The following is a 71,536-nucleotide window of genomic DNA, read 5'->3' as shown; positions in this document are numbered from 1 at the left end:
AGGTCACTTCAAGTGACCTGGTGACCTGACCTTGAATGACCTTGGTCTGAAATTTTCACATGTGTAGAATTGATGTATGATAAGGTGTACCAAACACGGCGGCGCTCCGCGCCGCCGTTTTTGAGATATTCGCGAAAAACCACAAGGGGGTGTTCAAACACCCCCCCCCCCAGCAGGGCGCGGGTTAAGGTGGTATAGGACGCAAAAACTAAGCGTCAAATGGGCTGGTAGTGAATCCGACACCATCAACGTTCAGAATGGTGTAAGGCAGGGTGGATCGTTATCCCCGATGTTATTTAATGTTTACATTGACTCCCTTCTTACTGTATTGAGGAAGCTGAAGATCGGCTGTTCCATGGGTCCAAGTGCCGTGAATGTGATTGCGTACGCTGATGATTTAGTGCTTTTGGCTCCAACCAGGTCAGCCCTTCAAACGATGGTACAAAAATGTGAGCACTCTGCATTAGCGCTTGATGTCGTGTTTAATACAAAGAAGACAGTGTGATGTTTCCGCCACAAAAGCCATATAGAAAACTACACCTGTCCAACAGCCAGACTGCAGATATTTATTTAAATGGACAAAAACTTGGATGGGTGCAGGAGCTTAAATATTTGGGTCACACAGTGTCATGTGATTTGGATGATAGTTCTGACATGCGCAATGTTAAACGATTTATGCATTATAGTACAAATTTTGTGCTCAATTAGGCTTTGCAGATAGGGACACTCTAGTTAGGCTCTTCAGGACATTTTGTACAAGCATGTATGGCTGTGAGTTGTGGAGTATGCTGAGTGGGAAAAAGGCGATGCGTGAATTGTGTGTGGCCTATCACTCCTGTTTGAAGAAACTTGTTAAAGTTCCAAGATGGACGAGAAACCACAACCTGTGCATGGAGCTAAAGATGCTTACATGTCCAATGCTGATAGCGAGTAGGGAGCTTCTTTTCTGGAAGAGAGCTACATCTAGTCAAAATAGCATAATAAATGATCTGAATAGGGCCATAGGCGAGAAAGGGTTGGTTGCACGCTACCATAGGAAAATCCGAATTGACTATGAGCTGCTGGAACTAAATATAAATGATATCAGTCGAAAAGATGTTAGCAATACGTTCAGTGCCCATCTAGAAAGAGTGGTACAAGCCCGTCTCATGCAGGTCTGAATTCGCTGATGTCAAACTGCCAAGATTGTCTAATAACTTGTGCATGGGTGTGATGTGTGCAGAGTGTATATTGATGTGTATGTTGGTGATATTATTATGTTGACTGAATTTGTCATGTAAATTGTATTTTCCGCATCCCCTTCGAGCTGCCAGCAAACATAGAGACAATTAGCTATGCTATGCGTAACCAATCTCAGCGCAAACCTCACAACCAAGTCCCTCCAGTAAAACACTGTAGCTGTACAAAAAGGGGCTATTGGTATATTCAGCCCAAATGAACACGACACAAACATACTATGTTGTTTTAAAGTCATTTTTCCCAGGAAATTAGTTATGTATGCTCACTTTTCGGATTATTCTCTGGGATAATAATATCTAACTCACAAGTCCATATATTTCGGATGATATTGCTCACCCTTGGTCACTGGACAAAATAAAAACAATTACATGTATGAAAAACCACACACCAAAATTATTCCCTAGACGGGTTACATTTTTCAAAAATATATCACTTGCCAAAAAACTGACACGGTCTTTTAGCTTGCATGTTCCTCTACATAACAAGTAGTGCAACCAATCTTCTAAGTTCTACATATACCTATGGATACCTACTACCTATACTTGTGTCTACAGAGATACATCGGACACAATAGATCAATTTGCACAACCGGGTGTATGTTTAGTTCCTATGGATGACATCTTCTGCTCATGTCGACCTATTCCTAAGGGTGAAATCCCATATTGGACTAAGGCCAAATTTTCCTACATCTCGGTTCATGTATGGATCTTTTTCTTTTATTTCTATTGCTTCGCGCACGATTCTCTTTTTCCAGTTACTCTCACATGCCAAAGTTTTGCCTTCCATGGGGTGCATGTTTCTATCGCACTGCCTAGTGTGCCGAGCGGGTGCCGACTTTTGTACCCGCCCGTGCTCGATGTCTTTAGCATGCTCGTTGAGCCTGACATCTTTTGGGCGCCCTGTTTCTCCAATGTAAATTTCGCCACATTCACATTGCATTTCATATATCGTACCCTTTTGCTTGGCCTTGGGAATCCTATCTTTCACGTTAACTAGTGACTTTTTTAGAGTTTTTGACGAATGCCCTACAATTACGTTGTGAGCGCGTAGAAAGCGGGAGATGGGCTCGCTTACTCCTTTCACATAAGGCATGGAGACATAACGAGGGCGGTTCGCTGGTCGCGGACGGCTAGCGCGAAGCAATAGAAATAAAAGAAAAAGATCCATACATGAACCGAGATGTAGGAAAATTTGGCCTTAGTCCAATATGGGATTTCACCCTTAGGAATAGGTCGACATGAGCAGAAGATGTCATCCATAGGAACTAAACATACACCCGGTTGTGCAAATTGATCTATTGTGTCCGATGTATCTCTGTAGACACAAGTATAGGTAGTAGGTATCCATAGGTATATGTAGAACTTAGAAGATTGGTTGCACTACTTGTTATGTAGAGGAACATGCAAGCTAAAAGACCGCGTCAGTTTTTTGGCAAGTGATATATTTTTGAAAAATGTAACCCGTCTAGGGAATAATTTTGGTGTGTGGTTTTTCATACATGTAATTGTTTTTATTTTGTCCAGTGACCAAGGGTGAGCAATATCATCCGAAATATATGGACTTGTGAGTTAGATATTATTATCCCAGAGAATAATCCGAAAAGTGAGCATACATAACAAACATACTAGCAAGTATACATGTCTCAACCGAGACTGCCCTGCCAACGGGCCGCCACCCCTCCCCCCGCGCGGCGCAATGGTGTCCCCACCCAAACTAGAAACCCTGTCGTGTGTGTCCTCCCCCGGAAAAAAGTCCTAACTAGAAAAAAAACCGGGGGACCTAGTTGGGGAAAAAACACATTTTGTGGAAAAACCCATCTTTATTTAAGAGTGTGGTGCGTGTAAAAAAAGCCCCAAAAATGGTGGTGGGTGGGTGGGAAACGCAAAAACATTTCAGAGCGAGAACACTGCTGACTTGCGTCAGACCGGGCGGCTTAGAACAGAGTGACCGCGCAAATGCACTCAAACCCCGCGCCGTCACCGTCACGTGACACGAGTCGCTCCACCAATCAGAGGAGGCCGTCGCCTTAGCGGCCTTGCCGCCCGGGGGCGCAGGCGGCCGCCCGCCTGCCGCCGAACGCTGCTCGCAGAGGCCGGCCCGGCTCCGGGGCCGCCCCAGAGAAGACGCTCGTAGTGTCGCGGAAAAACCGGTTATATCTTGTCATATATAACCGGGCGTATTTTCCGCATCCCCTTCGAGCTGCCAGCAAACATAGAGACAATTAGCTATGCTATGCGTAACCAATCTCAGCGCAAACCTCACAACCAAGTCCCTCCAGTAAAACACTGTAGCTGTACAAAAAGGGGCTATTGGTATATTCAGCCCAAATGAACACGACACAAACATACTAGCAAGTATACATGTCTCAACCGAGACTGCCCTGCCAACGGGCCGCCACCCCTCCCCCCGCGCGGCGCAATGGTGTCCCCACCCATTCAATACATCCACCCAGACACCAATGCGCCAAAATAAAACACCCCTTCCCGAGACCAGCAGACCGAATGGGGGATACAAATTAACACAAAAGACCTATAGTCGCCGCCAGTGTCGAGACCAGTGGCGGAACCCACCCAAATACGTGCTTGGTTGAAGGAAGGTAATTATTTCCTCAACCTGGCCCGAAGCTTACCAGAAACGCCACGATCCCTAAAACCTGCCAACATGAATGTGAGCGATACAGTGGTCACCAATGAAGAACAATATTACGGCATTTATACCGAAGCCCTTACAGCAGGACTAATAACCAGTAGCATTAGCCACTACTGCGATGATAGCCTCCACCAACTAAAGGCCTGCGATGTACCCGCCGAAAAAAAACAACCATCCATGAGTTCTGAGGCATCTGACGACAGAAGCTGTATTTTCCTTTACCTTGAACCCTACGCACATGCCTCTCAGCGCGACCATTAATTTTCCCAGAACTTTGGAAGGGGTTAGAACAGTATCAACGAAGGTCGTTGACAGCCGCCCAGCAAAAAAGGGGAGGGCTCTCAGCCCGCTCCAGGAATCAGCGCTCTAAGCCGCCGTAAGGACACCCGCACTACCGGGCGTCCTAGCGGCAGCCACCTACGGGTAGACTAGCGAGCCGCCCCGTGTCCGTTGTAGAAGGTGGAAGAATGGAGCATCCCGGGCAGCACCCGAGGCCATGAGAAACGGCTTCCCCGGGCAGACTAGCGAGCTGCTTTTTTCTTTTATTATTGTTATTGTTATTATTGTTATTATTATTATTATTATTATTATTATTATTGTTGTTATTATTTTAGCGCCGCACCTTAAAAAAAAAAACATGGAAACCCATTGGTTGTTAGGCAACTGAAAACAGAGGCCGCAGCTACTGTTACGTGTACCTTAGCCCCTGTGCTATACGTGGCAATGATAACGACCATGAATGTTACCTAAAACTTTGCAAGGGCTTAAAACAGTGACCACGAAACTATAGGTAATCAGGTCATAGATAGCCGACCAGCAAAAAGGGGAGAGCTCTCAGCGCGCGCCGGCATCAGCATTCTAACCCTCCGGAATGACGCCTGCGCTAGACCGGCGTCCTGGCGGCAGCCACCTCCAAGCAGACAAGCAAGCCGCCCCGAGGCCGTTGTAGAAAAGTACAACCTCGGCAGACTAGACAGCTGCCCCGAGGCCGTTGTAGAAGGGGACATCCCCGGGTATACTAGCGGGCTGTCCCGAGGCCGTTGCAGGAGAGGACACCCCCGGGCAGACTAGCGAGCTGCCCCGGGGTCGTTGTAGAAGGGGCCACCCCCCGGGCAGACTAGCGAGCTGCCCCGGGGTCGTTGTAGAAGGGGATACCCCCGGGCAGACTAGCGAGCTGCCCCGGGGTCGTTGTAGAAGGGGACACCCCCCGGGCAGACTAGCGAGCTTCACCCGGGACTTGCAGAATTGGGCATCCCAAGATTCTCCGATTGTTCAGGGCAATTACCCGACCTGAATACCAAAAATAACCGTTTTTGAAATATGATAGTATCCGCATCACCCGCCACGGGCAACAAGCTTGCCTTTCCGCAAAGCTCCGGATTGATCAGGGACCAAATGACCGGCATACAGACAGCCCCTACGCTGTAAACGGGCCAATATGGGTATAAAGGTTGCCGTTGCTTCCTAGCTCGACACGTTTTGGAGGTGTTTACTGCCTCCAAACGCCGAGCTGGCTCAATGTCACCCATAGAAGGTACAGTAACTCACCCACCAACCAACCATAGGCAGGTCCTGGGTGACAGCAACCCTGATGCTGGCGAGGGGTACCCCGTACCAGTGCCCCAAAATTTGTTGATTTAGGTGGGGAACGACTTTTGAAAATCACTCTATTTTCACTTGATTTGAAAAACCAAATGAAAATCACTTTTCACTCGCCTCCATTTTTTAAGCCCATTTTCCACTCCCAATTTTACCAAGAAAAGCATTTGCATGGATCGATAGCCATTTTACTTCCCACATACCAGCCTTGTATTAAATTTTGCTGTACATTCTTTTTCCACTCTTTTTAGGCCTTATCTGACCATCAATTTTCCACCCTTTCCCTTATTTGGTGAGTAATTTTCATAGACCCGGAAAACAAGGGCAGCGGGGGCGCTTGCTCCCCCCAACCTGAGAGCCGAGGGGGGGGGGCGCCCCCTCAACATTGAGGCAGCGAGAAAGGATCTTTCCTCCCTTTTCCGGACTTCTTGTTTCCTTTATACATCTAAACGTAAGCACACGGCATTTTCCTTGCCATCTGAATGATTTCTGCTGTTACAGTATCGATTTGACATCTGCTGTTGTCATCCCGCTTTTGTTTGGGCCTGGCCTTGGCCATAAGTTTGGCAGGCCAGCTTTTACACTGGACCATTTTGAGTCAACCTTGAGAAATACCTAACGTACAACTGTGGTAAAATCGTTGCTATAGGTATCATAGTCTACCCGCTCCGGGTGTAAGGGAGGGGTGTGGGGCAATGAGCGCACTGACGTGGCGCCCTTGGAAGGCCGGTATGGGATTAACCCGCGCACCGACGGGGGTCTGCGCCAACTTAGTACCGACGGGGGGGGGGCGGATGACCGCCCCCCCTGAGATCTCGAGAACGAAGCAAGATAGCGACAAGCGGTAAACGGCATCGGATACGCACGGTCAAGATCTACAATTTTTACTAAGGTCATTTTCAGGTCAGGTCAAAGATGACGTCACAGGGGTCGAAAAAGTCAAAATGGCGGCGCTAAATATGGAGAGAGTTTTTCTCGAATAACTTTCGAATTATTCAAGATAGGAACAAACTAAGGGCATCATCGTGATCCTCTCGTCAATCCGCATCGAATGATATATATGTTGACCTCGAAAGGTCAAGGTCAAAGGTTGACCTCAGGTCACGTGACCTCGAGGTCATCATGTATATCATTCGATGCGTCTTGACGAGCTGAACACAATGAGACCATCCACGCGTCTGTATCTTGTTCCTGTACGGAGTTATTGGCCAAAACCCTTTGGTGACCTTTGATGACGTCACATGACCTCACAGCTGCCCAACAGCAAAACAGACCTCAAGGTAGTGAAGGTTGATCGTATATGAAGTCATGTATGGTATATGGGGCCATTCCGACCCGTTTTAGTGGTAAAAACAGGGAGTTGATTTTTCCCCCATTGACTTATAATGGGGAGGTCGCGAAATTGACCTGACCTTAGGTCACCGATATCAAAATTCCGAGATATACAAATTGTAGCTACTAATGACCTAATAACATCCTGCGACTTTCAAAGGCCTCCGACATCTACTGTAGCTCTGGCACGGTGACAAAGTTGCAAAAAAGTGATTTGAGGTTGGGTCATTCAAAGTGACCTGGTGACCTGACCTTGAAAGGTAGGAGGTTCAAACTTGCACACCATGTGTAAAATTGATAAGGGAATAGTCATACCAAATTTCGCGGCGCTACGCGCCGCGGTTTTCCCGCTATTCGCGAAAAACCTCAGGGGGGGCGGATATCCGCCCCCCCCGTCGGTGCGCGGGTTAAAAGCTCAGCGACACTAAGCGCTTGTATGGTGCCTTCGGTTATCGTTAGCATCCTCAATCACCGGTGTAGGGCCCTCAGAGCCGCCGGTAAAGGGCCTTTAGAGGCACTGGTGTGGGAATGTCATGCAGGTGCCGTTGTGGGCGCTCAGATGTGCTAGTGTGATTCTCTGAGGCGCCGGTGAGGGTCCTTACAGGCGTTGCTGTGGGCCCTCATAGACGCTGGTGTGGAGCCGTTACAGACGGGTGTGGGGCCTGAGCTGCGGACGCGAACTCTCTACAAGCCGGCAGGGGGTTCTCAGTGACCGGCAAGAGGCCCTCAGGCCAGCAGAAGAAGTTCTGTGGGGTCCTTAGAGACCGGCATGGCACTATCAGACGCCGGTGGGGCCCTGAGAGTCACCGGACCGGTGTGGGGCCCTCAGAAGTCACCAGTGGGTGGCCTTTAGATGCGCCGGTGTTGGGTAGGAATTCGGGTCCTCACTCAGAGTCACCGATACGTTAGGCGGCACGGGCGGACATCGATAGCAGCGCCTCTATCGGTCACTAGGGAAAGCTGGGCTGTAGGCGACGAAATACCGGCTGACTTGTCACAAGTTAAATAGGTTTATAGACATCCGTCTTGTGAAAATGTTGAACTTTTGCCTTCAATATTTCTACAGGCAATTTTAGAAGTGCTCTCACATAGATTACAAAACCGTTTAAATTATTTTATTCACTTCAAGTCTTCCCTATTGTTCTCGATGATGCGGGAACTATTTCTAATTAGTGTTTCTAGCTTAGTAAAAGAACATATTGTGCAAACGATGAAAAAAGCATAAATGGAAGATTTTAAATGCAATTTTCTGTAACAAATAATGGTAAATTCTCTACACATCAAGGAAAAGGTGCATGCTAACTGATAATTTAAAGTTCTTGGGGCCAGTTGGTTTCTTCTTTTCTTACGTCGCCGCAATGGCCGCGAATACACTTGTGATAACGCCTATCGAAAGGGCATTAATAGGCACTAGTGTAGGCACTCAGAGTTGGGGATGTGAAACCCTCAGTCAGAGACACCGGTGTGGGCCCTCATAGGCGCCGACGAGGGCCCCCACAGTTGCCGTTATAGGGCTCTCAGAAAAATAATTGTGGGACCATCACAGGCGGGAAATGCCCCTAGAACTGAGCCGTCATAGGCCGGTAAGAACTTTCAGAGGCCAGTAAGGGGCCTTTGGAGACCACTGAAGGGCCCTTAAAAGGCACAAGAGGCCCTCAGAATCCGGCGTGGGGCCCTTAAAGAGATCTTAGTGTGGCAATTTAGGGTCCATGAGGTGCTCTAATGAGCCCCATGGGGTCCTTCTATATGGCCATTGTTAACCCCCAGTGGTCAAATGGCGCCGCAGGGCCCCTCGGACCCGAGGCAGGCTCCCTTTGAACCCGATGGGGAGGTGGGGTACGTGTCCCCTTAGACCCCTAGCTACGCCACCGTTTCATACGCATCATGTCAGGCATTTTATATGCTCGCCCCCCCCTTGAAAATCGTTCCTGTTGTGAAATGTGGACCATATTTAGTGCCGGCCGCCCCCCAGCGCCACCTGGTGCTTGTTTGGTCACCTCCCCAGCGCCACCTATTGGCTCTGTTTTAGGATGGAGCAGATTGCGGGTCAGAATCCGTGGACGGTGGCGCGCCTCTGGTGAGGAAGGTGTGAACCACAGGGCACACGTGGCACACTGACCCAGTTTTGCATCAGCTGATCGCCGCAATAAACTAGTTGACGGTCATCGTGTTTGAGCCGTGGAGGTGCGCCGATTTAGCCGCATGATTTTGAAACTCGCAGATATAGCTCAATTTATTGTAACCAGAGCAGCATTCAGAGTGACTTAACCAATCAGGCGAATTAGTTTCGTAACATTGGTGCCGAAACCGCCGGGAAAAGTGCTTTGAGTGATCGGTATGTCTCTGGAAGAGCTAAAGCGGGCGAGGACAGCGGCGCGTGGCTGGCTAAAAAGGGCCACAGTAAAGCTTGAATCTGTCATTGCTGATGAAGGCAGTGATGGGGTAGCTATTCAGAGCTACCTGGATGATTTTGATCAGCGTCTGGCTAACTTGGACTCTGCTCAAGAAAAGCTAGAGCTAGTGCTTCATGATGACGAGCTTGCCAGTGACTTTGAGAAAGCAGCTGAGATCCGTGATGCTGCGCTTGGCATTAGGGTCCAAGCTGTGAGGCTTAAAGTAGCTCGTGAGAGAGACTCAGCTCAAAGTGACAATGGCAGTAGCTGTACTTCTCAAGTAAAGCTGCCTAAGATCGAGTTGCCAAAGTTTGGTGGCGATGTGGTAGGTTGGTCGACATTCTGGGACCAGTTCAGCGACACTGTTGACCAGTCTGACTTGGCAACAGTCTCGAAGCTTGTGTATTTGAGATCTTTGCTCTATGGTGAAGCTAAGCAGGCGATAGATGGTCTTGCGGTGACTGCCACCAACTATGCGGTGGCCTGTGACATTCTCAAAGCAAGATTTGCCAGACCTGCTAAGGTTATTTTTGCTCATATCGAGAAGCTTCTCAATCTGGGCAGTGGTTCTGATCTTAAGCCCATTCAAGATGAACTCTTGGTGCATATTCGAAGCCTTGAGAGGCTTGGTGTCGGTGGTGAAAGGTACGGTGTAATACTTACCCCACTGGTACTGAGCCGTCTGCCCGAGGACTTCAGGATGGAATGGGCACGGGACTGTGAAGGAAGAGAGAGTGACTTGGACTACCTTCTGCAGTGTCTGAAAAATGAAATAAGCCGCAAGGAGAGATCTCAAGTGCTGGAGGGCAACAGTGTTCCTGTGCAGTCTGGGGCACAGACTCGGATCACCCCAGGGAGGAGAGGCAACAGGTCAGCAGCAGGTGCTGTGCCATCGGCAGCAGCCCTGCAGGCGACGACAGCTGCAGCAGGTGCTGTGCCATCGGCAGCAGCCCTGCAGGCGACGACAGCTGCAGTGGACAGATGTGGATTCTGCCAGAAACCCCACCATGTCTCAGCTAAGTGCAGGGGATTTCTGAAGCTAGGAGTGGGGAAAAGGCTCATGAGAGTAAAACAGTCAGGGCTGTGCTTTCAGTGCTTCAGTGCTGGTCATAGAGCCAGAGATTGCTCAGTCAGATGTGAGTGTTTGGTGGCCGCCATCATGTTTTGTGCTGCTACAAGCAGCAAGGCCAGACTCAGGGTGATCAGGGTTCTACTGAATCCCACCGTCAGATGAGCAACAGTGCTGATGTGGGAGCTGTGAGTAGAGGAGTGTCTGATGTGTCACTCTCATGCAACACTGTGCAAAAGAAAGACTGTATTGTGCTGCCTACTGCTAGGGTCACCGTCATTGGGTCTCGGGGGCCAGTAGAGGCCACAGTTCTGTTTGATAGCGGATCTGATAGGACTTATGTGTCAGAGTCACTTGTACAGCGTGCCTCACCGAAGTGGACTGGGTCTGAGGACACATCGTATGTGGCTTTTGGTGGTAAGAAGTCATGTGTCTCACAGCAGAACACTTATGATGTGACAATGCAGAGTGCCTGTGGTGAAAAGGTGTCTGTCAAAGCTGTGTCAGTTCCTGTGATCTGTCAGCCCCTACAGAGACCTCGTGTGACTCAGGACGTATTGCAGCAGCTGGGCTTAGCTGGAATTGAGATGGCTGATGTGTACCAGAGTGACCGTGAAGTGTCTATTGATATCCTGATAGGATTGGATGTGTACTGGAGCCTAGTGAAACCTGGCATTGTTCGTGCTGTAGATGGCCTGGTAGCTCAGATGACTGTGTTTGGCTGGGTCATTTCTGGAGCTGTGGCTGGCAGTGGCGGCTCACTGTCTGGTGTGGGCTGCCAGCTTCTGACGTTAGGTGATGTGCACAGCACTTCACTCAGGAACCTCTGGTCTCTGGAAGGGGTAGGCATTGCTAAAGATGATGATGCCATGCCTGATGTTCTCGCCGAGTTCGAATCGTCTGTTCACATGAGGGAGGGACGCTATGAGGTAAAGTTACCCTGGAAACCTGGTGCAGTGGGTAAGCTTCAGGACAACCTCACGTCTGCCAAGGCTCGGTTAGCGAGTCTCACACGTAAACTGTCAAAGGACCCTGGACTGTGTGACCGGTATAACAGCGCTCTGCGAGATATGGAGGAGGCTGGTGTGATCGCGGAGGTGCCTGCTGAGGAGACGTGTACCTCAAAGCCGACTTTCTACCTGCCACACAGACCGGTGGTCAAGGAGAGTAGTAGCTCCACGAAAGTCCGACCTGTTTTTGATGCATCGTCGTGCGGACCGAATGGCGTGTCCTTGAATGATTGTTTAGAGATAGGGCCATGCTTGCTCCCTGACCTGGTAGAAGTGCTTCTAAGGTTTAGGAGGTGGCCTGTGGCTGTGACAGGTGACATCACAAAGGCCTTTCTGCAGATATCCCTCTGCAAAGAGGATCAGGACACACACAGGTTTCTGTGGGAGCGTGACGGGGTTGTGCGCATGATGAGGGCACAGAGAGTGATTTTTGGTGTGTGCAGCTCTCCATTTCTATTGAACGCTACCATACGCCACCACCTGTCTCACTACCCAGACTCTGCAGTGATCACAGAAATGCGTGAAAACTTCTATGTAGACGACCTGCTGTCAGGAGCAGACACAGAGCAGGAGACCGCTGAGCTTCTGTCAAAGGCTCAGGAGGTGATGTCAGACGCCGGTATGACGCTCACTAAGTGTAAGACGAATAGCCCAGTGCTGTTCGAAAAGGCTCAGACCGTGATGGGGACAGGTCTGAACGAGAGCTGCAAAGTACTTGGTGTGATGTGGCAGCACACAGATGATGTGTTTACGTTTCAGGGCGTAACACTGCCTGATGATATCGTGCCCACGAAGCGAGTGGTACTCAGTTTTGTAGCTCGTATGTTTGACCCTCTCGGCTTCGTCGGCCCGTTTGTGATGACCTTGAAATGTTTGTTTCAAGAGCTCTGGCATTTGGGTCTACACTGGGACGAGCCGCTTCCTGAGATCTTCTCTGAGACCTTCAGCCGGTGGCTGAGGGAGCTGGAGCTGTTGAAAGAGTTCCAAGTGCCGCGCCGCTACTTCGAGAGGGCGTGGAAGGGCACCCAGCGGCGAGTGGAGCTGCTGGCTTTGTGCGATGCCTCGCCAAAAGGGTATGGTGCAGCCGTCTATATCCGTGTGCCCCTGGATGACGGCTCGTTTGATGTGACCCTGGTGATGGCGAAAAGTCGCGTGTCGCCTCTCAAGAAGCTCACGCTTCCTAGACTTGAGCTTTTGGGGTGTCTGGTGGGTGCCCGTCTGGTTGTGTTTGTCAGACGAGCTCTCCGCCTCCCGGAGGACACGCGCATTTCATGTTGGACAGACTCTATGATAGCGCTAGGGTGGATTCGAGCAAATCCACTAAAGTGGAAGCAGTTTATAGCGAACAGGGTCACTGAAATCCAGAGCCTGACCAGCCCAGCGTGTTGGTATCACTGTGCAGGTGTGGATAACCCGGCTGATTTGACCACCAGAGGGGTGTCGGCCGAAGAGCTGGTCGGTTCTGATCTGTGGTTGTCTGGTCCGCACTCCGCAGTGGCTCTCCAGCCCAACAGGTCAACCTGTCGCAGCCGCGGAGCCAGAGCCAGAGGCGCCACGGCTACTGGGTGAGGAGGCTGTTCTGACAGCGACTACTCCGGCCCCGTGTTCGCTCGACTTCCAGCGCTGTGGATCCTTCTCCAAGGCGGTGCGCGTCACAGCCTGGGTGAGGAGGTTCATTCGGAACGCCAGGACGCCTGGTGCAGGCGCTCGAGGTAAGGGGCCCAGAACGCGGCAGAGTGCCGCTAAACGGCTTCAGCTGGAGTTAGACCCTGACGAGATTGTGCAAGCGAGACGTCAGCTGCTAGTCCTGGTACAGGGTGAGGCCTACCCGGACGAGCTGAGAGCGCTGCGATCGGGCAGAGACGTCGCGAAAGGGTCGTGCCTGTACCGTCTCGTGCCATTTGTTGATGATGACGGACTGATCAGGGTGAACAGCAGACTGCAGATGTCTGATCTGTCCTACGACGAGGTTCATCCTGTCGTTCTGCCGACCTGTCACGTGTCGGAGCTACTAGTCCGTGAGCAGCACTTGCTGATGCGACACGCTGGCGTGTCTGCCCTGATCAGCTCACTCAGAGGGTCGTATTGGATTTTCGGACTGCGACGCCTCGCAAAGAGAGTGAAAAGGGGATGTGTTCCATGTCAAAGGCAGGATACTCGAGCATGCAACGCGCCAGTGGCGCCGCTTCCGAAGTCGAGGGTGACTGAGGCACCCCCGTTTGCTGTCACCGGCATAGACTTCGCAGGGCCGGTGTTCTGTGTAGATGAGCCGCGCAAAAAGTTGTACGTGTGCCTTAGGGTTGTTAAAAAAAAACGATTTTTGGAAAAGTATATGGGCTCATGGCTCATGTGGTGCGGTATTCTTTTCTGAGTCCAATGATACCCTTTTTTCCGAAAAGTATTACTGCTAGGCGCAGCTCAAACGGCTTAAAGAGGACCATGTTACGCCCGCCGACCGGCCGGTGTCAATAAGGGCGAGAACTCGACGCCGCGCGCCGGCGGCAGCGCCTTATCGGCACCGCGCGCCACGGCATCTGCCGGGCGGCCGGCTGGGCGGTGGGAAGTTATAAGTGCGTGGTCTTATTGCACACGATCGGGGTGCGCTATCCCATGTTTTCGGGGCGGAAAGTTTCAGTGCAGCATCGGTGCGTCTGCCATGGTGGTCTGTGTCGATGGTACAGAAAATAACTCAAACAGAGCTCAGAAAAGACTGAATGAGTCTGGGTAGTTGCCTCGAAACAATCCGTTTCAAGAATACAGCTGCCTTCTTAACGTACTGTATCACTTTTTAATTCTTCAAAAAGCAAGCTCTGAGCAATAACAGACTTCTTTGCATTGCTGTTGACAATTTAAGTTGCTTTTGGACGGTGGCTCGCAGCCCCAATATGCTGCCGCGTAACTCTATTCCAACGACGAAACGGCAACTTAGCGAGAATCGAAAATTTAACGAAGTAGGTACAACAGGAGCTGGCAAGGCTCCTGCATTGGTCTTTCCGTCATGAGTGACACACCTGGATAATGCGTCACGTCAGGGCAGAGCTGTGTTCTATGCCGGGTCTGGATTCGGGTCTTGATCGGCATCGGTGGGCACGGCCGCCCTGGCCGGACTGCCGGCGTCGCTTATGCTCGAAGGATTGGATAAACGGCGCTTTATAAGTACTCCAGCTAATGTCTCTACTCATGTCTCACTTCGTCACACTGTCAGGGTGGCCACCCTGTCATTCCCGGACATGTTTTATTTCGGCCTGCTAATCTAAGTTAAACCTGGCGTCGATTCTGTTGCTTCAGCATTTGACATCAACGTATCTGCATAATGACATTGGTGACGCCCATGCTCGTCAAACCCACCCCCAAACTTGGACCGATGACTTCCGGGTCTCCATATTCTGTTCTTGTGCATTGCCAGCTCTTGCTGTACGTAAATCGTGAATTTTCGATCCTCGCAAAGTTGCGCGTTTCGCCGTTAGATTTAAGATGCGTGGCAGCATATTGGGGGTGCGAGCCACCGTCCAAAAGTAACTTGAATTGTCAACAGCAATGCAAAGAAGTCTGTTATTGCTCAGAGTTTGCTTTTTAAAGAATTAACAAGTGATACGGTACGTTAAGAAGGCAAATGTATTCTTGAAATGGATTGTTTAAGCTCATAGTGACATATATGGCAAAAGTCAATTATTCAAAATAATTTATATTAGGACCAAAACGCGTTTCGGTAATATCGTCATCAGTTGGTCCTAAATAAATGACACAAAATACCATGTTCAATCCAAAACACTTGAAAACCTACGGTAACATTTCACGTGGACATCTCAATGCATTACATTCACTGGGGAGAAGTTCAACACTCAGTCGTGACCTATCTCGTCAATAACATGTACAATGTATATACCTACACATAGAATTTTACAGTTGATGAACAGATAGAATCAATTTTGCGGCTGTCTCGGCTAATGTTATCCTACCACTTTTGGGGTTCATGCACTCATTTATTTCAAGAATGGCCGCCTCGAGCGCTATCTAGCATTGATAGGCGCTCCTTTCCGTCCATCTTGAAGAAGAACTATTTCATCTTTGAGATTCTTGCATGCTTCTTCCAAGTACATGCGGGCTGAGCTAGTAAACGGCTTGTTTCCATCTCGTAAATATCCGGGAGCTGACTTGGGTAAAACTTGTTCTGCGATACACTGCTTTAAGAAAACGATACGGTTGCAAATACTAGCTAGCTTTTTCCTTACGTTAAACTCACGAATTTCATCAGATAGATTACTTGAATAATTGACAGACAAATTGTTTAAGCTCATAGTGACATATATGGCAAAAGTCAGAAAAATTGATTCTATCTGTTCATCAACTGTAAAATTCTATGTGTAGGTATATACATTGTACATGTTATTGACGAGATAGGTCACGACTGAGTGTTGAACTTCTCCCCAGTGAATGTAATGCATTGAGATGTCCACGTGAAATGTTACCGTAGGTTTTCAAGTGTTTTGGATTGAACATGGTATTTTGTGTCATTTATTTAGGACCAACTGATGACGATATTATCGAAACGCGTTTTGGTCCTAATATAAATTATTTTGAATAATTGACTTTTGCCATATTGAAATGGATTGTTTCGAGGCAACTACCCGGAATCATTCAGTCTTTTCTCAGCTCTGTTTGACTTATTTTCTGTACCATCGACACAGACCACCGCGGCAGCCGCACCGATGCGGCACTGAAACTGTCCGCCCCGAAAATATGGGATAGCGTACCCCGATCGCGTGATAAAGACCACGCACTTATAACTTCCCACCGCCCGGCCGGCCGCCCGGCAAGTGTCGTGGCGCGCGGTGCCGATAAGGCGCTGCCGCCCGTGCGCGGCGTCGAATTCTCGCCCTTATTGACACCGGCCGGTCGGCAGGCCTAACATGGTCCTCTTTAAGCCGTTTGAGGAGCCCCTAACACTTAATACTTTTCAGAAAAATGTGCATCATTGGACTCAGAAAAGAATACCGCACCACATGAGCTATGAGCCCGTATACTTTTCCAAAATTCGGTTTTTTTGAACAACCCTAGTGTGCCTGTTCACATGTGCGGTAACCAGGGCAGTGCATGTAGAGCTGGTAGACTCCCTGTCTTAAGAGGACTTCATGCTGGCGCTCAGGCGTTTTGCAGCCAGGAGGGGAATGCCCACTGAGATTTACTCCGATAATGCTGCGACGCTGAAGGGCGCTGATTCTCTCTTGCAGAGACAGTTCGGACATTTAGCACCGGCTTGGAAGTTTATCGTCCCACTGTCCCCCTGGTGGGGAGGATGGTGGGAAAGACTGATTAGGTCGGTTAAGTCGGGACTGAGAAAGGCGCTAGGTAAGCGCTGCCTGACGAGGATTGAGTTGGAGACGCTTCTCAGCGAGGTCGAGTCCTGCATAAACTCGCGTCCATTGGTCTATGCTGGTGATGATGCGGATGCGACCGAACCCTTGACTCCCAGTCACTTTCTGATAGGCAGGGGGTCCGGCTTTCAGCCGGGAGAGCAGTTAGATCCAGCCGCCGCAGCAGCGCAACAGTCGCTGCCGGCTCGCGCCAGACTTCGTAAGGAGCGCATGGATCGGTTTTGGGAAGTTTGGTCGTCCGCCTACTTGCGCCAGTTACCCACTTCCGTTCGCCAATTCCGCCATCACGGTAGCTTGAGGGTAGGCTCAGTCGTTTTGATTCATGAGAAGAACATTCCGCGCTTGACGTGGCCGGTTGGTGTGGTTGTGCGGCTGTATAAAGGGTCTGATGGTGTCGTACGCTCCGCTGACCTACGTACAGCGAAGGGTGTCCGTACTCGCGCGATTCAGTGTCTCCACGATCTAGAGTGCGATTAGAGAGTGGAGCGTCTGGTTAGGCTTTCAGACAGAGTCGTCTCTCTTTCGTTGTAGTTAAGTGTATCCTTGTGTGTGTATACTGACCGGGAATGTGTTGATCAGTTGTTTGCTAATGCACTCGTCATTTCTGGCCAAGCTGATGTGTTTCGCTATTTGATCTCTGTGCCATGATTGTTGCTAGGCCTAAAGTGTGTTGGAGTATCATCTCTATACTCCAACGGGGCGGAGAATGTTGTGAAATGTGGACCATATTTAGTGCCGGCCGCCCCCCCCCCCCCCCCAGCGCCACCTGGTGCTTGTTTGGTCACCTCCCCAGCGCCACCTATTGGCTCTGTTTTAGGATGGAGCAGATTGCGGGTCAGAATCCGTGGACGGTGGCGCGCCTCTGGTGAGGAAGGTGTGAACCACAGGGCACACGTGGCACACTGACCCAGTTTTGCATCAGCTGATCGCCGCAATAAACTAGTTGACGGTCATCGTGTTTGGGCCGTGGAGGTGCGCCGATTTAGCCGCATGATTTTGAAACTCGCAGATATAGCTCAATTTATTGTAACCAGAGCAGCATTCAGAGTGACTAAACCAATCAGGCGAATTAGTTTCGTAACAGTTCCCGGGCCCCTAGGAATTTACCTTTGACACCCAAGCCAAAATACAATTTTGGGACACTGAGGGGAACTCCCAGTCCGAACAACGCATACTGACTCACTTCATTTTAGCTATTAATGATAGTACCTGACCAGGGGCGCGGGAACTACTTTCCGACTGGGGGGCACACCATAATAGAGATCAACCTAGGGTACCCCCAAATCTAGTTTTCTCACCGGTTTTAGGCCACTTATTTTTCACCCCTCGGCTTTTCAACAAAAAAGAAAACATTTGCAAAAAAAGTGTGGTATTCCGTCTCAAAGCTGTGGGGGCACCGCCCCCACGGCCCCAGAGTTGGGGGGGGGGGGGGGCAAGCTGCCCCCACTGCCCCCCGGCTCCCGCGCCTATGTACCTGACCTGTATTGTTCAATGTTCATTCGCTGTTTTGCAGGATAAAGGTCATATCATGTTTTATAGCGACAAGGAGAAATAATTTGCTAAGAAATAGACCGCTTTGAAGATAGTTACAGACGATTTAAAAACCCTCAGCAGCAGCAGCAAACCAAGGTTGAAAATACGTCTAACGTTAGAGTTGACTAGATTTTATTTTTTATCTTCGGGCTTCGCCTAACGATTTTATCACAATTTTATTACTATCTTAGTATCTTACTTTCCACCAGCATTGCCCTCATGTCCAGGCGCGGATACAAGGGGGGGGCCATGGGGGCCATGGCCCCCCCCTTGGCCGATTTTTTTCAAAAATAAAATAAAAAGTTAAAAAGTTAAAAAGCTGAAAAGGGGGCCTCCTGAAAATAAAGTGGCCGAAATCCGATGAGTTTTTTTTAACCTACCCACTTAGTTATTTCTTAGAAGACTAGCTGAGAAGACTTCTTTGTTAGAAGATTGGTAAAGCTTTTCATAACTTGGAGGTCTCTTATACTCACAGAGATGACCACTTTTACAGGGCCTCCTAACCTGCACAGAGGGCCTCCAAGCCTGCACAGATGTTGAGATGTTGCCTGAACAGCTAGATAAGCTCAATAGACGCAGTTTTTTGGGGGGGGCCCAACAAGTGGGAAGATGGGGCCTCCAACAGGTGGGATTATGGGGGGGGGCCTCCTGGTTTCTAATGGCCCCTCCCTTGGAGATTTTCTGGATCCGCCCCTGCTCATGTCCCTATTGGTGGAGCCAAATATCCCCTCAAAAATGACGATATCGCCCATGCCCAAGCGTTCACTATCCACCCTATCGGGTCCCCCAGAACCTCCATTAACAGATATGTACCGGCCCCGTACATGGAATAACGTACCTTTCAAAACCCCGGCCACCTTGGCCTATACCTGACGATGTCCCGTAAGACCTGCTAGGCAGCACCACTGGAGCAAGATGAGCTGGGAGGGGTCGGAACTCCCTCAGCTGACGTGGGAGCTGTGAAGGAATCCTCCAGCGGCCAAAGAAGACTCTGGCAAAGCGGACCGGCCCCGCCGAGTGTGCCGATCCGTCGCCGTTCAGAGTCGGATGCCAACCACCAAGCCATGGAAGAAAAAAAAAACAGATTGTGTCACATAACCATTTCTAGCCGAAATCTCGTATCAAAAGGGGCTATATACGAGTATACTGGAACCATTTACCTGACAATGCGTGTGATGACATATCGGCAGGATATGCATATTGCAGATTGTTGCTTATGCATGCCTTGGCAATGCTCTATTGACCAACGACAAGAAAGGCACCTCACTCTGGCAAAAAAAAAAACGATTTACAAACGCCACTACAATAAAAAAAAACGAAATACAGATAACTCGTACCCCAATGCAGAGTGAGAGCCACACAATCACGGGCTACCCTAAAACTGCAGCCTAGAAAATGGCATACCTACTGCAGCCTTTAAACATGGGTGTGAAAACTTCCTCTGGGTAATAGCCTGTAACTTACTAGGCTATCGCTAATGCATCCCAAAACCACCTTACATAATTCCCCATCTAATCCATAATATCCTAGTCCGCCGAGACTTATCACACCCAAACTGGGTTCCACTGTATCACCTCTGTACCTCTGTATCACCCACTAAACCTTTCATTCCAACCTATCAACACCAGATAACAATACCACCTTAGACCAATACCATTGCATTGGTTATCCTTACAATGAACTCCATTTACCCTCTCAAGTCTCACCCGGTAGTTGGTACCCTTGTTATCAACAATCCCTAACCCACTATTGAAAACCCCGCTCGGACACGCTCGGACAGAGCCAACATCACAATCACCAGCAGCTCATTCTCCACGGGGTACGCCCACCTGGCACACCTTACGCCAGTAACCGTTCACCTGTATGGGAACCACAGTTCAACCAACACCAGGCACCACAAAACGGTAATTCTACCAACTCTCTGCACAACCACCGGCCAACACCACGTGGCCACCAAACCCTACGCCGGCCAGGCCGTGCACTCTGAGCTGCTACACCGAGAAAGCATGAGCTGATTTCACTCACACGGAGTGTAGAATGGCAAAGTCCGGCGCTCCGTTCCAGGGAAGAAACAAAAAGCAGTTACAGCTATGTTACACCCAGCAAATACCTACACTCAATCTCCCAAAATCTGAAGAAAAAAAAACACACCAAGCCTATTTCTACCAGCAGTCCAAGTTTCGTTGTTTCATCTAACCTTCAAAGAACCTATAATACCGGGCATTTGCCGACCCATTGCTCATCGACCCTCTTCTTACCGTGATAACATAACATAAGCACAAAAATAACCAAACCTCATGCCGAAAATGAAAAAAAATCAGACAGAAACAACAAACCAGTAAAAAAAAAATAAACATAAAAACACCGAAAGGAAAAAACATCCTCGTCAATCAATATAACATTGATATAAAACCGAACTTATACTCCCCTTGATGTCTTCCAGTTTCCACTGAACACGACCGCAGTAAACGCAAAAACATTTCAGAGCGAGAACACTGCTGACTTGCGTCAGACCGGGCGGCTTAGAACAGAGTGACCGCGCAAATGCACTCAAACCCCGCGCCGTCACCGTCACGTGACACGAGTCGCTCCACCAATCAGAGGAGGCCGTCGCCTTAGCGGCCTTGCCACCCGGGGGCGCAGGCGGCCGCCCGCCTGCCGCCGAACGCTGCTCGCAGAGGCCGGCCCGGCTCCGGGGCCGCCCCAGAGAAGACGCTCGTAGTGTCGCGGAAAAACCGGTTATATCTTGTCATATATAACCGGGCGTATATGTACCGACTTGGTGCGAAATAAATAAATAAATGTTATCATTATAAAACAGCTTGTATAGCAGGAAGAAAAGTAAGCGGCATTCATTCCCGTCATAATGAAGAAGCGTCCAAACGTTCTGTCATGGGTGCAGCATTGGCGTGCTTAGAATTGTGACCATAATGTGAGTATATCAACTGCCTCAGCACGCTGTAACGCATTTAAAATATGTATTACTTCTGATTTTGTTCAGCTTGTAAATGTAATTGATATTTATAACATCAGTTAACCCGCGCCCGGCTGGGGGTCCTGGATTTCCACGCCCTGCTGGGGGGGGGGGGTGTTTGAACACCCCCCTTGTAACTCGGCTCCTGGGCCACGTAGCGATACGCGGAAGGCGGCGTTCGAAAGAGCGTCAAAAATAATGACGAAATCACTTCGGTCAATTTTTTGGTCAGGTCAAAGGTCAGGTCACCAGAGGTCATTGAAGGCAAAATTTCGCCGATTTCCAGGTTGAATGTCGAAAATTTCCAAGAAGCCGACGCATAACTCGAGAACCAATAGAGCTACAGCGCCGCAGAAAAGCGCATTCGATAGCCCTATTAAAGCCCTTTCTGAGTAATTCTCTCAGATTTGACCTAACGTCAACGGTTTTGCCTGCAGGGGGCAAAAACTGCAAAAATAGCCGATTTTTTCGGAAACAGTTTTTCTGCAATAACTTTTGACCCAAGCATTTTACGAGCTTACTTTTACCGGCATTGTGTTCCTCTCGTCAAGACGCATCGAATGAACTACAAGTTGACCTTGAAAGGTCAACTTGAAAATTTGACCTCAGGTCAAGGTCATGACCTGACCGGAAAGGGTCATGTTGCATATCAGTCGATCCGTATCGTCGGGCTGAACACATCTAAGGCGTTTTCATCGCTCTAGCATGCCTCTATCAAAAGTTATTTGCGAAAAACTGTTAGATACCATTCGTGACCTAAGATGACCTCAGGGCATAAACAAGGGTCACGGACACCATTTTCATGTTCAGTGTGTCTAAACCACTTGTAATTTGGTGTTTGGGAGTGTTTATAATGTCTTTTGTCCAAAAGAGGCGCATTTCAATTTTCTCCCATTGACTTATAATGGGAAGGTCGCAAAATTGACCTGACCTTAGGTCATCGATATCAAAATTCTGAGATATACATTTCGTACATGCTATTGCTCTTAGCAATCGCTGAAAGTTTCAAAGCGATCGGTCACTCGGTGTAGCTATGACAGACATTGAAACTTTTTATGAGGTGAGGTCACTTCAAGTGACCTGGTGACCTGACCTTGAATGACCTTGGTCTGAAATTTTCACAACATGTGTAGAATTGATGTATGATAAGGTGTACCAAAAACGGCGGCGCTCCGCGCCGCCGTTTTTGAGATATTCGCGAAAAACCACAAGGGGGGTGTTCAAACACCCCCCCCCCAGCAGGGCGCGGGTTAACATGGTCTAAAGAACGAACCAGGAAGAAAGGGATTGGTTTTCTTTGGCGAATGTACAGGAGGGTTTCCCTTATTTTCACGATTCTCGTGAAATGTGACTTGGTAAATAAAGCTCCATTTATTTATTTATTTATTTATTTATTTATTTATTTATTTATTTATTTATTTATTTATTCATTTATTTATTTACTCATTTGAAATGATACGTACCCCTTATAAACTATAAAGTCAATAATGAGCAATACTACTAGAACATAGAAAATGGAATATAAGAGTTAAGACTGTTTTCGACCCGCACCTAACTAGGCCACTTTCTATAAAGCGACCCAATAGGAATACTGTAAGGTAAACCCTACAAAGGTACTGTAAAGGTATATACCCAGGTACAGTAAAGTTTTCCAGCAGGTTAAGCGTATAGTGAAGGTCGGGTCAGGGTGATGTCAAAATGACCAAATTAAGATGCGATGAATGTAAAAAAGCTGTGTTTCAGATGCCGTTCGAGCTGAGGAATTCCATGCAATTAGCGGAACGTTTAGAACTTGCAAAAAATAGTAGGCAAGTCTTCGAAGGTGCTGAAGTTTCAGAAGGCGGTGCCTGTCGAATTCTGGCGGACTCCGAGGACTAATAGAGGACAATGCAGACTCAGAGCTTCCAAGATATCACACCCTAGATTATATCTGAGAGAAATTTAAGTCGGAAAAGTAAAGTGTCATTAAGTCAAAAACGCGGCCAGAAAAGGTGATGATGACGACGCGGTGCGCTGCCCGCCGGTTGCGGCCGGCAACATCTCGCGCCGCTTGGTAAACACAGCGCCAGGCATCTCTGCGTCAGACCTGTAGAAATGGAAATTCAACGCATGAACTAGTGTCAAAAAGCGCGATTATGTGCCCAGCTGGTCACTGGCAAACGCCGGCATGACCACATATCCAGCTCATTTAGAACAGTTATGGTGGTGCGACGCGCAACATTTATTCACTTTTCACATGGTGTGGAATGTGAATGTTGGAACGTGTCCTTGTTAATTACCAGTCCGATTTATAACTCAGCATTTAGCAGCTAAAGCCAGGCAGCAACATGACCATTGGGCCCGTTAGGGTCGCTAGTATACCCGCGAAGCAGGGGTATTATCAAATACCCCTCAGAGAAGAGGATCGCAAGAAGACAGCGTTTCAGTTTAATGGGCAACTGCTGCAGTTTACCGTTCTACCGTTCGGTTTGTGCAATGGACCCAGCACGTACAACCGGCTCATGCACCGTATCACGAAGGATTTACCCTGCGTCGCGGCGTACTTTGACGACTGGTGTGTGTTCAGCGGTGATGAGACGGAGCACCTCGGCCACTTGCGTCTTGTTCCTCGAGCGGCTGCGGTCCGCCGGTCTGACTCTGAACCGAGACAAGTGCCGATTCATGACGTCATCGCTTGAGTCATTCCTAGGCTTCAGCGTATCTCAGGGATGCATACGACCCACAGAGGAACACAGGCGGACGATCGAAGCAGTCAAGCGGCCAACGAACCAGAAGGAACTGAGGCGGTTCCTTGGACTGTGCGGATTCTACAGAGCTCATGTGCCGTTCTTCAGTCTGATCGCCCGACCACTGCATGACCTGCTGAAGAAGAGCAGCCCGTTTCACTGGGACGGAGCGCATGAGTCGGCGTTCCTTCGTCTTCGGCAGACGCTGATGACGCGCCCCGTGCTGACCATCCCAACAGAGAAGTCAGACTTCACCGTCCGCACAGACGCCAGTCAGGACGGCATCGGCTGCGTTCTCGAGGCGGATGGACGGCCAGTGGAGTTTTCCAGCAAGGCGTTCTCCAAGCAGCAGCGGGCGTACTCCGTCATAGAGCAGGAAGCCTTCGGCATCGTGCATGCGCTGAAGAAGTGGCGTCACCTGCTCCTCGGTCGTCACTTTCGGCTGTGCACCGATCATCGACCTCTGCCGTGGCTCCAGTCAAAGAGGGATCTGTCTGGTCGGCTGGGACGCTGGGCGCTTCTGCTTCAGGAATTCGACTTCACTGTCGACCACATCTCCGGCCAGCAGCATGTAGTGCCTGATGCTCTGAGCCGGTCGGTTCCAGACTCGACTCAGGAAACTCAGAGCCGCAGTCAGGCGGCGAACCAGTCAGCCGCTGGACCCTCAGAAGCGTCACCTGTAGCCCCGATCGGAGTGCCATCTGTGGCCAGTTTAGATGAATGGAAGGTGGAGCTGAGAACTGACAGCAAACTTCAGCAGCTTCAACGACAGCAGCCGTCAGCGTTTAAGGTGAATCAACGCGGCATGCTTTGCCATGTTCATCCAAAGTGGGGAGAGCAACTGGTAGTACCTGCATCACAGAGAAGGGGAATAATCACATCTCTACACGATGAGCCCCTGGCAGGCCACCCTGGCTCAAGACGGACGCTGCATCGCATCCAGAAGCGCTACTTCTGGCCTGGAATGGTGATGGACGTAAAGAAGTACGTGAAGGCGTGTCTGACGTGTTGCCGAGTCAAGGACACGCCGGTGGCGACTGCGCCTCTGTGTCCGGTGGACACAGCATCGCTGGAGCCGTGGCAGAAGGTGGCGCTGGACGTCATCGGTCCTATATCTCCTACGGCTGAGAACGGAGCACGGTTCATTGTGGTCTGTCAGGATTACTTCACGAAATGGCCGGAACTGGTGGCAGTTCCAACCACGGATGCAGCAACGGTAGAACGCTGGCTGCTGGATGAAGTATTCTGCAGATACGGAATTCCAGCTGAGCTCGTCACAGATCAAGGCACGCAATGGATGAGCGCGTCCTTCAAGTCATTTTGTGGGAGACTGGGCATCACACATCGGACCACATCACCGTATCACCCTCAAGCGGATATGGTGGAACGGTTCAACAGGACGCTGCTGAATATGATACGTGCATATCTGGACGACAACAAACAACAGTGGGATCGGAACCTCCAATCACTGGCCTTCGCCTACCGCACGACAATCTGCGAGACGACTCAGGCCACGCCGTTTGAGCTGGTCCAGTGCCGCCGAGCGAGGCTTCCCATGGATGTACTGCACGCGCCGTTGCGCTCACCGGCTGGCTCACAGTTGATGAGTCGGCTCACCGAAGTGCGTGAGGCGGCCCGGCAGGCCTCCAGTCGAGCGGCGGTGGCGCGAGCTGCGACGTATGACAGAGCGAAAAGTGTGAAAGTGCGAACATTCAGAGTTGGAGATCGAGTGTTTTGGAAGCGTCCAATTAATCAGGCGGGTGTGTCGCCGAAACTGCAGCCTATCTGGAGCGGGCCATTTGACGTTGTGGGTCGTGTGTCTGACGTTAACTATCGTATTCGTGATGGACAGGGAAAAACGCTAACCATACATGTAAACAATCTGAAGTTGAGCAATGTCGATAGATCTGTTCAGTCACCGATGATCCGAGGTCGGGGTAGACCTCGGAGCTAGAAGGTGACTTGAGGGGGAAGGTGTAGTGAATAGTTGTCGGCACCCACCACTTGGCGGCGCTAGCCTCGTGTCATCTGTGTGACCTTCAATACAGCAGTCGACCGCTACACTTCCTATTAGACAAACCGAGTCCGGCAGAATCAGACTGCGCTACCACCGTGTCACGATGTTCAGTGCAAAGTCGATGTCCGATGCCTGGTGTCCCTGGATTTCGCTTGGCCGTCAACGATAAAACGGTAAAGCACAATGGAACATGGATTGGGTGTGCAAATGTCAACAGGAAGGGCATTTGGGACAAATTTCCGGCATTTGGGGCAAATGCCCGTATACAGCGCCTGAAATCGACGATTTTTCTAGAATAGAAAGAAAACGAAAAAAAACTTCTATAAAAAAATGCTTTAGCTACACAGCTGTGCGTAAGGAATCCAAATCCCATTAGTTGGGCGTATGCCCTCCGCCGCGTCCGATACTTTCTGGATCCGCCTGTGGTTACCGTCTGTATTTATTGGTTTTCGCTCAATACTAGACATGAATTTGGTCGAAAACCCGACATGTTATGCGGATCTCTTTCAAATACACAAAATGTCAACGATTGTAATGCATGTTGCTGAAAGATTTCTCGTGTTACTACTTTTTGTTCAAAATATATATCCCAATGAAATCCGGTTGTCCTTTTGCTTAATCCCAGAAACTGATGGTTGAAATGCAATTTTCCTAACCGAAGCATGTCTTCTTTTAGAACTAAAGCTTTGCTATTTTTTAATAAATTGAGCCATAGATAACATGAATCATGTTATCTATGATTGAGCGATTAACTTGTTCGCACGATTCATTCATAAATACATCTCTGAATTACTCAATCCCAAGCATGAACAATGCTCAACGTTTTGAACCAGGCATAACACAGTTGCTGTGATAACCCAAGAACTTTTGTCATCAATTCACCTTTAAATGTGACATGAGTTTTCTTACAAAGGACACGGAAAACGTCTTCAAATATGTTTTATCAAAAACATGAAGCATAAATGTATACAAAAGATTTAAAAAATCGGAATTATAATGCACATAATCACATAATATGGAATATATAAAGCACTTGAAGTATGACATCATGCATTATTGGCTCATTTTTTGCAGCCAAATAATGAGCCGGAAGATGCGTAAAAATGAAGCACGCGTGAGTTTTATAACAATAACTAGAGGGACAGCATTACGCGCAGCGTAATAAATCAATTTTCATTAAAATCGGCCCAGTAGCGGCCGAGTTATTGCAAGAATAAATTTGGCGTCTCCTCCTGGCCGGCGGTGCCCTGTTCCGGTGTTCATTGCCAAAGGTCAGTGACCTGCCGGCTCTAATTTCGCTCAGTTTTGCAAGCGAAGAAACTAAGCCTAGGGCCCGTGCTCTCTGCTCGAAGCCGGCCGCGGCCCAAAATCACGCAAAGATGCGCCCGCCACGTGCAAACCGCCGAACCCAACCCCTCGAAAAGTTGATACGACAAACAGATGCACGCGTCCGACTTACGTCGAAAATGTCACCCCCGTAGCCCGCACCGTTCCGGAGCAATAGCCCGCCAAGCGTAACTGACGCGTCACATACATACATACATACATACATACATACATACATACATACATACATACATACATACATACATACATACATACATACATACATACATACATACATACATAAATACATACATACATACATACATACATAAATACATACATACGGACGTTTTGATTTTTATAAGAGGAACTAGAGGGACAGCATTACGCGCAGCGTAATAAATCAATTTTTATTAAAATCGGCCCAGTAGCGGCCGAGTTATGGCCATAATACATTTGGCGTCTCCTCCTGGCCGGCGGTGCTCTGTTCCGGTATTCATTGTCAAAGGTCAGTGACCTCCCGGCTCTGATTTTGCTCAGTTTTGAAAGCGAAGAAACTGAGCCTAAGGCGCGTGCCGTCTGCTCGGCGCCGGCCGCGGCCAAAATTCCGCAAAGATGCGCCCGCCACGTGCAAACCCGTGAGCGCACCCCCACCAAAATTTAATACGACAAATGGTTGCACGCGCCCGACCCGGCGCCAAAATTTCACCCCCGCAACCCCCACCGTTCCGGAGCAATAGCCCGCCAAGCGTGACTGACGCGTTACATACGATTACGGACATTTTGATTTTTATATATGTAAACTAGGTGTCCAGCATTACGCGCAGCGTAATAAATCAATTTTCATTAAAAGCGGCCCAGTAGCGGCCGAGTTATGGCCAGAATAAATTTGGCGACTCCTCCTGGCCGGCGCGGCGGTGCTCTGTTCCGGTATTCATTGCGAAAGGTCAGTGACCTCCCGGCTCTGATTTCGCTCAGATTTGCAAGCGAAGAAACTGAGCCTAAGGCGCGTGCCGTCTGATCGAAGCCGGCCGCGGCCAAAATTTCGCAAAGATGCGCCCGCCACGTGCAAACCGCCGAGCGCACCCCCACCAAAGTTAAATACGACAAACAGATGCACGCGTCCGACTTGTGTCGAAAATTTCACCCCCGTAGCTCGCACCGTTCCGGAGCAATAGCCCGCCAAGCGTGACTGACGCGTTACATACGGACGTTTTGATTTTTATATATGTAACTAGAGGGACAGCATTACGCGCAGCGTAATGAATCAAATTTCATTAAAATCGGCCCAGTAGCGGCCGAGATATTGCCAGAATAAATGTTGCGTCTCCTCTCGGCCGGTGGTGCTCTGTTCCGGTATTCATTGCCAAAGGTCAGTGACCTTCCGGCTCTGATTTTCCTCAGTTTTGCAAGCGAAGAAACTGAGCCTAAGGCGCGTGCTCTCTGCTCGAAGCCGGCCGCGGCCCAAAATGCTGCAAAGATGCGCCCGCCACGTGCACACCGCTGCACGCACCCCCTCGAAAAGTTGATACGACAAACAGATGCACGCGTCCGACTTGTGTCGAAAATTTCACCCCCGTAGCTCGCACCGTTCCGGAGCAATAGCCCGCCAAGCGTGACGGACGCGTCACATACATACATACATACATACATACATACATACGGACATTTAGATTTTATATATGTAACTAGAGGGACAGCATTACGCGCAGCGTAAATAAATCAATTTTGATTAAAGGTAGTGTGCCACCTTTGAATGATTTCCCATTTTATTTTTCCTAGGATAAGAAGCTTCTGGTTTCACCTAATATCGCAAAAAAATAAAAAATGGGCCTAAAATAGTGCTTTTTTCGCCTAAAAGTTTATCGGTTTTTCGATATGTATAACAACTGTAGTGGGCTGACCTGCAAACAGGCGTCGGCAGCAATCGCGAATGCGGCGCACATGTGACAATAAGCAAAGGTCATTATAGAGTTACGACGTACGGGAATGATTTATCAGCTGTCTAATCGTAGACAACACAATGTCGAATTTAAACTGTAAGCCTGTATTGGTACTGTTTCTTTAATTTGGCTGTCGAACATTAATTTATGGTTGGAAATATTATTTTATGTAAAATAATTGATATGAAACAGCCGTCTCTAAAGTTTGACCCCATCTCACCACATGAAAGTGGCAGAAATGACAATGATCAGCTGACGCATTTTTCTTGGCCGAAGTCAGAGCGCGCGGCCCGACGCACCACCACCGCGCCCAAAGCCAGGGCCCCGGTAACGTGAGGTAGCCGAGTCGGGGCAGCGTGCGCTGACCCAAGCCGGGGCCGCGGCTTTGGGCGCGGTCTACCGCATCCCCGCGGGCAGCCCCGGGCTATCACATGACACCGGGAGGACGCGCGGCCCCGGCTTGGGTCAGCGCACGCTGCCCCGACTCGGCTACCTCACGTTACCGGGGCCCTGGCTTTGGGCGCGGTCTACCGCACCACCTAACAGGCGTGTTCGAAACCGCAGGAGATGATGATGAACGGGTTTATCGAAACTTGATTGGATGAGCATATCGGTAATAGCGATTTCAGTGTGTGCATTTATTGTTCATAGTGGTGTGAAATGTGGTTGGGGTACGACCGACAACCCGTCGGGGCGAATTTCGCACTGGGGTACTCAAAATTTGAAGAATTTAAGACGTTTCCATGAGCTTTGAAGGTATGGATAAGTTCTAAAAATCCGGTTCTCCTTATCTGGGCCATTAACTCCATACGGTCCAGGAAAGCTGGCACACTACCTCTAAAATCGGCCCAGTAGCGGCCGAGTTATGGCCAGAATAAATTTGGCGTCTCCTCCTGGCCGGCGGTGCTCTGTTCCTGTATTCATTGCCAAAGGTCAACGACCTGCCGGCGCTGATTTCGGTCAGTTTTGCAAGCGAAGAAACTGAGCCTAAGGTGCGTGCTCTCTGCTCGAAGCCGGCCGCGGCCCAAAATCCCGCAAAGATGCGCCCGCCACGTGCACACCACTGCACGCACCCCCTCCAAAATTTAATACAACAAACAGATGCACGCGTCCGACTTTAGTCAAAAATTTCACCCCCGTAGCCCGCACCGTTCCGGAGCAATAGCCCGCCAAGCGTGACGGACGCGTCACATACATACATACGGACATTTTGATTTTTATATATGTAAACAAGCGGCAAGCCGCTTGCTTCGCGTCGCGAGGATATGGCTTGCGCATAATTGGCCAGTTCGAGTAGTAATGGTTTTGTGTAATAGTGACTTGTAGAAGCTTTGATGTACGCGAAAAGGTGAATGATGCGGTCCAAATGGATAAAATTCAAATAAATGGGTCATTGACCAAACCAATTCAGACTGATAAGCTACCTACTTGGATATGTGGTTCAAATAATTTACTACATATAGGTTATGTTTATAATAACGTTTCAGGCATAATCACGTTTCAGGCACAGGTACTAAGTTGTGAGTGAATCGCAATTAGCAAATCCAGCTGGATTTGCTAATTGCGGCAACATAGAGCTGTCCGTGGCCGAACACGGGCTCTCGCAGAAGGACGGCCACTCGCCGGAGCGTCTGACCTTGCGCTTTGTTGATTGTGAGCGCAAAGGCGGGCCGCACCGGGAACTGGCGCCGCCACCACTCGAACGGGAAGGCGTCGTCCGGCGACTGCAGCGTCAGGCGGGGGATGAGAACCCGGCGGCCGGCCGCGCTGCCGCAGGCCACGGTCGCCTCCAGGAGCCGGCCGCCGTGGACGGCCACCACCAGGAGCCGGGTGCCGTTACACAGTCCCCTGGCCGGGTCGATGTTTCGGAGCAGGATGACCGGCATGCCGGGCTTCAAAAGCAGGTGATGAGGCGGGAGGCCCGGCACACACAGCCCGTTGAGGTACTCCTGGGGTACCGGCTCCTGCTCCTCCCCGACGGTGTCGTCTGCGCTGAGGCACTCCACGGCCTGGCCCGGGAAGATGTCGGTGACATAACTGTTCACCGAGTCGACGGTGCTGTTAGTGGGCGCCAGCACGGCGCGGGACGCCATGCTGTCGGCGTCGGTCAGGTTGCCGAAGGTCCAGTCGATGACGGCCGGCAACTCGGCTTCCAGCACCAGCGCCGGCGGCAGGGTGACCCGTCCCTCGGCGTCTGTGGGCAGCTCGCCGTTGCCGAGCTGCAGCAGCCAGGTGGAGAACTCCTCCAGCTCGGCCTGTTGGTTCTCCTCCTGCGCCAGCCTGGCGCGCATGTTTTCCCGCAGCCGGTGTACTCTGAAGTGGCGCCACAGCGGCGAGCGACGGAGACTGGCGTCCACGATGCCTGCCTGGTTGGCGTGCCGGACGACAGGCAGAACCTGCCGGAAGTCGCCGCCCAGCACCACCACCTTGCCGCCGAACAGCTGCTCGGACCCCGTCAGGTCGCGCAGCGTCCGGTCGAGGCCCTCGATGTGGTGCCGGTGCGCCATCGGAGCCTCATCCAGGCCCATGTCGTCCCCTATCTCCGCGTGTGTCCACTAACACGAATGACGTCACGCATGTGGGCGGAGCTATGGGCGGAGCCTAACGCACGCGGCAGTCCAAGCCGCCATATTTGAATTTATATTTGAATAGAATCTTGCCGATATTTTGGGTGAAGTCAATTTATATGGATAGATTGGTGACAGTTTAGCTATACGAATAATAATTTATTATGGATGTGCGTATATTCAGCTTGGAATTGCAATTAAAGTTCCGCACCGCATAGATTCGAACTCGGGACCTTTGGAATACTGCGCGGGCACGCTAACCACTACACTACCGCGACCGCGCGGCGGCCGGCGGCAGGGAGGCTGCGGAGACATGGGGGGACATTTTACGCTTTTGTGAAAAAAGCAAAAGATTTAGCGAAAAACACGTAATAGATAGCTTTCAGAAAATTGTCTGCTCTTTCAGATAAGATACTTAGGTTTGATATATCTTGTGCAGACTTCATTCTACAGTGCTTCGAAAATCGCTCATTTACATGGGGATTGAACGGGGCTTCGAGACTTGACTCCAAATGACGTCACGGATTGACGTCACGAAAAGGTAGAATCGCCGGACGACCCTACCTGGTATATAGGGCCTTGGCCTCATCCATCACGATGAGGCGCGCTAACCGGATCAGCTGGGCGAGCTCGCTCTGGGCGGGGATGTTAAAGATGGCGGTGTCGTCCGGTCGCAGAGGAGCTTTAAAACGGCTGTGAAAAGTCCTCCCGCTGTCCAGCAGTGTAGCGGCGATACCGCTGAACGCCACGGCAAGTGCCACCAGGCCCTTGGCTCGCACCGCAGAGATGAGCAGATTAAAAGTAAATGTCTTGCCAGTGCCACCTGGCGCGTCCAAGAATAGGGCGAGCGGCTCCTGGCCGTCGACCGCGGCCAGCACCGTGTCCACCGCCTGGCGCTGATCCGGCAGTAGGCCTGGCAGCCGCTGGTCGACGGTGTGCTGAAGGTCAGCTCGGTCGAAGTCGACCTCCTCCCGTATAATGGGAGGCAGGCGCCGCAGCTCCTCGGCCCCCTCCAAGGCGGCGGCCGCTGCTTGGTGTTCAGCTGGCACGGGCGGCAGGCCGAAGTCCTCCAGCGTCTTGCCGGCCCGCTGGAGGGAGTCGCTGATGCGCAGTAGCACCAGTCCCGTCACCGTCTCCGGCGGCAGCTCTGGGTGGCGGCGGGCGAAGTCTTCTCCCATTGCTGCCTGGAACCGGTGGAGGAGGGCTGCGGGATCGGCCGGCGCGCAAAATAGCAGCAGCACCACAAACAGCTGCCTGAGCTGGCCGGGGCGCTGGGTGCGGACGGCCCCTACCAGCGTCTCCGCCCACTCCTGGTCGTCCTGGAGCAGGCCACGCCGCCGACACGCCTCTTGGTGTGTGTCGCACACCTGGCCGTCCACCGTGCGCAGATCGGCGAATGTCGTGGCGCCGGGGACGTGATGCAGCAATACCCGGAGGTAGAATACATCCCCGTGCCTGGGTGTGAGACTCACCACCCGGCCGATGGTGGGCGCCGCCTGCATGTTGCGGCGCCGGTGCCACCGCTTCTGGCCGGCGTCCCAGCGTTACTTCTGGGGGAAGTCCGGGTAGAGCACCCGGAGGCACTCGGGGTCCTCGCCGGCCGACGCCCGGTTGTAGGTCATCCAGGCAGTCAGCTGCGTGTGGCGCGGCTCCCCAGCCACTGCCTGCCGCTCCTCCCCAGGCTGGAAGAAGATCAGCTGATGGTCTTCGAGATGAACATGTAGCGCCAGCACCGCTGGTGACCGGTCGCTCATCTCGAAGCTGAACAGCCGCCAGCATGCTTCGCTCGCACCAATGGAGCGGAGGTCTCGGAAGGCTGCCACCTCGTCCTGACCGGCCTCGATCAGCTGATCTGCGCGGACCATCTGCCGGTCGGAGCCCTTGTAAATGTACATAAAAATGTACTTAACTCCGTCCACAGAGGAGCACACCTCCACGTTGATGTGACACTCGTAGCGAAGGCTGAGGAGCGGATTGTAGGGCACGACCCACTGGTTCGTCACCATCCTCCCATTGTGCTCCGCCTGCTGGCCGCCGTCCTCGGGTCCGCGCCTCCGGTACTGGGGGTACGTGCGGTCCTCCTGCCAGATGGTCTCGTGGGAGAGCGGTTTCGGGAACCGTTTGGAGCACTGACCGTCTTTCATGCAGGTGGCGGTCGGCCGAGCAGCGCCGCACTCGTTGTGAACCATGCTGGTGAGGACAATCTGCTGCAGACGGGCCGACTGCGGCGATTCGGTGGGGTCCGGCAGCTCCGCCGAGACGATCGTGTCCGCATCGGCGCCGGTCCGAGGCCGGTCCTCCGGCTGCAGGATGAGCAGGAGATGACAGTGAGGCAGGCCTGCAAACAAAAAGAAAATGTCAGACTCACGATTTTGATGCGTTCTAGTGTGACCTGGAATCGCTTGACTGATATTTAAAGATGCGTAGCTTCGGTACGTTAGTATGGTAGAGGGTACGCAAACTGACACGCAGCGGTATTTTGTCGTTTTTAATACACTGCCACGGACTTTATGTTACAAAATGGGTGCCCTCAGATTTAACTTTTAAGTGAATTATATGGCAACGCCAGCGCCTATACTGGCCGGAATGCGACTGGTTGTCGCAGATGATTTGCGTTAATACGACAGAAGCTAGGCAACCCGCCATGGAGCCGTATGTTGCTGGATAGTCTAACAATAAGTAAATTTATATTCGCCCTCAGAAGCTAAAGCAACGCGAAGCATTTCAGACTGGTATAGCTCAACCGATTGTCGCAGATGATTTGCGTTAATACGACAGAAGCTATAGGCAACCCGCCATGCAGCCGTGTCTTGCGGGACAGTCTAACAATAAGTGAATTATATGTAAACGCCAGCGCCTGTACTGGCCGGAATAGCTCGACTGGTTGTCGCAGATGATTTGCGTTAATACGACAGAAGCTAGGCAACCCGCCATGCAGCCGTGTATTGCGGGATAGTCTAACAATAAGTGAATTTATATTCGCCCTCAGAAGCTAAAGCGACGCGAAACATTTCTGACTGGTATAGCTCAACCGATTGTCGCAGATGATTTGCGTTAATACGACAGAAGCTAGGCAACCCGCCATGCAGCCGTGTATTGCGGGATAGTCTAACAATAAGTGAATTTATATTCGCCGTCAAAAGGTAAAACAACGCGAAGCAGTATGAACTTTACACGACGAAATCTTTCTCACGTTGACTTCTTCGATCATATTTATTTGGCCGTTAAGGCGTGAGCTTTAAATCGGAATAAATGTACATATTGGTGGGGTGCGTGTCACGTCCCCCCGCGACTGAGCTCATGTCTGTACAGGTATTTCTGTCAAAGCCATGTTGTGACTTACCGCGCTTCTGAAACTCGATGACCCACATGAAGGCGCTCGGCTTGCCGAAGACGGCCTGCTTGGTCAGGTCCCCGATGATGCGGCGGAGCTTGAGGTGGAACACTCGCGCCACCAAGTCGGGTCGATCCTCGGGCTTCTGTCCGGGCAACAGGGCGTTTGCGATCTCCGGCCACTTCGGATTACACGTGATGGTAATGAAGAGGGTCGGCTTCCCCTTGGCCCTCACGATGGCCATGGCGTCCATGTAACTGCAAAGTTGAGGAAAAATGTAGATAATATTAGATGGTTGTTTGAAGGTAACATTTACCGTAGAACCAAAAGCATGACTATGGGCAGAAAATAGTCCAAACACAAAGCTGTTGACGTTTGTTTGAAAGTGACATTTGTCGTAGAACCAAAAAATATGACCACCTGGCACCTGTAGGCAGATTATAGTCCAAACAAAAATGAATTGGCGAATACTAACTTATTCGTTAAATGTGAGCACAGGTGTTTGTTCGTTTTTTAACGTTGCTATGCTGACTTGAGTGCATTATGATGCATTCAAGCAAATTTAATATGAGTGGTAATAGTGCAAATAAGACTTCAGCGAATACAAAATAGTGGTTAGTAATTTAAGATTGGTGTTTGTTTGCGTAGCTCACCGTTGCCTCATATGGCGGGGTCCACCGATGAAAGTAGCCGGCAGAACGACTCGTCTCCCGACGACCGGTACACCAGCCTGCTCACGTCCCTCCTCGGGCTGCTCCTGCTGGCCGAGCTCCGCGTCAGCCGCCACGGCGTCACGGACGCTCTGGTAGAGGTCCGCCCGGATCTCGCGCTGGTGGGTGGAGATGTACTTCAGCCGGATGGCCTCGACCTTGGCGTAGGCCATACAGACAAACTCTTGAAACAGGCGACCGGCGCGGTGAAGGCTGTCGTCCTGGTGGGGCCTGATCTGGAGCCGGTACGCGTAAAACTGGAGCGTTGTCACCATTCGCTGCCGCTCCCTGCCGGGCTGCGGCGCCTGAGCAATCGCCGGGTGCCACCCTGTAGTCCCCAGAGGAAACAGGAGGACGAAATGGAGTGGGTCACACGCTCGGTGGCTCTCATCGATGGTCTGCAGCACGCCGGTCCCGCCATCAGCTCGGCGGCGCAGTACCAGGTCGTGCTGTCCGGGCTCCTCTCCCATGAGGACCGCCACCTCGCGCAGTCCCTCGGCGGCGTTGTAGCGGCGCGCGTGCTCGCCGGCGGGTCGGGCTGCAACGCTGATGATCAGCTGCCGGTGTTCCACCTCCTGTGCCAGGACCTCGGCAGCCATGATGAAATCGTGCACCCAGGGGTTGACATGGCGCAGCATGGCCTGAAGCTGTCCCAGCAGGTCCAGCAGCCGGTGCTGCACGGCGGCAGAGGTCGCTGCCGGCAGGCGCACATGACCGAGTCGAATGGCCGCTTCAGCCTCCGGATCTTCGGCCAGCGGGTCGCTTATGTATATCTGGGCGAAGGAGGGTGGCCGGTCTTCAGGGACTTCCAGCGGCCCAAGTCGGTGGTACAGCCGCCCGTGCACCACCACACACGGTGCGTACCCGCCGGTGCCTGCAGGCGGCGGCACCTCACGCACGGACAAAGACGATAGGGCCAGCGCTGAGTTGAGGTGCCGGACGTACTGCCGGAAGGTGCGCGCCTCTAAGGTGTCATCAGTCCAAAGGCGGCGTAAGACTGGCGGCGGGGCCGGGAGCGGGTCAAGGCGGACCTTGCCGCCTGCACAGCAGAACGTGGCGCGCTCACCCGCCCACCGCAGGGCTCCGCACGACGCACACACTTTCACCATCGCACCGACATCATCTGCCTCCACCACCTGCTCGCCGGACAAAACGTCCGCCGGTCGGCGGGCCGCAAGCGAGGCTGGCCTCGCACGGGCGGCAGCGCGCTGCTGCTGATGGCGCCGGGCGTCTTCAGCACGCTGAGCGTGCCTGGCGTCCTCGTCCTGTTCCTCGCGATGTTGACGGACGCGCGCCGCGGTGGCCTCACGCTCGGCCTGCGTCGCTTCCTCCTCATGCGCCTCGCGCTGCAGGCGGAGGCGCTCAGCGTTGGCCTCCAACTCCGCCCGCCTGGCCTCTTCATCTTGCGCCGCTCGCTGCTGGCGGAGGCGCTCAGCGTTGGCCTCCAACTCCGCCCGCCTGGCCTCCTCCTCCTGTGCGGCTCGGAACGCGCGCTGCCTCTCGGCGTTGAGCTGTCGCACCCGGTCGTCGTCCGCGCGCTCCCGCTGGCGAGCGGCCTCGGCCTCCCTCACCGCCTCCCTCTGCCGGCGCGCTCGCTGCTGGGCCGCGTTCTGTTCGGCCTCAGCTTGTCGCTCCGCCTCGGCCATACGGGCCCGACGACGGCGCTGGGCCGCTGCGTTAGCGGACACCGCCCGACGCATGACAATCACGTAATCGGGTACATTTACGGAATATGCAACAAAAACGAACTACTTACAACACTTGAAAACAAAACACTTATTACTCTTTGGATAAATATCCTGGTCTAATCTATCGACTAAAATACGCCAACGTTGTTTACATTCATATTTGCCGCGCTACCAAGACAATCAAGAGCTTTTTTCTCATTCCGACCCCCAACAGACACGATATGGTCTGAGCACAGAATCTGGTAGCATCACGTGACTTGATTAGGACAGTTTATTGATATTTTATTGTGAAATTACCCAAATACTGCTTGAGTTAACACTCAAAATACACTTTGAACTTTTAATAATTTTGATTGGGTGAAAACATTGCAAAACACAAAATTCATCAGAATAGTCATGTGAGTGTTGAGAAATGTCACATGCGCGTCAGATCTGTAATTTGGGCTTATCTCGAAGATCCGATCTACCTGTTTCTTAAAGGAAAAGGGCCACCTTCGTGAAATATGAAGATATCGTTGTTTTTCATTTTGACATTATCATTTTTCATTTTCTTTTTAAAACTGGTGCCAGAAGTGCACAATTCGCTAAAAAGTATTTAAAACTATTTAAATATTGGTACTATGTTGATACTCTCTACGGCACCTACTGTATGATGGCATAGCGATGACGTCATACTCAAGCCAATCAGCGTTCAGAAGACAGACTCGTCGGATTGTGTCAGATAAGCTGATTGGTTAAAGCTGAGCTGGTTGGAGCTGATTGGTAAAAAACTAAAGCCTCGCCGCGGGTGGCTGTATTGTCGGATAAGAACGCATTCCTGGGATAAGGACGCATTCCTGGCGTATTTTCTTTTAAAATTGCCGATAACTACGAATGGAGGCCGAAATCGGCCGTAAGGAGGTAGATAGACTGGTTTTCGGACACGGGCTACAAGATGGCTATCTCAGTTTCAATCTCCATGTTAAAGGTGGCCCTTTTCCTTTAAAGGCATTTTATTTCATGACGGGAAGAAATATCATTTTCGCAGCGAACAATCTGAGCCTAGGGCACGTGCTCTCTGATCGGCGACGGCCGCGGCCCAAAATCCCGCAAAGATGCGGCCGCCACGTGCAAACCGCCGAGCGCACCCCCACCAAAATTTAATACGACAAACAGATGCACGCGTCCGACTCGGCGCGAAAATTTCACCTCCGTAGCCCGCACCGTTCCGGAGCAATAGCCCGCCAAGCGTGACTGACGCGTTACATACATACATACGTACAGACATTTTGATTTTTATATATGTAAATGAGAAAAGCAGCCGGCTGCTTTATTCGGCTCGATTTTTATTTGCAGCGTGTCTCGATTTTATTTTATAATAATGGCCTCTGGTATGCAGATTCACAAGTTCTCTCAACATCTTCAACTACGAACAATCAAGAGCACTTTGTGATCTTATTGACTCCGCAGATCCATCTTCTGTTTTCCATTTCCAGTTTTCATTTGAAATATGAGTTCCATCTTGGAGACGCATGTTGCATCATTATGTTTAAACAATTATTATGCTTCAACTATTGGTTTTCATGTGAACTTTACTTCAAAAGTTGATTTAATAATTTGCATAATGCTACGATCACGGCGCACCAATTCACAGTTAACTTGATAATAACCAAGCAAAAGCCACATTCTTCAGCAAACTATGCGAGCTATCTGATCCATGTTGCGTTGAAATAATTAAAAATCGCCAATAGCAGTCAAAATATGACAGTTAAATTAGTATACACTTAATAAAACTCTGATTTGTGAGGCAGTGTGCAACAGAAATGCGAGGGAATATGGTAGTAATCTGGTATCAATTATGAAGGATTTCCTCTGTCGCTGATAAGAAAACACTTGAAACAAATTGTTTAACGCAGAGGAAATCCTTCATTATGAGTTGCAGGGACCATTTGATTGACCCATTTTAGATAAGTATAGGCCGAATGTTTCGATTTCAACCCCATTTATCGTAATGAGACGAATCCATTGGCTTAGTGGTATGTCTTTTGAACACATATAGGCCTTGGATTTCTCCTTAGCCCGCCTGAAACACACCATGATTTGCATGCATTGCTATGGGTGAAGGAAAATTCTTACGCCGTGATGACGTCACGGTGCAGGAATTCTGAAGCTCGTAAACGGGGGCTGAGGCCTACCGGTCCTCGGTACTTTCAATTAAAAATATCGGTGACGACACTAGAGGTCTGCAGCCGCGGCTGGCTGCAGCCCCACGGCTGTGGGCCGGGGCGGCTGCAAATATCTCGAAGAACACGGCTACGGCTGTGGCCACGGCTGTGAGATTTCAAGCTCAATCTTAAGTACTCAAATATAAAATTTTAAATCCTTTATCTTACATTCTGATAAGCAGTCTAGCCTGTAAAAAATCATGCAAAGGATGCCCAGCAACATTGAAAGTGATGAAGCCTTTGAAAACCTGTTATGGTTTTATCATTTGCCGTACGGGAGTTTGCACTCTGGTACATAATACTAATGATAGGTACCAATTGTTCCTTCTCATCATGAGCTTGACAGCTTCAGAAAATGCACCATGTCAAATAATGTTGCATTGTCACATCCCTTTCAAATTAATATCACCTGGTCATTAGGAGAGCACTTTACAGCTATTGAAGACAAGCGTTCAATAATTCTTTCAGGTGATAAAAAGAAATAACGCCTAGGTAAAGGCAGGTGAAAGCTTCATAAACTATTATCTAAAATGTAGGAATTACATAATATAAAACTGGTGGTTTTATGTTCTAACTGGTATGTGAGTGAACGATAGCAGAAAATGTTGATCAACAAAGCCAATGGAATTAGATTATGAGGGAGCACAAACCCTACTTACGGCTAATTCACATGACGTTGAAATCCCTGAACACAGTATTTCTTACGCAAGCTGTTGATTTTACTAATAAAATGACGTCTTTGTCTTTAAATGTCAAAATTTAATACTTAACCTTTGTTTGAGAGCAAATTTTCAGTGGTATAAACTCATTATTGGATAATCGTAATTTTATGGCTGTTTTGTTGAGACACAAAAAAATAATTGCTGCATCTTTGCTATTGACGTCATTAAAAACTCAAATAAAATGTTAGATTGAAAGAGGCAATTGTGATTTGTGGCTCGCACATTCTTGGTGATTTGAGCGCAGATTGAAGAAAAATGAAAATCAAATTGGAAAAATGAAAATAGGTGAATATTTTTCTTTCTTGGATGCTCACTAGTGTTTTGATGCCTTGCATATCAAATTAGTTTAAGACTTGTTCAGAAGGCTGCTTCAAGCCTGGCATATCATACCCCAGAAAATATGCAAGGTAAGAAAGAAGCGGACAATCACTGTTTGACAGTTCATGAACTTCAGTTTCATTTTCCATAACATTGATAATGAAAAGTATCAGGGTCTGTAGTTCTGTCCCACAACCATGCTTCAGGATTTGGCATTAGATGTCTACACTGCTTCTATTATGGTTCGTTGTTTATGTTTTCTGATGATGTAGATAGGTACCTATCTCACCATGATGATCATGATCTACCCATCTTTCTTAACCCGCGCGGGGCTGGGGTATCCAGCCGAACGCGCGGGGCTGGGGGGGGTAAATTTTACCCCCCCCCCTGTTATCTCCCGAACTAATGGTCCGATTTGGAAAATTCAAACGCCAATCGAAAGATCTCATCACGAACAACTAAAAACATGTACTTAATTTTAAGTTTGAGGTCAAGGTCAAGGTCAGGTCAAGGGTACAAATTGCAAGTTCCTACAGTATCGGCCTTGCACCGTAGTTGCCGAAGAATGGAGTCATGGACTGAGACTGATCGCCCAAAACGTGTTCTTAGGCTACCAAGACAATATTCGTTGCATACAATATCATTCAGAGGTCAAGGTCAAGGTCAGGTCAGGTCAGGTCACCAAAAACAAAATATAGAAAAGGGCATGTGCGACACATGTTTTATGGGTCATTTTACTCATAGAATTCAATAGGCACACTCAATAAGTGATATGGACCACCTCTGGATGAATTTCAGGTCAAGATCAGGTCAAGGTCAGGTCAAGTGAGGTCAAATTTTGAAGTTGGTTGTTAAGGCTTGAAAAGGTGTCTATCTGATGCATTTTTTCACGGCGAATCGAATGGTGCTATTTTTGTTTCCGTACGAGGTCTAGAACTTCCAAAAAAGTCATTTTTCAAAATTTTTGTGTGTCGTGACGTCATACAATTTTGAATAACTCCCACATTTTTGAACCGATTCTTCTAAAACTTGGTATGTAGGTGCACATAGACCAGTTCTCTGACATATATTCCGGTTTTTTCGATACACTCAAAATTTTGGATTTTATAGCTATTTTCCCAAAAAAGTCAGTTTTTTGAAGAAAAAATATTGGGCCAAAATCCAAAATTTTCAAAAAACCGAGATAGCCATTTGATAGTGGACAGACGCGGCGCAGTGGAGGTAGTTTTTGGTTATTCGAAGTGAGACCTGCACGAGAAAAATATTAAGTGAAAATTTCGGAAACAGTAAAAAGGAGAGAGGAGTTGGATTTTTTCGGTGATATTGAGAACGGAATGTAACTGCTTGATTTGTTTCAGCCCGCCTGCCAATACTATCTTTATTTTTTGCCATGTGTTTGATTTGAAAGACGCCGGACTGAACATAAAGTGGTCCTCCGGGCCGGATCAATAAAGTAAAGTAAAACAATGGCAACTAAAGTAAAGCGACAACTCAAAGCTAAGGCCTGCAAACTAAGCAGATCGCTAACTAGGTTAGAGACACTGAACGCCCGAAACGAAGATGAAGACGGTCTGCGCGATGCACTGGCAGTCGTCTTGGAGCAGTCGAAGTCGATGGACGATTTGCAGGAAGAGCTGTCCGGTCTGATCCCGGAAGAAGACATAGAGACGGAATTAGATACATGGAATGAGTTAGAAGAGCGGAAAGTGCAGCTGACATGTGAGACGAGAAAGATGATAAAAAGGAACAGCAGTCAAACTACCGTCGTTGACGCTACCAAGACCGCCCATCTTGAGCCCATAAAAATACCGAAGTTCTCTGGACAGGCGGCTCAGTATGAACAGTTCAGGGCGGCATTTAAGGTGTTTGTCGACGAAAACGGTCACATTTCCATGATGGAGAAAATGATCCGTTTGAAGGGATACCTCGAGGGAGAGGCACTTCAAGCCATTGAAGGTCTTACCTTTTCAGAGAGCGACTATCGTGCTGCTCTGAAGATTTTGGACAAAAGGTTCGGCGGGCAGAATCGACAGCTGAATGAGCGTCTGCAAACACTGCGTTGTCAGGAGTCCATCATCCCAGGAGACTGCAATGCTCTGCGGAGATTCGCCGATCTGCTGACTGCAACAGTTTTGAGCCTGAAGAACATGGGCGATGAACATGACATTTTCTCTGAAACACTCTTCGAGAATGTGTTCAGAAAGCTGCCCGAAAATGACAGAGAAAGTTTCATCAGTGAGTCAATCAAGAGCGGAAGCGAAATGGACCTGGTTAGACTCGAACCATGGCTCCAGGCGAGATCTGAGATAGCGAGACTGAACGCCGATTTTTGTGTTATGTACGAGCCCGCCAAGCTTTGAAGTACCCACCGGCGCGTCCGAGTCCAGAAAAGCAAGCGGATCAGGCGGGCACAGAGCCAGCAAGAAGCCGGTTACCAGCCTCAGGAGAAACACGGAAGGAAAATGCGAGCTCTGCTCGCAGGCGGATCATGTGCTCGACAGGTGCTCTCGGTTCAAAGGCATGTCTATCGATGAACGCTGGGAGGTGGTTAAGAAACAGCGCCGCTGTTTTGGCTGCCTCGACAAAAACCATCACACTGTTGAGTGTAACAAAGCCACACGTTGTCAGTGTGGTCGGTTCCACCACCGCCTGCTCTGCGCTCGGTCAGACACTGCAGCTGCAGGGAGACAGGGAGCGGAGGAACCAACAAGAGTGACGACATCAGGATCAGCTGCTAACAGCTTCAGAGTGGCTCTGAGAACACTGCCAGTCATCATCAGTCACGGTGGTCGGCAGATGCATGTGACTGCTTTTCTAGATGGAGGTTCAGATACAAATTATCTGAAACAAGACTTGGCTGAAGCCCTGGGGGTCACATCCGATCCCGAGCCTCTGCAAATAGCGACGCTGGGGGGTCATGTTCAGTCACTGAAAACGAAGCACGCCGACATCATGGTCAAGGACACAGGAGAAGGTCCGCTGCACAGGCTGCATGTGTGCACGCTGCCAGAAGTATGCAAACAGCTCGAAGTTGTCAACTGGACAGCAGAGAAAGAGCAGTGGGACCACTTGCGGGACATACCCTTCGAAGAAACTGGCACTGAAGCTGATCTGCTGATTGGAAGTGACCATCCGCAACTCCATGCAGTCCTTGAGAGTAGAAGTGGAGACGAGGGTTGCCCTATGGCAGAGCGAACGCCTCTGGGATGGACCTGTGTCGGCCCCATGCGAGAAAAAGGTCAAGTATCCAGTCAGATACGGACAGGAGCTCACGCCGTCACAGTATCTGAGGAGGCTGGACTGGACAGAATTCTTCGACAGTTCTGGGAGATAGACAGTTTTCAGCCAATGTCAGATCGCAAGAGCCCTCTCACAACTGACGAAAAAAGTGCGGTGGCGCACGCCGAAGAAACGATGGAGATGCAAGACGGACGGTACGAAGTTGGCGTGCCCTGGAAAGGTCACACACCTGCTCTCAATCAGAGAAGTAACAACAAGAGCGTGGCGCTGGCGAGGCTGCGAAGTTTGGAGGCCAGTCTGCTGAAGAAGCCAGACTTGAAGGACAAGTATGAGGAAGTGATCGCATCGAATCTAGAAAAGGGATACGTCCGCAAGCTGGAGGAATCTGACGTTGCCATACAAAACGAGGCCTGCTGGTACCTGCCGCATTTCCCAGTCGTAAGAGAAGACAAGCAAACCACAAAAGTGAGATTTGTGATGGATGCCGCGTTCCAGGTTGGAGGACGCAGTCTGAACTCAGAAATGCTGCCCGGACCAAAACTGCAAAATGACATCGTGGACCTGCTACTCAGGTTCAGACGAAGACCAGTTGCTCTGGTAGGAGACATCAAGGAGATGTTTAGCCAGATCTGGTTGAAGGAGAGTGACAGATGCTTCCACCGATTCCTGTGGAGGAACATGGAGTGTGAACGAGAGCCTGACGTATATGAGTCTACTAGGATCATATTCGGTGGACGTGCTTCTCGCTTTCTGGCTCAGAAGGTTCTGCTGCACCATGCCGAGAAAGAAAAAGAAGACTTTCCGCTGGCTGCCAACATCATCAAGGAAGAAACCTATGTGGACGACGTGATGACCTGTCTGGAGACAGAAGAGGAGGCCAGGCAGGCAAGAGAGGAGCTCACCCAGCTGCTATCGAAGGGAGGATTCTCGATACGAAGATGGTGCTCCAATCGCTCAGCTCCTCTTGATGGAGTCCCAGATGAGGACAAGGTCACCATCAATCCAGACAGCTCCGGGCTGCCAACGACAAAAATCCTGGGAATTCAGTGGAACGCAGAGGCTGATCAATTTGTGTACGACGTCATCACCCCGGAGAAGATTGTGTACACAAAGAGAGGGGTGCTGTCCAAGGTGTGCACCATCTTTGATCCCATTGGCTTCTTAGTCCCATTCACGATCAGAGCGAAGATTGGAATACAGCGCTGCTGGCAAGAAGGCATCGGATGGGACGAAGCAATGCCAGCTGATCTGCTAAAATCCTGGCGTGGCTGGTTCCAGGAAGTGGAGGAGCTGCACCAGATCAGCATCCCACGCTGCTTACGCCCGGATCGTCAAGACATATGTGATGTATCTCTGCATACATTTACTGATGCATCAGAAAAAGCATTTGGAGCAGTGACGTACATCAGGTACGTCTTCAGCGACGGAAGTGTGACAGTCACGTTCGTAGCTGCTAAGACAAGAGTAGCGCCACTGAGTGCTACCAGCATCCCTCGTCTGGAGCTCATGGGTGCGCAGGTGGGTGTACAGCTGAGCCAAAAGGTCGCCATCTCGCTTCAAATCCCAGTCGAGAACCACCACTTCTGGACTGACAGCATGAATGTCCTGGCATGGATAAAATCTGAGTCACGACAGTTCAAGCCATTCGTCGCCAACCGAATCGCCAGCATTCAGCAAGAAACCTGTCCAGGTCAGTGGCGTCACGTTCCAGGGGGCCAAAATCCTGCTGATGATGCTTCTCGTGGGCTGAGTGCGAATCAGCTCACCTCAGACTGCCGCTGGATTGCTGGACCGGAGTTCCTGCGAGGTGACCCAGCAAGCTGGCCTGAACGACGCCTGGTGGCGTCAACTCCAGAATCTGACAAAGAACGAAGGAAGGTGAAGCTTTCCTTCCCCGCTCAGCAGCAGCAGACTGTCCTGAATGAGACCAAGTTCTCTTCTCTGAAGCGCCTTCTGAGGATTACAGCTTGGGTTATCCGTTTCAGCAGCAACTGTCGAGCGGATCATGAGCACAAAAGGAGTGGAACGCTGACAGCCGAAGAGCTGCAAGTGGCAGAAAACTACTGGATAAAGGTAACCCAGCAGCGGACTTTTCAAAAGGAACTGACTGACCTACAGAGCCATGGAGTTGTTGACCGGTCCAGTAGCATCGCCAGCCTCACGCCGCAGATCTCTGAGACCGGTATGCTCAGAGTGACGGGTCGTCTGCACAATGCAGATGTAACAGATGATGTGAAACATCCACTCATCCTGCCTCAGAAGAGCCACTTCACTCGACTGGTGATACAAGACGCACATGAACGGCTCAAACATGCTGGTGTGAATCACGTGCTCGCAGAGACGAGGCAGCGATTCTGGATCGTGAACGGACGGCAAGCGGTGAAATCATGGGACTTCCGCTGCAGCTACTGCCGAAGAAGACGAGCTTCACCGGGAGAGCAGATCATGGCCCCACTCCCAGAATGTCGTCTGGGAAATGAAATGCGCGCCTTTGCCTGCTGTGGGGTCGATTTCACTGGTCCGTACTTCACTAAGGTGACGTCCAGAACTACAGCCAAGCGATACTTGTGTCTGTTCACGTGTATGGCAACACGTGCAGTTCACCTGGAGATGGCGGTTGATTTGACCGCCGACGCATTTCTTCTCGCCTTCTCTCGCATGGTAGCAAGGAGAGGAAAGCCAAAGATGATCACAAGTGACAATGGACGGAACTTCCTGGGAGCCAAAATGGAGCTTAGTCGGATCGAACAAGCGGCTCCTGAAATCTCACGCAAGCTGGGTCAAGAAGGCGTGAGCTGGAAGCTGAACCCTTCATCAGCTCCTCACCATGGGGGAGTGTTCGAATCCATGATCAAGTCAGCCAAGCGAGCGCTGAATGTCGTGCTAACCAGAGCATCAGTGACAGATGATGAACTGTGCACAGCCTTTGCGGAAGTGGAAGCTGTCTTAAACTCAAGACCGCTGACATACTGCGGCGCAGACGCAAGAGACGAGCCATGTCTGACACCAAACCACTTCCTGATAGGACAGATGGGTGACAGCCTGATGACGGCCGAGATGACTGCACAATCGGTAGGTGGGCTTCGCCGACGCTGGCGGCACATTCAGGAACTCGTCTCCAAGATATGGAAGCGCTTTCAGAGAGAGCTGCTGCCGACTCTGTCACAACGGCATAAGTGGCAAGAAGTGAAGAAAGACGTGGACGTGGGAGACGTCATGCTGCTCCTCGATCCCAACACACCGCGAGGACAATGGCCTCTCGTGGTCGTAGAGGCTGTTCACGCTGGGCAAGACGGCCATGTGCGGGTCGTAGACGTTCGACGAAACCGCTAAGTCCTCCGCCGACCGATCACCAAACTGTGCCCCTTGGACTGCAGCGGTAGTGGAGGACCCTAGATCCTCCACAGGGGGGAGAAATGGACAGACGCGGCGCAGTGGAGGTAGTTTTTGGTTATTCGAAGTGAGACCTGCACGAGAAAAATATTAAGTGAAAATTTCGGAAACAGTAAAAAGGAGAAAGGAGTTGGATTTTTTCGGTGATATTGAGAACGGAATGTAACTGCCTGATTGGTTTTAGCCCGCCTGCCAATACTATCTTTATTTTTTGCCATGTGTTTGATTTGAAAGACGCCGGACTGAACAGATAGACAAAGTAGAATTACGCATATCCTTTTTTGTTACGTCTTGATTCCTTTAAAAATGAAGATGTTAGCGGCGTTTGAACTTTTGCCGTTTTTGAGGCGAAAATGGCGAACATGACGTCACTAAAACGTCAATTTCTCAAAAAATTTCCGACGGATTTCGCTCAAATTTTCAGGGAGCGTGTCAAATTGATGTAAGAAAAGGTACTAAAAGTTTGGCGGCGCTGCGCGCCGCCGTTTTTGAGATATTGCAAAAATTCGCGAGGGGGGGGGGGTAAAATTTACCCCCCCAGCCCCGCGCGGGTTAACCCCTTGCAAGGGCTTGTGTAGGCATGCTCCATGAGCCTTAGAATCTATAGCCCATTGCAATGTGCTTTTGGCTATATGTTTTAACTAAAAACAACTTATCTATATTACTATTTGAGGAGGGTGCGTCTGTCCGTTACCGAGGTCCCGACTTCGTGGTGCTTTGCGTGGACTACAGGCCAGACCGTTGCACCTAGCCCGGTGGAATTTGCACAACTTATAGATCAGAGCTGGTAAAAAAGCAAATTGCGTCCCCGACCAAAAAATGAGAGCGAAAATTGACCCCGACCTTTTTACGATTCATGTACCTATGCAGGCTGCATGCAACTACGATGCGCGTTTCCTTAGGTTCCATTTCTATATTATTTTTTTACGAGCAGTCATATGTACTAAATTGCTTATCAGACTCGCGCTTCGAAATTTCCAGTTTGTTAATTAAATGTCACGGCATCACTCGGTCAGCGGGTAGCGTAACAGACGAAGAACCCGGAAAGGGTAGGGGGCGCTACGATCGTCGAACAGATGCAATAGGTGTCGCTATTGTATCGGTAGCTCACAACGATGACGGCTAGAAACTATCGACCCCGCATGAATTTACCATGTCCAACCGGTCTGACCCCGGTTTCGAATCTAGTCGTTTGTCTAGTCGTATAGCTGGCTACAACTGGTCGTCAATCAACCCCGCTTGAAATAGCACAGCCGACAGCGGGGTCGGTGTCTAAGCGTCTGTTAGTATGTGTTTGATCATCTAGTGTGATCTAGTTTTCGTTAGCAACTGTCGACGGTAGTTTTGCTGTTAACGGAAGTGAGTTGTGGCTACTAATTGTTCATAACCATGTTGAAGGTAATAGGTATGTATTAGGTATAGGGGCTTTTTATGTCCTTGTTAAAGGGGATATACGTTGTGGATTCAATGATATCTTTTACTTGCGTTTAGTTTCTGCTTTATTTGAAAGTTATTTATTACTGTAAAAGTTTACTCAATGTGGTAATTTTGACCCCGGGTACTTGAACTTTTACTGGTACTGTGTCCCCGACGACGTCAATAGGACATAACACTTTACCAGCCCTGTTATAGATCAAAGATGCGCGACGTGCCTTTGAGGGGTCTCAGCTCGATCGGGTCGTTAGTGAGCGCGTGGCGCGTGCTCAAAAAGTGCAAATTCCCGTCATATACTTTACATGTATAAATCGGCGTGCGAAATCGGGCGAAAACGGCTAATTTTGGCCGACACGGGTCCAGTCCCCGTGCAATATCTTGGTGACCAGGGATCCGACCGGCACGGGGAAAACAGCATCGTGTACAGAATTGAACGGGCTATTGAATGGTGTGCAATGCAGAGGATAGCACGCGCCACGTGCATCGGGGAGGGCACTTTTGTTGAAAAATTGAGGTTTTTGGCGGATTTTGGAATTGATTTTATTTTTAGGTGACCGTTAAACAGGGCGAGTTGGAACAACGCCTGTTGGCAAGAGAAATGTACCGCCTATCATATAAAAATTGTGAAAAGCTGATTGATCCAGATCAAGGTGGTACAAATCACGGGAGAAAATGGTGTTTCTCAATTTTGTGTCACTTTGTTCATCAAAATGGCTTTGCTCCATGATCTGATGTATCTGGCAATCAAAAATGGCACCGTTGGAAAGAGCATTCAATTCTGACCAAGGTTAAGTCTTCATTTTTGCATGATGAGCAACAGTATTCTTAAAAACGTAAATTTTCCAAACCATTGCATCGTCATTTTTAGCGAAATTCATCGATGTCCCTCAAAAGACTTCACGCCAGTTTTCGAATCCTTCTAAAGTAGAACGCATGATAATACGACACGGGCACCTCGATGCGATGTATCTTTTTGTTTCTTACAAAATGCTTGGCCGTCAAAAAGCAATCGAACGAAATGGATATCTACCAACCAAATCGACACAGACCAACCCAATACCCACGGGTCAAAAATAACCCTTCTTCGCGTTGCGGAGCACGCGGGTAAGCCTAGTTATATACTATTTGGTTGCATTTCATTGAACGATAGGCATTATCACAAGTGTATTCGCGGCCATTGGGGTGACGTAAGAAAAGAAGAAAACAACTGGCCCCAAGAACTTTAAATTATCAGTTAGCATGCACCTTTTCCTTGATATGTAGAGAATTTACCATTAATTGTTAGAGAAAATTGCATTTTAAATCTTCCATTTATGCTTTTTTCATCGTTTGCACAGTATGTTCTTTTACTAAGCTAGAAACACTAATTAGAAATAGTTCCCGCATCAAGAACAATAGGGAAGGCTTGAAGTGAATACAATAATCTAAACGGTTTTGTAATCCATGTGAAGACACTTCTAAAATTTGCCTGTAGAAATATTAAAGGCAAAAGTTCAACTTTTTCACAAGACGGATGGCTATAAACCTATATATCGTGTGACAACTCAGCCGGTATTTCGTCGCCTACAGCCCAGCTTTCCCTAGTGACCGATAGAGAGAGAGAGAGAGAGAGAGAGAGAGAGAGAGAGAGAGAGAGAGAGAGAGAGAGAGAGAGAGAGAGAGAGAGAGAGAGAGAGAGAGAGAGAGAGTGAGTGAGAGAGAGAGAGAGAGAGAGAGAGAGAGAGAGAGAGAGAGAGAGAGAGAGAGAGAGAGAGAGAGAGAGAGAGAGAGAGAGAGAGAGAGAGAGAGAGAGAGAGAGAGAGAGAGAGAGAGAGAGAGATCCGGATAGCGACAACTCAAGAAACTCAAGATTACTTTCAAACGATATTTATTTTTAAATTACTTTTAAAGTGATATCGTTATCGAAATAAATATCGTTTGAAAGTAATCTTGAGTTTCTTGAGTTGTCGCTATCCAACTGTCATGGACACTTTACATATACAAGAGAGAGAGATCCCTTTATTAGCAGACTCTAGGTCCATAAAGAATCATGAGAGGTCATAAGACCCTCAACTTAAATACAGACATTGCCGCCATGCCTTCCTTATCGATGAAAATTGTAATTTTCTAGCGTTTGACCCAACAATTTACATTTCGTTTGATCTGCCAGTGGACCCATATATTTAGTAACTGCCGACTTATGGGTAACACTTAAACACTCAACACTGTAAAAATATTATATATGAGAAAGAGAAATTATATGAGAAAGGAGAAGTGAATTGAATGGAAGCCGGTAAAACATATCAGATTGCTTTGGAAACGATTGCGGAGGGGTTGTTGTAACTGCATAACACCTAAGGCCTTTGTTTTACAATGTTTACAATCATTTCTGAGCTGCTCAAACCTCTGATGTTGAAACGAGAGCCCTGATGGGCCGATATTTTTAAATGGATCAATGACTTTGTCATTAAGGAGAGGTGGAATATGTTCATCTAACTTACTATTCAAACAGAATCCGTCTGTCTGTGTGTCCGCACATCGTGTAGTAGGTACAATTAACCCCGCCTACAGGGCAGACGGTACGGCGTAGGGGGTTGAAATTTGCACACCTTATAGGTGACAGAACGGGTCAGCGCCTTCTCTAGGTTTCCAGTCGCTGGGGTGCACGGTTCGCGCGTGGGGCGCGCAGGAAGAACGCCAATGAAATTTTGATCGGTTCGTACATCTTCATTGAGAGCCGGGGTCGACAAACTTTGTGAACTAAATGCATGCCGATCGGTGGCGGGTGCCTTGCATTGGCGGATGGTGAAATTGATTTTGATAAATGGTGGCGAAAGAATGTGGTGATTTTCATTCAATGGGAACAGTTGATGATACAAGTATAAAAATGCACCGCGTCTGCCGCAATGCGCCACAATTATCTCAGGGCGTCATTTTGCCGCAACTCGCACAGTTTTGTCAAATATGGTCCGATAAGGGAACAGTTTGGTGCCCGGATGCATGCTTAAACAACAGGTACAGATGCGCCACATTTGTCGCAATGCGCCACATTTGTCGCAATGCGCCACATTTGTCGCAATGCGCCGTTTCCGACAAATCCGATTAAGCGTAACGGAATGGCACGAATAGGATCAGGGCTAGAAGAACTTTTAAAAGCTTGATTTTTGTCTTAGTACTTATTGGGTCCAATTATTCCGTGACCTGACATGACCCAGTGATAGGTAGTGGTAGTTGTACGGGTAGTGGTAGTGGTAGTGGTAGAAGGTAGTGGTAGGGGTAGGTGTAGTGGTAGTGGTAGGGGTAGTGGCAGTGGTAGGGGTAGGGGTAGGGGTAGTAGTAGGGGTAGGGGTAGTAGTAGGGGTAGGGCAGTAGAAGGGGTAGTAGTAGGGGTAGTGGTAGGAGTAGGGGTAGTGGTAGGGGTAGGGGTAGTAGTAGGGGTAGTAGTAGGGGTAGTGGTAGGGGTAGGATTATCGGTATTAGTAGTGGTAGGGTAGGGTTATTGGTAGTGGTAGATGTAGTGGTAGGGGTAGTGGTTAGGGTAGGGGTAGTGGTAGGGGTAGGGGTAGTGGTGAAGGCAAAAGTAGAATAGTGGCCCGGGCTGATCCCATCGGACGAGAGGTGACCTATGTGACCTGGCCTGAACCAAAGTGACCAGGGCTGACCCCTTTGACCCGTCTTGACCCCGTATTAGCCAAATTTCATCCAACAAAGCCCTCAGAACAGTTCTTTTTTAAAATCTCTTCACATTTCCGTCCATATCAATGCTTCTAGACAACACATCGATTTGAAACGAATACCATTCGAAAGCAAATTGGCTGGTGCCGCAATTTTTTTCCTACCACGCAGCAAAGCAAGTGGCGCAGCCGCTTGTCTATATTACTATTTGTGGTGACGTAGTTTCTGTCTATTACGAAGGTCGCGACATGGTGCTACGTAGCGCGGGTTACAGGTCACACCGTTTCACCTACCGCGCTGAAGTTTGCACAACTCATAGAACAAGGATGGACAACGTGCCTTTGATGGGTCTCAGCTCGATCGGATCGATAGCGAGCGCGTGGCGCGTGCCCAAAAAGTGCAAATTCGCGTCATAGACTTTACATGTATTAATCGGCTGGCAAAAACGGGCGAAAACAGCCAAATTTGCCCGACACGGGTCCGGTCCCGGTGCAATATCTCGATAACCGTGGGCCCGACCGGTACGGGGAAAACAGCATCGTGTAGAGAATCGAACGGGCTATCGAATGGTGTGCGGTGCAGGGGTTGGCACGCGCCACGTGCACCGGGGAGGACACTTTCTTTTGAAAAATGGACGTTTTGGACGGATTTTGGAATTTATATTAATTTCAGGTGATCGTCAGACGGAATGAGTTGAAACAGCGCCTATTAACAATAAAAATGTACCGTCTCTCATGGAAAAATTGTGAAAAGCTAATTGATCAAAAACAATGTGGAAAAAATCGCTGAATTAAATGGTATTTGTCCAAAATGTGCCACTAAATAATTACACGGATTTTGCTGCTTAACCTGATACGTTTGACAATTGAAAATGCTATCATTGGAAAGAGCATTCAATTCTCTCCAAGATCCAATCATCACGTTTGCATGACAAGCAACAGTATTCTTAAAAATATAAATGTTTCAAACCTCTGCAAAGCGATTTTTAGTGAAAATTATCTACGCCTTTAATTTGTCATAAAACTACGCGCCAAAATTATAAAGCACATTTGACAGATTCTGAAGTGGAAAGCATGCTTATCAGACACGGGCACCTCGATGCGGTGGATATTTTTTTCCACAAACCAAAACGTTTAGCCGTCAAAAAGCAATCGACCGAAATGGATAGATAACCCAACCGACACAAGAACAACCGAACACCCGCCGATCGAAAATATCCCTTTTCGCGTTGCGGAGCACGCGGGTCACCCTAGTATGGATCTATTTGCATATGACACTATGCAAACTAGCAGTGATCCACACAAAAGGTGGGAAAGACAAACGATACACTGATTGGGAATGGATGTCAGTAAGTCGGGAACATGTCGGGAACATGCTGTTAAAGTGGTTTGCTGTACTGGTATGGTATGCTTATTAAATGTAGGATTCAAGATAATCCAGTTCGCATCGTGGATCACCTAAATGCGTGAGACGTGGCCATACATTTTTATTTCACACAATGTTCAGCATGTGTTATCCTCATTTTCATTCATTTTCGCTGAATATGTATCCTAATAAGTATCATAATAATGTATCATAATAAATTATTTGGCTACGACAGGTTCTGCAGTGCTTCGAACATGTTCGTTCAAGAATGCTTGCCCGGCTTTGATGCCTTGTGCCGAAAATCAGTGTGGAACTTTGTGACGCGCCTTCAGTGTTCCTCTAATCAAATCATATTTACATTGTTCAACAGTGACCTGGCTGGATAGAGGCGCTGCTATCGATGTCCGCCCGTGCCGCCTAACGAAGTATCCACGGCCGGCTGACGGCTGGCTGCCCACAGTTTGCCACGGCTGTGGGCGGCTGTGGCTGTGGAGCCACGGCTGTGGGGCGGCTAGGCTGTGGAAAATTGCAGCCGTGCAGAACTCTAGGTGACACCATTAAATTTTCCCAACCCCGGGCAGAAATGTATTTTCCGTGTTTCACAGAACTATGGTGATGGGCCTGAAACCCCGGTCTGGCGCATTCGAACGACCGTAAAGAGAAGTATAATTGGAAACCATAACTTGGAACTGACGCCAGCTATGAAGGGCTAAAACGATGGGTGGCCGCTTTGCCCCCGGGTGGCCGCTTTACCCCACTCTCCCCTACTACGCCCAGTGGAAGGGGGGCGGATGTCACCCCCTCTAAGATCTCAGCTCCCACTAGTTAGAATGGCGAGATTTGGAGGGCAGGTGGGGCCCTGAGGAACTCTCTTGTGTCTGAATTTCATGACCCTAGGTCAATATCTTGAAGGTCAAATGAGCTCATATAAGGTCAAGTCTGCCATACGAGCGACTTTTTTGCGTTTACACGCCGATAACTTAAAAAGTTATTGGCCAATTTCCTTTTTTCCTTCATTACACAAAAGACCATACATTTGTGAGTATGCATGGTGAATTTCTAGTTACTACAGCAATAAATATGGCAGATAGAAGCCTGCTACGGGTGAGATGTCGCCGGCTGAAGCGGGATCGGCCGACGTGGGAGACGCTGCAATCACAATTTTGTGTTTACATACTTATAACTCAATTTTTTACCAGCCAATTTTCAAAATTCTTTAACCATAAGATGTCTTGTACATTTCTTAGTTTGCTCACAAAATTTGACGTGAATTGAATACAATCAGCGGTAAGGAGCGCGAGGTAAAAACGGAGCCGTCACGCCCCGGAACAGTCTGCAATTCAGGCGGCGCTTACCCACGCCCCGCTGGGGCTAGAATCTGCCCCCTCCCGTTTTTCGCTAATAACTTCTAAACGCGTTACGCCAGCTACGTCAATCTTTCAGTACCTTATCAAAAATCAATTTAACACCTTCCCTGAAAATTTGAGCGAAATCCGTCATTTTTTTTTTTGAGAAAATGACGTTTAAACCTCGCCCTGGCAGGGCATTTTTCATAACACGGCCTGGCAGGGGGGGGGGGGGTCGATGCGACCCCCCTCGCGATTGGCTCCTATGGCACCTAGAAACACCAAATTTGGTAGGTAGGTGGGCCCCCTAGAGTTCTCGCTCCTGTGCAAATTTGGTTGCTCTAGGTCAATATTTAGGGGGGTTTTGGGGGGTATAAATGTAAAAAATTCGCTAAAAACAGGTCAAAAGTTTTTCGCTTATAACTTTTGATCTAATTAAGTAAGAGCAAAAAAAAAAGCACCAGTGATCTCAGCACGTCAAGGCGCGTCGAAAGATATACTTTTTAGCTTGCTTAAGTGTACTTAAAGTTTTTCTTAAATTCTAAGCAAACTTAAATTAATAAATTAAGTTCAAGTTAATCAAATTGCATCATATCGCATACCATTCTATTCGGCTGATCACCAGGAACACAATTATACCATTTTTTAAGCTCTAGCGTCATTATGTGCCAAGTTATTGGCAAAAACGTCATTTGACCTCAGTTGACCTCATTTGACCTGACCCATGGATAAGTACACCAAACAAAGAAGCACCAAGTGACCTGCTGTTAAGTACTGTGGTTTCAAAGCACAAAAGTGATAGAACGAAGCGGATATCTCAAGTATTTTCCGAATTTAGTATTTTCCCATAGGCTTAACATTACGACGTAATGACCTCTAACTGACCTCAGGTCAGTGACCTAAAAAAACCCGAACCATATGTTATACAACTCGGTGAACTTAGCACATCCTGAAAGTTTCAAGGAAATCAGTCCAAAACTGTGAGTTGGACAGGTGCAAAAAGAAAATTGAAATTTGACCATGACCTTGTATCGGTTTTTCTGACCAGGTGACCTGAGTCACCCGGACCTGAAATTTTCAGGTCATATGTAAAAAGGTTGCCCCATAGACTGTACCAAATTTGGCGGCGCTGCGCGCCGCGGTTTTTACGCTATCTTCGAAAAACCTTAGGGGGGTCGCATCGACCCCCTGCCAGGGTCCGCCATTTTCATCTAAAAAAACGGCAAAACTTCAAACGCCGCTAACATCATCATTTTTAAAGGAATCAAGACGTAACAAAAAAGTTATACGTGATTCTACTTTGTCTATCAAATGGCTGTCTCGGTTTTTTGAAAATGTTGGATTTGGCCAATTTTTTCTTAAAAAAACTGACTTTTTTTTGGAAAAAAATTATGAAATCCTAAATTTTGAGTGTATCGAAAAACGGAATAAATGTCAGAGAAATGGTCTATGTGCACCTACATACCAATTTTTAGAAGAATCGTTAAGAAATGTGGGAGTTACTCAAATTTGTATGACGTCACAACACACAACATTTTTGAAACATAAATTTTTTGGAAGTTCTAGACCTCATATGGAAACAAAAAAAGCCCAATTCGATTCGCCGTGAAATCAGATACACACCTTTTTAGGTCTTAACAACCAACTTGAAAATTGGACCTCACTTGACCTGAAATTCATCCAAATGTGGTCCATATCACTTATTGAGTGTGCTTATTGAATTATATGAATAAAATGACCCATAAAGCATGTGTCGCACATGCCCTTTTCTATATTTCGTTTTTGGTGACCTGACCTGACCTCGACCTTGACCTTTGCATGATATTATATGCAACTAATATTGTCCTGGTGGTCTAAGAACACGTTTTCGGCAATCAGTCTCAGTCCATTCGTGGGCAACTACGGTTCAAGGCCGATAATGTAAAAACTTGCATTTTGTACCCTTGACCGGGCCTTGACCTGACCTCTGACCTACTTGAGCAAAACAAATTGGCTCTTAAGATCCGATTTGTTGAAAGCTTTCGATCGCCGTTTTCCTCGTCTTTCTACGACAATCGGTTCTGAAGTTAGACAGGGGGCAGAATCTGCCCCCCCCCCACCCTAGCAGTGCGCGTGTGGCTGAATAGCCCAGCGGGGCGGGTTAGCGGCTGCGCCGGCCGAGGCGCCGCGGCGGCAGGATGTTTGACTTTACACCACTATCTAGACAAGTGGTGAACCGATTTTCTTATTTCTTATACGAGAAGTTCCGCAATTCAATTTTGGACAGGTAGCCGAAATTTCACATTAATAGAAAAAGAAATCACGCCTAGGTAAGGGCAGGTAATGGCTTCATAAAATATTATCTAAAATAACTCGTAGATGTATTTCTGGATTTTCGGCAAGTCCAATTATATAATATAAAACTGGCGCTTTATGTTCTAACTGGTGTGTGAGTGACCGCTTACAGAAAATGCTGATCAACGAAGCCATTGGAATTAGATTATAAGTGAGCATTAACCTTAGGTACTTACGGTTAATTCACATGATGGTGAAAACCCTGAACACGTAATTCACATGGGGGTGAGATCCCTGAACACAATATTTCTTACGCGAGCTGTTGACTTTACTAATGAAATGACGTCTTCTTCTGAAAATGTAAAAATTTGATGATTAACCCGCGCCCTGCTGGGGGGGGGTGTTTGAACACCCCCCCTTGTGGTTTTTCGCGAATATCTCAAAAACGGCGGCGCGGAGCGCCGCCGTTTTTGGTACACCTTATCATACATCAATTCTACACATGTTGTGAAACTTTCAGACCAAGGTCATTCAAGGTCAGGTCACCAGGTCACTTGAAGTGACCTCACCTCATAAAAACTTTCAATGTCTGTCATAGCTACACCGAGTGACCGATCGCTTTGAAACTTTCAGCGATTGCTAAGAGCAATAGCATGTACAAAATTTATATCTCAGAATTTTGATATCGATGACCTAAGGTCAGGTCAATTTTGCGACCTCCCCATTATCCCGCGCCCTGGTGGGGTCTATTTATAACGCGACCTGGTGGGGGGGGGGGCTATTTTTTGCCCCCCCTCGTATCTCCGAAACTACTGGACGGATCCGCAAAATTCAAACGGCGTTCGAAAGGCCTGTCAAATTTGTCGAGGAAAACCAAATTTCATTGACCTCGGGGTCACCGATGACGTCACAGGTCAGGTCAAAGATGAAATGTTTCACCGTTCACGGGTCTTCTAGGGAATGCGCTATAACACCGAGGAAAACGCATTTTGTCGAGAATCAGCGATAGGGCGTCAGTTGCCTAGTAGATATATTACTATTAGAGGTCACTGACAATACCAGGTCAGGTCACAGGTCAGGTCACCAAGGGTCACAGGTCAGGTCACATGAGCCCAACTGTACTAAGGTTGTGTGATGCATGTTTTATGGCCAATTTTTCATTTCCAACTCAATGGTATTGGTTATAAGACTATCAGGTACGACTTAGGTCACTTTCTGGTGAAGTTCAGGTCAAGGTCAGGTCAAGGTCAGGCCAAAAAAGGTCAAATTTTAAAGTTGATAGTTTTGCATAAAATTGGTATTGATTCGATGCAGCTCGTCACGGGGAGTCTAATGGTGGTCTTTGTTTTGCGCTACGGGGTCTAGAATTGCAAAAAATTGAGTTTGAAAATTTGACGTCATCAATTTTGAACAGTTTTTTCGCTATAACTTCGCCAAAAAAAGAGGTAACGATCTCAAATTTGGTATGTGGATGGAAGGCGGTAAGGACTATCACATATATTCCGGTTTTTGCGAAATTCAAAAAACTTTTTGGATTTTTCGATTATTATATGCAAAAAAATTATTTTTTGATTTTTGGGGGTCAAAATCCAAAAATTTCAAAAATCCGAGATAGCAGTTTTGTAGCCCTGTTGATTCTACAGCTTTTATGTCTTTATCATTTTTCTGTATTTGCAAAGCTATAGGCCTGACAGCTCTTCCCGCAAAACCCTTTTTTGGGTCGAAAACGGCAGAACATGACGTCACTCTGACGTCATTTTCGGCCAACCTATCATAGCCTTTGGAAAAATTTTTGGTCACAATGTGTAAAATTGATGTCCGGGAGGGTACTGAAAGTTTGGTGACGATCGGCGCAGCGGTTCTGGAGATATATCAAAAAGTCTGGAGGGGGGGCAAAAAATAGCCCCCCCCCCCACCAGGGCGCGGGTTATAAGTCAATGGGAGAAAATTGAAATGCGCCTCTTTTGGATGAAAGACATTATAAACACTCCCAAACACCGAATTACAAGTGGTTTAGACACACTGAACTTGAAAATGGTGTTCGTGACCCCTGTTTATGCCCTGAGGTCATCTTAGGTCACGAATGGTATCTAACAGTTTTTCGCAAATAACTTTTGATAGAGGCATGCTAGAGCGATGAAAACTCCTTAGATGTGTTCAGCTCGACGATACGGATCGACTGATATGCAACATGACCCTTTCCGGTCAGGTCATGACCTTGACCTGAGGTCAAATTTTCAAGTTGACCTTTCAAGGTCAAGTTATAGTTCATTCGATGCGTCTTGACGAGAGGAACACGATGCCGGTAAAAGTAAGCTCGTACAAGGCTTGGGTCAAAAGTAATTGCAGAAAAACTGTTTTCGAAAAAATCGGTTATTTTTGCAGTTTTTGCCCCCTGCAGGCAAAACCGTTGACGTTAGGTCAAATCTGAGAGAATTACTCAGAAAGGGCGTTAATAGGGCTATCGAATGCGCTTTTCCGCGGCGCTGTAGCTCTATTGGTTCCCGAGTTATGCGTTGGCTTCTTGGAAATTTTCGACATTCGACCTGGAAATCGGCGAAATTTTGCCTTCAATGACCTCTGGTGACCTGACCTTTGACCTGACCAAAAAATTGACCGAAGTGATTTCGTCATTATTTTTTACGCTCTTTCGAACGCCGCTTTCCGCGTATCGCTACGTGGCCCAGGAGCCGAGTTACAAGGGGGGGTGTTCAAACCCCCCCCCCCAGCAGGGCGTGGAAATCCAGGACCCCCAGCAGGGCGCGGGTTAATCTTTGTTTGAGAGCAAGTTTTTAACTGTATAGCATTATTATTTATTAATTATAATTTTTATGGCTGTTTATAGTGACACAAAACAATTTATCGCCACTTCTTTGCTATTGACGTCATTAAAAACTCAAGTATAATTTTTGATTGAAAGAGGCAATTGTGGCTCGCACGTCCTTGGGGATTGAAGATCATTATTTGGAAAAATCAAAATAGATGAATGTTTTTCTTGCTTGGATGCTCACTAGTGTTTTGATGCCTTGCATATCAAATTAGTTTGAGACCTACTCAGAAGGCTCCTTCAAGCCTGGCATATCACACCCCAGAAAATATGCAAGGTAAGAAAGAAGCAAGAGTTTTGACTAGACAATCACTGACAGTCCATCAACTTCAGTTTCATTTTCCATACCTAACATTGATAATGAAAAGCATCAGGGTCTGTTGTTCTGTCCCACAAACATGCTTCAGGATTTGGCATTAGATGTCTACACTGCTAGTGCTTCTATTCTGGTTCGTTGTTTATGTTTTCTGTTGATGTAGGTACCTACCTACCCAACTTTCTTAACCCCTTGCAAGGGCTTGTGTAGGCATGCGATGCGCATCAGGCTTCAGGCCTTCGGCCTAAAGCCAGATACACAACCACTTAACCTATGATGCTTCATGAGTTTGAGAATCTACAGCCCATTGCAATGTGCTTTTGGCTATATGTTTCAACTAAAAACAACTTATTATATACTATTTGGTTGCATTTCATTGAAAGTAGGTATCCACGGCCGGCTGACGGCTGGCTGCCCACAGTTTGCCACGGCTGTGGGCGGCTGTGGCTGTGGAGCCACGGCTGCGGGGCGGCTAGGCTGTGGAAAATTGCAGCCGTGAAGAACTCTAGCTGTGAGTAAGCCGCCCCACACTGGAACTCGCATGCGGGTTGCGAGTTTGCGGGTTTTGAGTTTGCGGGCATAATACTAATTCATAGAGTGATTAGACCGTTACCTTATGGTAACTTTATGAATGCAATGAAGCCGGTACACCTTCAGAAAATTACATATAGTCGCAATACCAGCGCAACGAACCAAAATTCGACTCCAACGAAAAACCCGCAAACCTCGCAGACCTCGCAGACCTCGCAGCGAGGAAAATCGAAAGTTGACTCAAAATCAACTTTTGGAATGCGATGCAAGGTCGCTCGCAAGCTAAAAACATGCAGGCTCGCTTGTTAGATGGTAGTGTGGGTCACTCAGCTTAGTTTGTATCATTTGATTTTGAATAAACCCGAAAACCCAAAAACTCGCAACCCGCATGCGAGTTCCAGTGTGGGGCGGCCATAAATCTCCCGGCGCTCTTTTCCCGCCCATCACCTTGTATCGCATTCAGGACATTCTGGCTGTCTTGTGTCATCATTCCTGACCCTCCGTCGTCTCTTGACCGCATAAGACATTTAAGGCGCATACCTCGCGTAATCATTTGTTAGCCATTGACTGGATGGCGCCCCTCTACATTTTTTTTTACGCCCTTCCGGTCACTTTACACTTTTAACCGTGTATTTGCTTAGTAAGACATGTCACTTGAAGTGCCCTTCGGCTAGCAATGTTATCAAATTCGGTTTTACTTTAGGCTCCCACATAAAGAATATCCATTGCGCCCCAAAGTAGGCTGGCGCCCCTACAGCTGGGCACCCGCAATCATTTTAGGAAAATTACACCCCTGGACCTCAGTTATCTTGCTATGATTTACTGTGCCAATATTCTAAATCTATTTGTTGTTGTTAAATTGCAAATCAATTTTGCAATATTTTCCAACATTTTTTCATTACCTGTGTAATCCCTTACAACACAAATGCAAACTTTCTCGATGTTGCATCACTTGTCTGTCAACTATTATCAGATTTGAATTTAACACGACTGAGATTGTGCGCCGCGGTGGCGCAGCGGTATGGTATTCGCTTCGTGAGCTACAGGTCTCGGGTTCGAAACTCGGGGTCGCCCGCAACATTTTCGGAAGTAATAAGAAGTGAGACGAACGAATAGCTATGTAAATTTAATTGTTTATTATTTGTTAACCCGCGCCCTGCTGGGGGGGGTGTTTGAACACCCCCCCTTGTGGTTTTTCGCAAATATCTCAAAAACGGCGGCGCGGAGCGCCGCCGTTTTTGGTACACCTTATCATACATCAATTCTACACATGTTGTGAAAATTTCAGACCAAGGTCATTCAAGGTCAGGTCACCAGGTCACTTGAAGTGACCTCACCTCATAAAAAGTTTCAATGTCTGTCATAGCTACACCGAGTGACCGATCGCTTTGAAACTTTCAGCGATTGCTAAGAGCAATAGCATGTACAAAATATGTATATCTCAGCATTTTGATATCGATGACCTAAGGTCAGGTCAATTTTGCGACCTCCCCATTATAAGTCAATGGGAGAAAATTGAAATGCGCCTCTTTTGGACGAAAGACATTATAAACACTCCCAAACACCGAATTATAAGTGGTTTAGACACACTGAACATGAAAATGGTGTCCGTGACCCTTGTTTGTGCCCTGAGGTCATCTTAGGTCACGAATGGTATCTAACAGTTTTTCGCAAATAACTTTTGATAGAGGCATGCTACAGCGCTGAAAACGCCTTATATGTGTTCAGCTCGACGATACGGATCGACTGATATGCAACATGACCCTTTCCGGTCAGGTCATGACCTTGACCTGAGGTCAAATTTTCAAGTTGACCTTTCAAGGTCAAGTTATAGTTCATTCGATGCGTCTTGACGAGAGGAACACGATGCCGGTAAAGTAAGCTCGTACAAGGCTTGGGTCAAAAGTTATTGCAGAAAAACTGTTACCGAAAAAATCGGCTATTTTTGCAGTTTTTGCCCCCTGCAGGCAAAACCGTTGACGTTAGGTCAAATCTGAGAGAATTACTCAGAAAGGGCGTTAATAGGCCTATCGAATGCACTTTTCCGCGGCGCTGTAGCTCTATTGGTTCCCGAGTTATGCGTTGGCTTCTTGGAAATTTTCGACATTCGACCTGGAAATCGGCGAAATTTTGCCTTCAATGACCTCTGGTGACCTCACCTTTGACCTGACCAAAAAATTGACCGAAGTGATTTCGTCATTATTTTTGACGCTCTTTCGAACGCCGCCTTCCGCGTATCGCTACGTGGCCCAGGAGCCGAGTTACAAGGGGGGGGGGGGTGTTCAAACACCCCCCCCCCAGCAGGGCGTGGAAATCCAGGACCCCCAGCCGGGCGCGGGTTAAAGGGACTATCCCACCTTTAACATGGGGTTTGAGTTGAGATAGCCAAGTTTGCGGCGAGGTTCAGAAACCACTATCTATCTAGGTTGCAACCCCCGCGGCCTCTTGGTGTTGAAGAAATTCGTTCCCTTCATTTGAAAATGGGCCTTGTGCAAGGCCCTATCTTTTTAGAAGGTGGGATAGTCCCTTTAACATGAATCGAAGTTAAAAATGAGGTACCATCAACATGGAGCGACCGTTAGTGTGACGTCACCTCGTTTAGTCATTCTGATTTAAATGGGTTTGTTCGTTGAAAAATCGCTTAAAACTTGGTCTGAACTTTGTTGTGGTGCCTACAGAGTAAAAAGAATCAGCTTTATGACAGTAATGTGGCCTGGGGAAGGAGGTAATTTTGGGCTGTGACGTCACATATTTGAAAGTTTGTGTTTGGAATATGGGAAGCCTAAGATGTTTAATGAAAAATAAATGCCAGAACCGTGTTCCTGGTCATCCAATTTATAAAGTCGGGCACAATTTAACTGGTTTTAACAACATTTTAGAAGGTGGGATAGTCCCTTTAACATGAATCGAAGTTAAAAATGAGGTACTGTAGAGAGTTTGAAAGATTTTCCCAATAGCCGAGTTTGTGTAACGTTTCTTCTGTATTTTCACTTTTGCACAACGCTATTTACACGCCCGTCCACATCCCCGCTTCCCCTTCCTTTCGGCTCGCGGTCCGCAAGCCGACTGTCGACTGACTGCCGCGGCGGCCGCGCCGGCGCGCACCGACAAGTTCCGGGCCGTGCCGCTAGGTGGCAGCAGCTGCCGGCCGCTATAAACCCCTACACCCTTCCCCCTCGACAGGGAAAGTACCTACATCTCTACGTAACGGTAACCCGTTACCCGGGCGACCCCACCTCAACCGTTCCCCTGCGGCACACTATCACATGAATGACGAGCAGATCTACGCCACGGTAAGCACTCGACAAACCAACCTCCTACCATGCTCACCCGCCCCGGCCTCATCCTCACGCGCAAACCTACATCGCGCACACCATGGCAATATATCATGGCGAAAACGGCAGCACGGGTGCCCGGCGCCCCGCCCCGCTGAGCGTCACGAAGCTACGCAAACAAAGTCCACACTCCGGTGTCCCTCGGATCAGCGGCGAGCAATCACGATGCGCAATACGGTGCGTTCGTCGAACACAAATTCACACCATGCCGGGGCGAGTCCCCAGCGAAGTCGCCACATACTGGGACAGCCAGAGCCTAATATGTACACAGTGCCGCCCTTCGGCGTCCGCCCGCTCGGGTAATCAGTCGCATATCACCACGCAGTCGCGCGACACGCTCTCAGGTCCGTGTCGGTGTTACCAAGTGTGCTCGTCACAGCGGTGGAGCGGCGCCACTACTCCGCTATCCAGCACACACATCCCCTTAAAAAGCGGAACCCGCCTGATACGGCACGACAGGCCGCGACATACGGCCAGCCCGCGTGAAGCGCGGAGTGGGTGGGCCGTAGACAGGAGGCTCGTCCGCTCTCCCCTCCCCCACTCCCCTAGGCGCTCCTGCCGGAGGACGACACTGGAAGAGCAACAGATGCCGAGGAATTCCACTCCGCTCGTCGTCCCCGAAGCGATCTCAGCCCTGCTCATCTGCTGGCCGGGGCGCAGGGGCGGCCCGGCGGACTGTTGTCGCCTCACTGTCTTGCCCGGTCCTCTCGCCGCCAATCCGCTTCCGTTTTTCTTAAAACGGCTTCAGGTGGTTGTGGTGGAGCACCCTGGTCTTCCCAACGCTCCCGACAACCCTGTAGACCAGACACGTGCATGGAACCGAGAAAATGGATCTGGGATCTGATCCCACGGATCCTGATCTCGGATCCGTCGGGATCATAGATCCAGCTCTGTAATTTATCGATAGATCCATAGGGATCACAGAGCCGAGTCTCATTTTTTGCTTGAGATCCAGTGAGATCATAGATCCTCACTTATTTTTTGTTAACACATTTATCCCAAAAAAGCACTTGTTTCAACGCACAAACGTTCTGTTGTAGTGATTTTATGTGATCGCACGTCATAATCCATAGTTTTGTGTCACTTATTGGCATTGAAGCCCTTTAAAACATGGTTTCAAATGTGGTGCATGGTGGGATCCACTCAGATCATAGATCCATGTTCTTAATTTATCGTCAGATCATATGAGATCATAGATCCAAGATGTATTTTTCACGCCGGATCCGGTGGGATCATAGATCCCAACCTGTACTTTGCTTCGAGATCCACTGAGATCATAGATCCATCACTCGGATCCATGCACATGTCTGCTGTAGACCACCCCGCTGTTCCTCTCGTCGATGTGACCAACAACCGTCCACGGTCCCTTGTAAGGCAGGCCCAGCTTCGGCTTCCCGCCTGCTGAAGCTGTAAAGTCGCGCACCAGGACCTTGTCTCCCACCTGATAGGCATGTGCTCGCCCTTTCTGGTTGTACCTCTTGCAGGCTTCTTGTGACGCGCGTGCAGAGTTGCTCCGTACGCGCTCATATGCGGCGCGAATGACCCGCAGCCGATCTTCCAAGTAGCTCCGCACTGGCACCGCTTCAGGAGGTGGACCGTACGCTGCATCCAGGGGCATCCGGGGTTCAAACCCGTGCACTAGGAAGTACGGTGTGTAGCCCGTGGTGCTGTGCACCGAAGAGTTGTACGCCATCGCATACGCCTTTACTTCCTCGTCCCAGTGCAGCCCCTCTTTGTCGATGTACTTGCTGATCATGTCCTTGAGTGTGCGGTTGAACCTCTCAACCATGCCGTCACTCTCGAGGTGGTACGGAGTAGTGTGTGTCTTTTTAATGCCCAGTCTCTCGCACATCGCTTGGAAAAGTTGGGACTCGAACTGGCTGCCTTGGTCGGAGTGGAGCCTTTCCGGGACCCCGAAGTCGTGGACCCAGTCGAGGAGTCCCTCCAAGACGGTCTCTGTTTCATGGTGTGCCAAAAGTGGAAATAGCCGCCCGGCTTTAGTTCGCCAGCCTTGTCAATAGATGGCAGTACCACAATATGGGCAGCGCGTCGTGCAATTGACGTCAAATTTTCGTTATCTGCTAAGAATTGAATGGCGGATCTTTTCATGCAAGAATCATGTAAATCGGTCCACATTTTTTCTAGCATCTGCCACTTGCGTGTGGTGAAATGGGGTCATATCTTAAGAGACGGCTGTTTCATATAGATTATTTTACATAAAATCATATTTCAAACCATAAATTAATGTTCGACAGCCAAATTAAAGAAACAATGCCAATATTGGCATGTATTTACATGACCTGTATGACATGACAATATGACCTGTATTTACAGGCTTACAGTTTAAGTTCGACATTGTGTTGTCTACGATTAGACAGCTGATAACTCATTCCCGTAATATAACTCATAACTCATTCCCGTAGCTGATAACTCAGTCCCCCGCTCCAGAGGCGGCCGGCCGGCTGAACCCCCGGATTCCAGCCCCGACTCTATTGTGCAGGCCGCGGCAGCGACACGGGTCAGGTCGCGGCGCCCGGCGAGTGGGTCAGTTGGCGGCGGCCGGCCGTGGAGTGAGGACGCATTGCGTGGGGCGCAGAGATGCCGCAGTGCAGAGGAGGGGAAGATAATGACTGCACGATGCCGGAAATGATGCCTTTGTGGTCTAAATCAAACACCTGCAGTGCATATCCTCCCTTGCCTCATTCCTATTTTATCATAATCCTTCAATAATCTGTAATGGCCATTCAGCGCAAGCAAGCAAACAAAACAACCCGTTTAGCGGCGACAGCATCTCGGATAAAAAAGCGACAGTGATGATTAGAATAGACTTAGCGCGAGGGCAAATCGGGGGGTATAACTATATGTATCACATCCAGAGTATTTTATTCCTATCTAGCGAATTAAGATTGGGGATCTTGTCCAACAAGTCAGCGGCCGTTCTAGACACAGAATAATGCTTTGTTTTCGGTCACATCATTATCTGCAATAATTCGAAGCGAGGTTTACCCTCGCCGGCCGAGAAGAAGGGGTGGATGCCTCAACCATGCATTTTTTGCGGTAGCTCAAAGCACACTGATGATAGAAGGCTGACATTTCACATGCCTTACATTTCATTCAAGCCGGATCACTTGACATCAACCACGTTTTCAGGTCAGGTCACTTAACTATGTCTTAGGTAAACCTCTGCACGGTTGTCGGTTATAAAATGATGCAATCCGCAATGCACTTAGTGTCGTATAAGCATAATGGGGAATTATGGAAACTGTTAATTTGGCGTCGGAAATGATCTGAAACTATACCTCAAGCACATGAAATCGTGACTTCATACATTCTTGGCAAGGTCTAATGCTTCACTTTTGCATTGTTCACCTTGCGTGACGTCATATATGACGTTACTTGTGTCATAGGAGTGTTTCGTCAATAGCTTCCGATCAAAATGAGCTAGCCAGTCTGGACAGCCATCAATGGACTTTGCAAGACTTGCCGAATCAAATGTTATGCAACATGTCCTCCTTTCAACAGCTTCGTGACCTGCGCTGCCCTAACATGACATTGACCTGAGGTAAACATCCTAAATTGCTTCACGTAAATAAAAAAACACACATATAAATCGACGCATCTGAGAACAGAAAACACGATTGTATCGAAATGACGATAATGCGTTTAGTTATTTACCAAGAACCTATAAAATGCCTTGGGGCCCTTGACCTGCCCTAAGAGGTCACTGATATTTTAAAATGGGGTGCCAGTCGCTGCGTCAAGTAACGACGCAAGCGTTCGTTTTTTTTCCGCGAGGCTCTAGCAGCTAGCTCAATTATAGGAGCTAAACATGGGGTCGGGGAATCGCTCCCTTCTCACTCACTATTTGGCCGGAATAGTGTTTGCAATTATTGTTAAAATCTAGCATTTTAAGATTTCAAATGACCCATTTTTTCCCGCCCAAGTCTTTCAATTCAAGGTCATAACATCAGGTTACGTCAAGTGACCTTACCTCAAGGAAAGTTCCTGTGCTCATCATATCTAAATACACCGACTAACCGATCGCTTCAGAACTTTCAGCGATTTTAATGGGCAACAGTATATGTATTTGAAACGTTTACTTTGCAAGTTTGACATTGTTGACAGAAAGGCCGGGTCAACTCAAGTCAATGGGAGAAAATTGAACTGCGCTTTTTTGGACGGAACGCATAATAAACACTCTGAAAACATGTGGTGCTTGATGAGATACAATGCTGAATGAGAAAATTGTTCGTTTTGTTGGGGGCCATCTTTTTCGGTCTGAAAAGGCCCTTGCAGAGCTATGACATAACTATGCTGTGGTGTAGTAATTGGGTTGTGCGAGCCAGCGACGGTGATCTGCGGAAGCGAGACTGTTCCCCGTGGGACGATTGGCCTGTCGGGACGGTCCAGCCGTCTCCCAAACGGTCACCCGAAGAGGATTATGTGTCCTGGAATGGATTCGACATCAACTACAGGTTGGCTGGTGGGGTGACCTCCAGTCCAGAGAGGGAAGCATGAAGACTATGTAGGGGCGATGCGGATTGGTTTTTCCTGAGGATAGCGAGGGCGGAAGGAATCTAGCACCCTTGAACCTTCCTTATACTGAATTAATCTCAGGCTGTTAAATCTCCTAACCGTTTTTTTTTTCTCGACATCGTGAAGGTGTCATTAACAAAATATGAAATTCGGGAGAATAAATTAAATATAGAAAATGTGGCCAACAGAACATTATCCCGCGCACCGACGGGGGTCTGCGCCAACTTCGCACCGACGGGGGGGGGGGGGCGGATGACCGCCCCCCTGAGATCTCGAGAACGAAGCAAGATAGCGACAAGTGGTAAACGGCATCGGATACGCACGGCCAAGATCTACAATTTTTACTAAGGTCATTTTCAGGTCAGGTCAAAGATGACGTCACAGGGGTCGAAAAAGTCAAAATGGCGGCGCTAGATATGGAGAGAGTTTTTCTCGAATAACTTTCGAATTAGTCAAGATAGGAACAAACTAAGGGCATCATCGTGATCCTCTCGTCAATCCGCATCGAATGATATATATGTTGACCTCGAAAGGTCAAGGTCAAAGGTTGACCTCAGGTCACGTGACCTCGAGGTCATCATGTATATCATTCGATGCGTCTTGACGAGCTGAACACAATGAGACCATCCACGCGTCTGTATCTTGTTCCTGTACGGAGTTATTGGCCAAAAACCTTTGGTGAACTTTGATGACGTCACATGACCTCACAGCTGCCCAACAGCAAAACAGACCTCAAGGTAGTGAAGGTTGATCGTATATGAAGTCATGTAAAGTATATGGGGCCATTCCGACCCGTTTTAGTGGTAAAACAGGGAGTTGATTTTCCCCCCTTGACTTATAATGGGGAGGTCGCGAAATTGACCTGACCTTAGGTCACCGATATCAAAATTCCGAGATATACAAATTGTAGCTACTAATGACCTAATAATATCCTGCGACTTTCAAAGGCCTCCGACATCTACTGTAGCTGTGGCACGGTGACAAAGTTGCAAAAAAGTGACTTGAGGTTGGGTCATTCAAAGTGACCTGGTGACCTGACCTTAAAAGGTAGGAAGTTCAAACTTGCATACCATGTGTAAAATTGATGAGGTTATAGTCATACCAAATTTCGCGGCGCTACGCGCCGCGGTTTTCCCGCTATTCGCGAAAAACCTCAAGGGGGGGGGGCGGATATCCGCCCCCCCCCGTCGGTGCGCGGGTTATCAGTTGCGTTCAACATACTCGCAAGCATGTTCACACACCCAGCTTACATATGAGCCATGTAATAATTATTTTTGATAGACATGCTTAGTTATGAAATCATCTGAAGTGTTTGTAAAGTTCCACGATACGGATCTAATATCCTGCTATGCTATGACCATTTCTGGTCAGGTCATGTCTTTGAACATAGGCCAAATTTTTCAAATGACCTTTAAAGATTAACTTGCGATTCATTCGAAGCGTTTTGATAAGAGGAACGAAGAGGCTGGTAAAATTAATTTCATGCAAGTTTTAAGCTAAAAACTTTAACCCGCGCCCGGCTGGGGGTCCTGGATTTCCACGCCCTGCTGGGGGGGGGGGGGGGTGTTTGAACACCCCCCCTTCTAACTCGGCTCCCGGGCCACGTAGAACGCGGAAGGCGGCGTTCGAAAGAGCGTCAAAAATAATGACGAAATCACTTCGGTCAATTTTTTGGTCAGGTCAAAGGTCAGGTCACCAGAGGTCATTGAAGGCAAAATTTCGCCGATTTTTAGGTCGAATGTCGAAAATTTCCAAGAAGCCAACGCATAACTCGGGAACCAATAGAGCTACAGCGCCGCGGAAAAGCGCATTCGATAGCCCTATTAACGCCCTTTCTGAGTATTTCTCTCAGATTTGACCTAACGTCAACAGTTTTGCCTGCAGGGGGCAAAAACTGCAAAAATAGCCGATTTTTTCGGAAACAGTTTTTCTGCAATAACTTTTGACCCAAGCCTTGTACGAGCTTACTTTTACCGGCATCGTGTTCCGCTCGTCAAGACGCATCGAATGAACTATAACTTGACCTTGAAAGGTCAACTTGAAAATTTGACCTCAGGTCAAGGTCATGACCTGACCGGAAAGGGTCATGTTGCATATCAGTCGATCCGTATCGTCGAGCTGAACACATCTATGGTGTTTTCATCGCTCTAGCATGCCTCTATCAAAAGTTATTTGCGAAAAACTGTTAGATACCATTCGTGACCTAAGATGACCTCAGGGCATAAACAGGGGTCACGGACACCATTTTCATGTTCAGTGTGTCTAAACCACTTGTAATTCAGTGTTTGGGAGTGTTTATAATGTCTTTCGTCCAAAAGAGACGCATTTCAATTTTCTCCCATTGACTTATAATGGGGAGGTCGCAAAATTGACCTGACCTTAGGTCATCGATATCAAAATTCTGAGATATACATTTTGTACATGCTATTGCTCTTAGCAATCGCTGAAAGTTTCAAAGCGATCGGTCACTCGGTGTAGCTATGACAGACATTGAAACTTTTTATGAGGTGAGGTCACTTCAAGTGACCTGGTGACCTGACCTTGAATGACCTTGGTC

General features: G+C 48.6%; 4 protein-coding genes across 4 annotated transcripts; 2 read left to right on the top strand and 2 right to left on the bottom strand.

The window, feature by feature from the left end:
- Positions 1–30,720: 30,720 nt before the first annotated feature.
- On the bottom strand, positions 30,721–31,713 carry LOC122384426. The gene has a single exon (XM_043371809.1). It carries the CDS (start codon positions 31,711–31,713, stop codon positions 30,721–30,723), a length of 993 nt encoding a protein of 330 aa, XP_043227744.1.
- Positions 31,714–33,296: 1,583 nt separating this feature from the next.
- On the bottom strand, positions 33,297–37,496 carry LOC122384425. The gene is made up of 3 exons (XM_043371808.1): positions 35,740–37,496; positions 35,096–35,343; positions 33,297–34,090 (listed from the first exon to the last, which is right to left on the bottom strand). Exons 1-3 carry the CDS (start codon positions 37,494–37,496, stop codon positions 33,297–33,299), a joined length of 2,799 nt encoding a protein of 932 aa, XP_043227743.1.
- Positions 37,497–42,194: 4,698 nt separating this feature from the next.
- On the top strand, positions 42,195–43,444 carry LOC122384424. The gene is made up of 2 exons (XM_043371807.1): positions 42,195–42,998; positions 43,397–43,444. The coding sequence occupies exons 1-2, from the start codon at positions 42,195–42,197 to the stop codon at positions 43,442–43,444; spliced, it is 852 nt and encodes a 283-aa protein (XP_043227742.1).
- Positions 43,445–43,911: 467 nt separating this feature from the next.
- Positions 43,912–47,281, top strand: LOC122384423. Its single transcript, XM_043371806.1, has 3 exons — positions 43,912–45,658; positions 45,824–46,758; positions 47,240–47,281. The coding sequence occupies exons 1-3, from the start codon at positions 43,912–43,914 to the stop codon at positions 47,279–47,281; spliced, it is 2,724 nt and encodes a 907-aa protein (XP_043227741.1).
- Positions 47,282–71,536: the final 24,255 nt, after the last annotated feature.

This window comes from Amphibalanus amphitrite, unplaced genomic scaffold, assembly GCF_019059575.1.
Source record: "Amphibalanus amphitrite isolate SeventyFive unplaced genomic scaffold, NRLGWU_Aamphi_draft 000189F_arrow, whole genome shotgun sequence".
Classification (NCBI taxonomy): domain Eukaryota; kingdom Metazoa; phylum Arthropoda; class Thecostraca; order Balanomorpha; family Balanidae; genus Amphibalanus; species Amphibalanus amphitrite.
Note: the sequence above shows the minus strand (reverse complement) of the source record. Positions and strands in the feature narration are given on the sequence as shown.

Coding starts and splice junctions, on each gene's coding strand:
- LOC122384426 (XM_043371809.1), bottom strand. CDS start 31,713: ATGGGCCTGGATGAGGCTCCGATGGCGCACCGGCACCACATCGAGGGC.
- LOC122384425 (XM_043371808.1), bottom strand. CDS start 37,496: ATGCGTCGGGCGGTGTCCGCTAACGCAGCGGCCCAGCGCCGTCGTCGG. Junction 35,344..35,739: donor CCCCGCCATATGAGGCAACG/GTGAGCTACGCA, acceptor TCAACTTTGCAG/TTACATGGACGCCATGGCCA. Junction 34,091..35,095: donor CATCGAGTTTCAGAAGCGCG/GTAAGTCACAAC, acceptor TTTTGTTTGCAG/GCCTGCCTCACTGTCATCTC.
- LOC122384424 (XM_043371807.1), top strand. CDS start 42,195: ATGGCAACTAAAGTAAAGCGACAACTCAAAGCTAAGGCCTGCAAACTA. Junction 42,999..43,396: donor GCGGAAGCGAAATGGACCTG/GTTAGACTCGAA, acceptor GCGCTCGGTCAG/ACACTGCAGCTGCAGGGAGA.
- LOC122384423 (XM_043371806.1), top strand. CDS start 43,912: ATGGCAGAGCGAACGCCTCTGGGATGGACCTGTGTCGGCCCCATGCGA. Junction 45,659..45,823: donor TCAGCAAGAAACCTGTCCAG/GTCAGTGGCGTC, acceptor CGTCAACTCCAG/AATCTGACAAAGAACGAAGG. Junction 46,759..47,239: donor GCAAGCTGGGTCAAGAAGGC/GTGAGCTGGAAG, acceptor TCGTGGTCGTAG/AGGCTGTTCACGCTGGGCAA.